We start from the raw sequence: 60,948 nt of genomic DNA, 5'->3' as shown, positions 1-60,948 counted from the left end.
ATGCCTCCCTTGGGAAACCTGGCACCCTCTACCAATTCAATGGCGCAATCGTAAGACCTATGGGGTGGTAGACTCTCGGGGTCAGATGAGAAGAACACATCCATATATTCCTTTATGACTAGAGGCCATGTATCGGATTCTGCTGAGATCCCAGCTTGCACCACAGACAAGCACGAGTCGCATTTTAACCCCCATTTCACCAGTTCTCCCTTGGTCCAGTCTATAATGGGATTATGTAACTGGAGCCAAGGCATCCCCATTACCACCTCTACTGGTAAGTTTTCAAGAACTAACAGAGAGCATATTTCAGAGTGACACACCCCCACAGTCAAGGATATCTCAGAGGTGAAATACTTCACGGTACCACCTACCAGGGGGGTGGAATCAATAGCCATGATGTGGATGGGAGTGGGTAGTGTCAAAATCGGAATGCCCAACCCTAGTGCAAATTTATGATCAATAAAGTTGGCAGCAGAACCAGAGTCGATAAAAGCATTACCAGAACATTTGTTATTACCCATGGAGATAGTAATAGGTACTAATACCTTATTCTTGACCACGTTTGGAAATACCTGGTTTTTAGGCTCCCCTGTCTTGGTTGATTTAACGGAGGAAGGCTTCTTGGAGCACTGGTTAATCCAATAGTCTGAGTTTCCACAATAGAAACAAGCTCCACGTCGGTGACGCTGATCTCTACGAGTCAACCTGACCTGCATGGGTTCCTGAGAAGAGATATCAGCTCTGCTCATAGGACAGACCTCTGGCTGGACCACCTCCTGGGGAAAAAGCAAACGTTCCTGCCATCTCTCCATAACACGTCTGTCAAGTCGAACAGTGAGTGTCATAGTCTCCTCCAATGTCTCAGGCAGCTGATAGTTTACTAATAGGTCTTTAAGATTCTCGGACAAGCCTGACCTGAACTGGTTTTTAAGGGCTGGTTCATTTCAGCCAGAGGGGACACACCATCTTCTGAACTGGGTGCAATACTCTTCTGCAGGTTGATCTCCCTGAACCAAAGCTTTAAGAGCGGTTTCAGGAACCATGGCCCTGTCAGGTTCATCATACAAAATCCCCAGAGCCTGAAAGAACCCATCGACGGAACTGAGACAACTAGCATCGGAAGGCAAGGAAAAAGCCCAATCCTGGGGGTCCCCCTGTAGTCGGGAGATAACTATGCCTACTCGTTGACTCTCAGAGCAGGATGACAAGAGGCGTAACCTGAAATAAAGCTTACAGTTCTCCAATGGTTCAGGAAGCTTAATCTGGGGCTCCATATGAGGGCTACGTGGATGCGGATTGGAGGCACTCTGTTCTGACTCATGTAAACTGAGTTTCTCCCCCAATTCCTGAGTCAAATTAGAAACATGCTCCGTCAGGGTAACCAAAGGATTCATGGTAACAGTGGAAAATTGGGCCTGTTATTCTGTCACACACACAGGGAGTGGGGAAGTGACCACTGAGCTCACCATTACCAATTATTGTCTATGGCAATTTAGAGTTTGAGGTGGCATTGAGGTGGCTATTCTGACCTCTGGTGGAGTTGGAGTTGCTGTGGAGTTGTTGGATCTCTGGTTCCCTCCTTTTGTTGTCACCCTTTGGGAATTGTTTGTGGTGTTTATGTTGTTTGTCCTTTCCCTGTTGTTACCTTAGGTGTCAGTGGTGAGGACTAGTGCTCTTACCGCTCTATTCACTACCTAGGGCTTATTTCAAGTTAAGACAGGGACGAGGCACGTGATCGGTGTACGGGTTAGCAGCCCCTCGAGGGACGTTAGGGCAGCCAGGTGCCAGTGCTAGGTGAGTTAGGAGTCACCACTCCTCCCTAGTGAAAGGGTACTCTCCTTCCATCAAATCTGCTCCGCACGACTGTTACCTGCCATATCAGACGTGATACCCCAATTCCACTCCTTTACCCACAATAGAGCCAACAACTTACAAAAAAAAAGAAGAATACTCAGCACAGGAAAGAATGGGAACACTTTTTCTGCAGTGGACGAAGCAGGACCTGACACTCCCAGCATGGTAATGGTATGTCATAATACTGGAAGTGTCAGGTCTTGTTTCCTCCACTGCAAGTGTTCCCAGTCTTTCCCGTGGTGAGTATGTGTGTATATATATATATATATATATATATATATAAAATCAGAGCAGCACCATCAGTAGTAAGGCAGTAAACGGAGTGCCAGCAGTCAGATGCATACCAACATTAACAATAAATAGGAAAAGACGAACCACAGCACATCCAATCAGTGAAAATGTGCATCCTTTGTTTACCCACCTACTTGGGTGAATAAAGGATACACATTTTCACCAATTGGATGTGCTGCGGTTTGTCTTTTCCTATATACTCCCAGAATTATATATATATATATATATATATATATAAAGCGAAGAAGTAGGACTGCACTCCAAAATGTAGTAAAATAGCAGTGTTTTATTCACCCATGATATGGCAAGTCTTGCGACGTTTCGGCTCACAAGAGCCTTCCTCAAGGCTTGAGGAAGGCTCTTGTGAGCCGAAACGTCGCAAGACTTGCCATATCATGGGTGAATAAAACACTGCTATTTTACTACATTTTGGAGTGCAGTCCTACTTCTTCGCTTTATACAATTTTGGGGTTTGCCACTGCCCTGTGTTGGACTCTGCACCCGTACTCTGGTGGTGCTCCCACTGGACTTTTTTCATATATATATATATATATATATATACAGGACAAATGACGAGGCAGCACTTCCAGCTTTCAGTGATAGGGTGAAGACCCCAAAACAACTTTAATCCAGCAACGTTTCGGCCTACTCAATGAGGCCTTTATCAAGCTACATAACAGTGCATATTAACAGGTATATATACCCACAGTTCATTACAAACCAATTACAATCAGTGATTACACATGTCATCAATCGGATCACATGATCACCCACTACATTGTCACGTGACATTTGTGCGTGGTAAACATTAATAAGTGATTCATACAAAAGTATAACAACTACAAATAGTGGTCATCCAAAAATACAATGAATATATGCATTAACAATTATAATATGTACGTCCATCTAACTACACAGAGTTTATGTCCCTTACGTCCATAACATCAGAACGTACATAAAGTGCAAATGTGCTCAGTGGGGAAGAGGCGATCCCTGCTGGTCTAGATGGCCGAATCAGATTGCTAGCTTCCCCCCCCCGTTCGCCCTCCACACAGTGAGGTGGTTGATGTATTGTGAGATACATTGATATGCATTAGCATTCACTTTGGCACCTCCGCAATCGCCCATATTGAGATTTGTATCTCACATCTCCTTGGACACTGAACACGCCCCTTGTAGCTGCGTGACATGTACCGTGTCACATGACCTGGCCCTCCTCCCCTCTGCACTGCTGCGCCTGCGATGCGCTCCATTGGATGACGCTGCGGTCCATAGAGCTGGCACGCAGGTGCGCGGTGACGTCGGGGGGCGGGACCAGTGACGTCTGACCCGGAGCATGCGCAATGCAGATTGGGGGACGCCAATGCTGGCTGGTACTATGGGCACAAGGACGGTGAGCTCCATCAGGTTGTTTTTAAGTATAGATACGATGCAGCTGCATCATGGATAAAAGTTTTTAACCCTTTATGCACTGAGCACATTTGCACTTTATGTACGTTCTGATGTTATGGACGTAAGGGACATAAACTCTGTGTAGTTAGATGGACGTACATATTATAATTGTTAATGCATATATTCATTGTATTTTTGGATGACCACTATTTGTAGTTGTTATACTTTTGTATGAATCACTTATTAATGTTTACCACGCACAAATGTCACGTGACAATGTAGTGGGTGATCATGTGATCCGATTGATGACATGTGTAATCACTGATTGTAATTGGTTTGTAATGAACTGTGGGTATATATACCTATTAATATGCACTGTTATGAAGCTTGATAAAGGCCTCATTGAGTAGGCCGAAACGTTGCTGGATTAAAGTTGTTTTGGGGTCTTCACCCTATCACTGAAAGCTGGAAGTGCTGCCTCGTCATTTGTCCTGTATATATCTTGGAGGAGGGGCCGGCCTCTGTGAGGAATTGCACCCAGTGCACAACGTCTGACTGTGCTGCTGCAATATTTGTGATTTTATATATAGATATATATATATATGTATTGTGGTAAGGTGAACAGAAAGGTGTATGGTAAATTCCTGGAAGGGGTGTATATCCCACCCAGCTTCCTCAACTGGGTGAGGTAAATAAAATCCAGAAGATTAAAATGGTCTTAGCAATGTGTAGGTTGCTGAGACGGTTATGTTAAGTTTTACAGCAAGACACGGAGGCTTCGTATTGCTATCTCCTTCTTTACTTAACCACCAATAGCAGCAAAGAGCACAAAAATTTACATACAAGGAACCATAGCAACCAAGGTCCCTCCCCACTGGCCCCTATAATAGGCCGCTCTGTAACTTCCTCTTTCTTTGCTGCTGCCACCAAGTTAAGTACATCTTCTTTTATGCTTGTGTCATTGATATTTGGTGTCTTTGCGCTGTTTACCCCAGGGTGACTAACCCTGCGTGCTCGCAGCGCTCCCCTTTGCCTCATGCGTTCGGCTTATTGCTGGGGTGGATTGTTTTATTTGCATTGTTTTATTTGCATTGCGCTTATCACCGCGCTGGGTTGTTTCGGTTGCCGTTTCCTGCGTCCCCCCCCACCCCCCTTAGTTTCCCTTCACCCTTAGCTCCGGGGGGGTTCTCTGCCCTAGCCAGTGGTTTTTTGGCACTTTGAGAGTCCTACCCTTTGATCGCTTAGGTCCCCGGCATCTGGTGGGCGGATCCTCCGTCCCTGTTGATGGCAGCTTCGTTCCTGGTGCTTGCTGTGCGGTGGGACAGCGAGATCTCGCGAGATCTCGGCGGCCATCTTGCGATTGGCTGCCGCGATTCGCTGGCTTTTGGGGGCGGAGCTACAGCGTCTCCTGCTCCTTCCGGCAGTCGCTTTCTACTTACAGCACGGTCGGCGGCTCCTGCTGCTCCCTCTGCCTTTCTAGCATCCAGCGTTCTCCTCAGGCATCTCCGCTCTTGACAGTGAGTTACTTTCACCGGGTAGCACTTTAGCCAGGCCAGTTGCAGTTATGTCTGTACCTACTTCCCCTCAGTCTGCCGGCAGGCCCCCCTCCCCCCCTGAGAGATCCGGCCCCTCTCATGTGGATGCTCAGGCGCTGGCTCTACAGCGATCAGTGTCGGATGCGATCATGGCAGCCATGGGCTCCATGTCATCCATCCTTTCTCAGACCATTACCCAGGCCCTATCCGTCCCACCTTCCAATGTACCTTTGCAGGACCCCATTGCCACTCCGCAGCCTACCTCAAATGACTCTCCTATTGCAGAGGAGGTTTTGACTGGTGCGCATATTGCCACCCCAGAGACCGTGCTTAGACCACGGAAGAGGGCCCTTTCCCGCCGGGCAGAACGGGCGCGGACATGGAAAAGCGCAAGAGCGCAATCTCCGGAATTGTCTGGCTCTGACAGAGCTTCAGACGAGGAGGCATTTGCGGATATGGATTATGAGGCGGAGGAGGATGTCACCCCCCCAGTTCAGGGCCCCTCGGCTGCCGTTGCAGCTACCTCCTCTGCCAGGGATGTGGTGTCCCCTTGTACCGCTTCCCAATCTGTGGCGGTTCTGGATGATTCGGGAGAACCTATGTTTGACCCCGAATCTTTGCACCACCCGCGTTCGGCGGAATGGCTCCCCTCCCCTCATGTAGGGGCTTATTTGGAGCACTGGGTGCGTCACTCGCTTTCCCGCGAATCACGCAACAAACTCAGGGCTGAGTGTCCCAGGCCATTGGTTCCTAATAAGGTGTGCGAGACCCCAATAGTGGATCCCAAGATGGCTCAGTTTCTGGCCAAAACTGGCTGGAACTCAAAAAAGGGTCTGGATTCAGCTCTTCGCAGCTGCCAGGACAAGGTTCTAGATGTCCTCGGCCCACTGACCAAGATCTTGGAGATGGCCGAATCAGCCAGGAGTGAGGGATCCCCAATAGACCACGAGGAGTTACGGGGCTGGGCCCAGAGGGCCATTTGCCTTACCGGCAACGCCAATACTTCAGTGGCGATTGAGAGGCGCAAGTCTATCCTATTCAAGATAGACCCTAAGTTAGCTAACTTGGCGCTCACTGAGGCGGGAAAGGTAGCCCAGGGCCTCCTTTTCGGTGAGTCCTTCATTAAGGACATGGGCCGTTTTGTGGGCACCTTTACTGCGCTTGACAAGGCCCAGAGTTCGATGCGCAGGGTGTTTCACGGACGGGTCTCTCATCAGGCCGGCAGTGGTAGGGGCCGCCTGTCCGGCCGTGCTAGTTTCCAGGCCCGCGGAGCAAATAGAGGTGCCGGTGGACAAAGACCACCTTTCCAGGACCAACGTAATCCGTCTCCCTTCTTCGCATCCAGAGGACATCAGTGGCGTTCTCGCTCCTTCCGGGGCAACCCAAGCCATCGCAGACCCCTGGGTAAGTCTTCCCCGCATCGGGGATTCTACGGTACCTTGTGTAGGGGGCCGACTCCGGCTCTTTTTTCATGTTTGGGGCCTCATCACCTCAGATCCGTGGGTGCTGACCACGGTCAGGGGATTTCGCATAGAACTCACGGGCTCTCCCTACCTTGTTCCCTCCCCCCCCCCGCTAATCCCCCTGTCGCGCACGGATTGCGCCCTGGTGGACGCGGAGCTACGCTCCCTCAGACAAAAGTGGGCTATCGAAAGAGCGTCCCCGGCGCAGGGGGCTGTGATCAGCAATATATTCCTCGTTCAAAAGAAAGGCGGGCAGATGAGGCCAGTCATCAATCTTCGCGCGCTGAATGCGGTGGTTCGCTACCGTCATTTCAAGATGGAGGGGATCCATCTCCTACGGGACTTACTAGTGCCTGGGGACTGGATGGTAAAACTCGACCTGAAGGATGCTTACCTGACGGTCCCAGTGGCCAATTGTTCCAGGGACTTGCTCCAGTTCAAGTGGAATGGAGAGGTCTGGAGGTTCACTTGTCTGCCATTCGGTCTGTCGTCAGCTCCTTGGTGCTTCACCAAGTTGCTGCGTCCGGTCGTGTCCTGGTTGAGGACTCGGGGCGTCCGCCTCATCATTTACCTGGACGACATCCTTCTGATGCACGAATCCAGGGTGGGGTTACTGGAACATCTCCAGTGGACGTCAGATTTGCTGTTGGATCTCGGATTCCTCCTCAATGTAGAAAAGTCCTGCCTCATCCCGGCTCAGAGGATAGAGTTCCTGGGATTCACGGTGGACTCGCTCTCGGAGTCCCTCAGTCTGCCGACGGCGAAGTTGCGGACGATCCGCAGGGAATTGAGGCATGCGCTCCGCTTGCCCCATCTCTCATTACGCCACCTGGCCCGCATCATTGGGCTTTTGGCCTCGTCCATTCAGGCGGTGTTTCCGGCTCCGTTACATTACCGGGCGCTCCAACGACTGAAGATCGCCCATCTTCGGACCGGAGCTTCTTTTGCGGACGCGGTGCTTCTGGACGCGGAGGCCCGGGAGGAGTTGCGTTGGTGGATTGCCAATCTGGAGGCGTGGAACGGCAGAGCGATCTTCGGTTTCTTGCCGGAGCTGACAATAGAATCAGATGCGAGCCTCCAGGGTTGGGGTGCCCATTGCAATGGCGTTTCCACGGGGGGCCCCTGGTCGGCGGAGGAGTCCCTCTTACACATCAATGCGTTGGAGCTCCTTGCGGGATCCTTTGCGGTCAGGAGTTTCTCCAACGGGATCGCCAACGCGTGCATCAAGCTACGGATGGACAATATATCGGCAGTCCAGTATGTCAACCGGTTGGGAGGTACCCGCTCGGCTACTTTAGCTCGTTTGGCCAAGGATTTTTGGTCCTTTTGCTTGGCCAGGGACATCATGGTGCAGGCGGAGTATTTGCCGGGGCTGAACAACGTCCAGGCGGATTGGAATTCGCGCTACCTGTCGGATGGCAGCGATTGGCAGTTGGACCCTCGGGTCTTCTCAGCAATTTCGGAATTGTGGGGTCCGATGTCCATCGATCTATTCGCATCACGTCTGAACAGACAGCTCACCCGGTTTTTCAGCTGGCGTCCGGATCCGGAGGCTTTAGCAGTGGATGCGTTTCTTCAGGATTGGTTGGTGTCCCGCCTGTACGCGTTTCCTCCTTTCTCGATGATCCCGAGGACACTCTTGCAGGTGATTCGTCATCAGGCGGACCTGGTTCTGGTGGTCCCATTCTGGGGGTCTCAGGTCTGGTTCCCCTCGCTGCTGAGGATTCTGGTGGAGATCCCTGTTCTTCTCCCGACCCGGTCGGATCTCCTCCGCAACCCTCTGGGTCTACAACACCCCCTTCTACTGGACGGATCCCTGCGGCTGCTGGCATGCCGGATCTCAGGACACCTGGATCGTTCGAGGGAGTTTCGGCAGCAACTCGACAGCTATTGGACAGTGCATGGGCTCCCGGCACCAGGAAGTCGTATCGGGCGGCCTGGAGAACTTGGGCTAACTGGTGCGTGGAACGGGACTTGGATCCCGTTTCGGCTCCTGTAGGCCACTTGCTAGATTTTCTCACCTCTCTTTTTGAGGCGGGTAAGGCATATCGGACCATTAACCTTTTCAGGTCCGCTATTTCCTCTACCTACGCGGGCTTTGAGGGCGTCGCGACTGGCCAACACCCTTCGGTGTCCCGCCTCTTGCGGGGGGCTCGCTTGTCTCGTCCCCCGCGGCCTCGTTTTTCTACTACGTGGGACGTTTCCCTGGTTCTTACCTTCTTGGCCTCTTGGCCCGGGAATTCTGATCTCACACTTAGGCAATTGTCAGCGAAACTGTTGGCGTTGTTTTGCCTCATTTCATGCAAGAGGGTCTCGGATGTGAGGGCGCTTGATCATGATGCACGTTCCTTTACCCCGGAGGGGGTTACCTTTAACATCTCGCGTCGCAACAAGACAAGCATCCGTTTTGTATCCTATCCCAGTTTCCCTTCCTCTCCGGTCTTATGCCCAGTGTTGTGCCTTAAGGAATATGAGTCCAGGACTCTGGCACATCGGTCTCCGACCAGTTCTCAGTTGTTCATTTCTGTACGTCATCCGTTTGGACCGGTTTCTAGCCCTACGCTAGCACGTTGGCTTAAATGGGTTATGTCGTTGGCGGGTGTTGACGTTTCTGTCTTCACGGCCCATTCTGCGCGTGGGGCCTCTGCCACCGCCTTGGCAGTTTCGGGGGCCAGATTGGAGGATGTTATGCGTCTGGCTGATTGGTCCAATGTTACCACGTTCAGGGAGTTCTATTTTCGTCCTCCACCTAATTTGTTTTCTTCAATCATAGACAGGCTTTGAACTTGCAATACGAAGCCTCCGTGTCTTGCTGTAAAACTAAATGATTTTCCTATTTCATGACGTAAAGTCATAGTTTTATTAAAGACACGGAGACGAGTATTGCACACCCTATTCCCTCCCTTGGGGTTTTGATTACGGGAGTCATGTATCATTGCCTCTAGGTTTTATTGTCCTTTACATTGTTTTACTTAGGTTTTTTTATTGTCCTAATGTTTCTGTCATTGCCATTGTATAGCATGTTATTTATTACAATTCTTATTGTTCTCTGTACTTGGTCGCCTGTTGACTCAGTGGCGTAAATGGCGTCCGGACGTTCTGTCCTGATATGTTGTTTCACCTAGGCCTATGGTCTGTTTTATTTTCCAGGATGAAGTCGTTACGTGTCAAGATGCCGTGTTACCGGTGGATGTGTTCTACAGTTTAGCCAGGTTGGCTTGTTGATTGCGCTTCATGGGCGTTGGACTTTCCGTTCCAGTTAAAGTTTGGAGTTATCGTTGGGATGTTCGGGATGTCAGCACCAGAGTGTCAAAGAAAGAGGAAGTTACAGAGGAAGAGCGGCCTATTATAGGGGCCAGTGGGGAGGGACCTTGGTTGCTATGGTTCCTTGTATGTAAATTTTTGTGCTCTTTGCTGCTATTGGTGGTTAAGTAAAGAAGGAGATAGCAATACTCGCCTCCGTGTCTTTAATAAAACTATGACTTTACGTCATGAAATAGGAAAATCATTTAGTTATGGGCTGGATTTTATTGGACTGGGAGAAGGTAGGATCAGTCCACCCCATTCCGGGACAGGTTTTCCCCTAGCCTGAGGGATCCCCAGCTGAAGCCAGCTGGGATCGTCAAGGGGAAATAAAGCACAGTCCAGGCTGTCATTCTGGGGAGAGTGATGCCTGGAGAAAGTCTGGGAAGCTGGCTGCCCCAATGGCTAGAGAAGCCGAATTCTCTGTGTGACATGTGTTTAATAGGTAAGTTAGGATCTTCACTGTATTAGCCAGAGCCCAGACGGGCAGGTGTTTTATTTTGGTTTGGTTTATGTTTTGTGGTGCTGGACCTTCACCTTACCCAGTGAATTATAACTGGGGTGCCTGTATTGCCAGAGTGTTATAAATAAAGCAACGTTTGGACTTTAACCCTGTGGTCTGCAAGAGAATCTGTCACCGCTGCCCTGCCTGAGAGTGTAACCCCTTACAGCATATACAGTACAGACCAAAAGTTTGGACACACCTTCTCATTCAAAGAGTTTTCTTTATTTTCATGACTATGAAAACTGTAGATTCAAGGGCATCAAAACTATGAATTAACACATGTGGAATTATATACATAACAAAAAAGTGTGAAACAACTGAAAATATGTCATATTCTAGGTTCTTCAAAGTAGCCACCTTTTGCTTTGATTACTGCTTTGCACACTCTTGGCATTCTCTTGATGAGCTTCAAGAGGTAGTCACCTGACATGGTCTTCCAACAGTCATGAAGGAGTTCCCAGAGATGCTTAGCACTTGTTGGCCCTTTTGCCTTCACTCTGCGGTCCAGCTCACCCCAAACCATCATGATTGGGTTCAGGTCCAGTGACTGTGGAGGCCAGGTCATCTGGCGCAGCACCCCATCACTCTCCTTCATGTACAAATAGCCCTTACACAGCCTGGAGGTGTGTTTGGGGTTATTGTCCTGTTGAAAAATAAATGATGGTCCAACTAAACGCAAACCGGATGGAATAGCATGCCGCTGCAAGATGCTGTGGTAGCCATGCTGGTTCAGTATGCCTTCAATTTTGAATAAATCTCCAACAGTGTCACCAGCAAAGCACCCCCACACCATCACACCATCACACCTCCTTCTCCATGCTTCACGGTGGGAACCAGGCAGGTAGAGTCCATCCGTTCACCTTTTCTGCGTCGCACAAAGACACGGTGGTTGGAACCAAAGATCTCAAATTTGGACTCATCAGACCAAAGCACAGATTTCCACTGGTCTAATGTCCATTCCTTGTGTTCTTTAGCCCAAACAAGTCTCTTCTGCTTGTTGCCTGTCCTTAGCAGTGGTTTCCTAGCAGATATTCTACCATGAAGGCCTGATTCACACAGTCTCCTCTTAACAGTTGTTCTAGAGATGTGTCTGCTGCTAGAACTCTGTGTGGCAATGACCTGGTCTCTAATCTGAGCTGCTGTTAATCTGCGATTTCTGAGGCTGGTGACTCGGATGAACTTATCCTCCGCAGCAGAGGTGACTCTTGGTCTTCCTTTCCTGGGGCGGTCCGCATGTAAGCCAGTTTCTTTGTAGCGCTTGATAGTTTTTGTGACTGCACTTGGGGACACTTTCAAAGTTTTCCCAATTTTTTGGACTGACTGACCTTCATTTCTTAAAGTAATGATGGCCACTTGTTTTTCTTTGCTGCTTTTTTCTTGCCATAATACAAATTTAACAGTCTATTCAGTAGGACTATCAGCTGTGTATCCACCTGACTTCTCCACAACGCAACTGATGGTCCCAACCCCATTTATAAGGCAAGAAATCCCACTTATTAAACCTGACAGGGCACACCTGTGAAGTGAAAACCATTTCAGGTGACTACCTCTTGAAGCTCATCAAGAGAATGCCAAGAGTGTGCAAAGCAGTAATCAAAGCAAAAGGTGGCTACTTTGAAGAACCTAGAATATGACATATTTTCAGTTGTTTCACACTTTTTTGTTATGTATATAATTCCACATGTGTTAATTCATAGTATTGATGCCTTCAGTGTGAATCTACAATTTTCATAGTCATGAAAATAAAGAAAACTCTTTGAATGAGAAGGTGTGTCCAAACTTTTGGTCTGTACTGTAAGTATATATATATATATATATATATATATAATTATCTTACATAGCGTAACCGTTTTTAACGGCCGTTAGACGAGTGCACTTCTGTCTCAACGTCCATTAAAAATGGGCCTATTGATTCCAATGGGATCCGTCTGTCCGTCACAATGGACAAAAAAAGGACATGTCCTATTTTTGAATAGATGGTATTCACAGGCCGGTAAATAAACCTCCTCCTGTGATTGATCATCCAAGTGAAGCATTCCTGATGTCATCAGGCAACACAGAAATGGTGACACCAATGAAACAATGGTCCATCACCTCCTATTCTATGTGCCAGGAGGTGCCCGGACTGTGGTACAGTTGAGAATACAATCAATACAGTTTTATACAATACAGGATAATTAAATTGAAAAGCACTGTAACATTTCTTAACAGTGAATTATAACGCAGCTGAACAATATAAGGGGGGTATATAATATAAGGTATCTTTTTTAATACTAAACTACAAGAAAGCCAGGGGATACTTAGGATCGATCTCAGGTGAATCAATAAGAGTGAATCATATTTGGAACAAATGAGATTATATCACTCCCTACTTTGTTGGGTGGAGTAAAAAAACACTGAAACAAAGAGAACTCTGTGTGAAGTCATACATTTCTGTAATGATTGCTAAACACAAGGAAGAAAACTGTTTCACTAATCAAGATTTTTCTGGTCACATACGTATCTTACATGTGGATTCTTGTTTATTCTTTAAAAGAGAACATAACTAATAAATATGCCTCTCAAAAAAGTCAAAGTATCACTCAATAGAGTAATCCCCCGACTTGCGATTCATACAGGATGCAATGTGAAAAGACACAAGTTGAATGCAGTCCCAAAAAGTGATCGTCCAAGAAGTGGTGGCAGTCTCTTGCAGGCAGCATAGGCGCTATTGACTGACAGAAAACAGCCAATCAGCACTTGCCTCAGGTGGTCTTCTTCAGCCAATCAGCATAAAGCTGGGTTCACATCACGTTTTATGCTTCCATTTGACGTATACGTTAAATAAAAAAAAGGATACAAACGCAGCACACCACGTTCTTGTATCCTGCACAGTCTGGTAGAAAAAAAAAATATTATATTTTTTTACAATGGAACTCTATGGTGAATGGATTCCACTGTTTGGCATCAGTCTGAGGCATCCGTTTAACGTAACGTTTTTTGTATACGTTAAGCGGATGGGAAAAACATGATGTGAACCCAGACTAAGGGTACTTTCACACTAGCGTTTTTCTTTTCCTGCACTGAGTTCCGTCAAAAGGGGTCAATGCCGGAAAAGAACTGATCAGGTATATCCCCATGCATTCTGAATAGAGAGCAATCCGTTTAGGATGCATCAGGATGTCTTCCGTTCAGTCATTTTGACTGATCAGGCAAAAGATAAAACAGCAGCATGCTACGGTTTTATCTCTGGCCCCAAAAAACTGGACTTGTCTGAATGCCAGATCCAGCCATTTTTTTCCATAGGAATGTATTAGTGCCAGCTCCGGCATCTAAAATACCGGAATGCCGGATCCATGCACAGATCGAAAAAAAGGTGAAAAAAATAAATGCCGGATCCGTTTTGCCAGATGACACCGGAAAGACAGATTTGGCATTTCAATGCATTTTTTTTTGACTGATCAGGCATTTGTCATGATGAGTTGTCAGCCACAATATACCCAACTGTGCCAGCTAATGCCCTCAATTACAGTGTGAGCCACAATGCCCCTAAACAGTGCTAGCCAATGGCCTCAACTACAGTGTGAGTCATAATGCCCCCCTCCAACAGTGTCAGACAATGCCTTGCATTATAGTGTGAGCTATAATTTACTCCTAACAATGCCATTCAATGCCCTCCATTACAATGTGAGCCACAATGCCCCTACCAGTGCCAGTGAATGCCCTCCATTACCGTGTGAGCTATAAAGTGCTCTAACAGTACAAGCCAATGCTTTACATTGCCATGGGCTAAGAAAAGCTTTGTGAAGATATTCCCTTTTTAGAAAGTGAATAACTAGTTCCTAGTTGCTCATTCTGACTGCTAAGAGAACTTGCTTTACCCCTATTATTTTTGTGCTTAATTTGCTTCTTTTATTTGCTGGCGCCATCACTGTGAGACTACATGGCTCCCACAGTGACGAGGCCAGCGGCACTGCGCATGAGCAGCATGTGCAGTTAAGGCTGATGCCCTTACCATGTACTGTGGTGCACAGGTCCAGACAGAGAGCAGAAATGGGACCTCACAGGCAGAGAGGGGGGCATTGGTGACATTGTAGGAGCACAGGGGGATTTACTGGGCTCTCTGAAAAGGCGTGTTTTAGCTTATTCAACATGCAGCTATGGCTCTTTGGAAGTTTTGGAAACACCATGCTGAGCACTTTTGGGGTCATTTATCAAACTGGTGTAAAGTAGAACTGGCTTGGGCTACTTTCACACCTGCGTTTAGGTGCGGATCCGTCTGGTATCTGCACAGACAGATCCGCACCTATAATGCAAACGCTTAGATCCGTTTGCATTACCATGAACAAAAAAATAATAATATTGAAAGTCAATGGGGGACGGATCCGTTTGAAAATTGAGCCATATTGTGTCAACTTCAAACGGATCCATCCCCATTGACTTACAGTGTAAGTCTGAGTTCACATCAGCGTTCAGCTTTTCCGTTCTCCTTCTCAGTTATAGGAGCAGGAGAACGGAAAGGACGGATTGGGCACATAACTGAGGCGAACGCAGCCTACGGACCCCATAGACTATAATGGGGTCCATTAGGTTTACGCTCAGAAGATGATTTTGGAGCGGAGACAAAAGTTGTGCATGCAGTACTTTCGTCTCCACTCCAAAATCATCTTCTGAGCCTAAACCTAACGGACCCCATTATAGTCTATGGGGTCCGTAGGCTGGGTTCGCCTCAGTTATGTGCCCAATCCATCCTTTCTGTTCTCCTGCTCCTATAACGGAGCAGGAGAACGGAAAGGCTGAACGCTGGTGTGAACGAAGCCTAAGTCTGGACGGATCCGTTTGCCTCCGCACGGCCAGGCGGACACTGGTGCCAGACTGATGCATTCTGAGCGGATCCGCATCCACTCGGAATGCATTAGGGCTGTACGGATCTGTTCGGGGCCGCTTGTGAGAGCCTTAAAATAGAACTCACAAGCGGAGCCCCGAACGCTAGTGTGAAAGTAGCCTTAGTTGCTCATGGCTATCAATCAGATTCCATTTTTCATTTTTGACAGCTTCTTTGGAAAATGAAAGGTGGAATCTGATTGGCTGCTATGGGCAACTAATACAAACTACAAATTGGCGTGGTATTAAAAAGCAGGAAGTGCTCAACCCCATATGCAGTGGTGCATCTATACTGGGAGGGCAGATCCTGCACTTGTGGCCCGTTGCTAATGGCAATCCCCAGCAAAAATACATACAATGGAGGATGCCTGCAGCGGACCACAAGTACCACAATGGACATCTTACACAGGACAGCAATTGTGTGGATGTGATAAGCAGTCAAAATAACATAACAAAAACAAAGACAGGTGCACTCTGCGGTCTTACTAACCCTTGTACTACTGTAAAATTGAGAATTAGCCAACATATCCTGCTTGGAGGACATGTCTGAGCCTGAGCACCGCGCCAAGGTTTTCTCAAGAGCTCTCTGCCTCCTCCCATTGTATGCATGGTCACATGCTGGAGGTTACTGGGAGATTGCTTTGAGTCGGACCTTGCGCACCTGTAATTCGCCCACTGGCTCCTGGTATTGCCCATACGGCCCAGGTAGGTTTAACATTAGTTCCCGAGCTACTTGAGAAACCTTGGCGCAGTGCTCGGGCTCAGACATGTCCCCCAAGCAGGATATGTTGGCTAATTCTCAATTTTACAGCAGTACGAGGTTTAGTAAGACCGCATAGTGCACCTGTCTTTGTTTTTGTTATGTTATTATGGGCAACTAAGCCAGTTCTACTTTACACCAGTTTAATAAATGACCCCATTTGTGCCTTATTTGCATATAGAACAAACTTTCTTTTCTGGTGATGGCAAATGCACAAAAGAATACCAAAGGTATGTTTTAAACCATGTCTAAGTGCACAACAGCACCACAGCATTACTTATATAGGCCAATTACTATTGACAGATTACCTTTAAAAATGCTTCAGCCAGCTGTTAGTTTATAGTCTATAGTATAAAACTGTAAAGCCTACATACACTGGGTTTTGTTTTTGCTATTTTTCTAGCAGTTTTGGGATCAATGGCAAGTTTGTTAGTTTTTTTTCAGAAAAAATGGCACAAAAAATGGCACAAAATAAAAAATTGCAAAGACCCTTGCAGGTTTCCTTAATGTTTTTCCTGAGCTCATGGCATTTTTCCCGGGTGGTTTCCAGTATTCTTCTACAGCATAAGAAAAAACACATTAAAATGTACAAAAAAAACCTTCAAAATTTCATAGAATTCTTTACCAGCCCAAACAACTGCCACAAAAATTGTGTGAAAGAATTCATACATTTATTTTTTCAGGCATTATTTTGTCTGAAAGAGAAGTCTATGGGGATAAAAAGGTGTGCTGTATTGTAACAAAAATGAACATGACTTTGCATGAAAGGGAGCAGACCGCCACAAAATTCTAGCGTAAAAATCTGTCTTAAAGTAAGGGCTCGTTCACACGACCGTATGTCTTTTTCAGTGTTTTGCGGGCCGTTTTTCCCGGATCAGTTTTTCATTTTTTTTTTTCAGTAGCGTTTCCGGTTCCGTTCCGTTTCTCCATTCGGTTTTTCTATATGGTATATACAGTATACAGTAATAACATAGAAAAAATACTGAAAAATCCATACGGTCGTGTGCAAGAGGCCTAACTCAAACATAGGCTTCTATGGAAAAAACAGATACCAAAAGTGCATCCGTTTTATCAATTTTGCATTCCTGTCTGCATTTTTACCAGATGTGAAAGTGCAGATGTCTGCACTTTTCTATCCAGTAAAAAAACTGATGTGGTACTTTCAATTTTAATACTGCAAACAAAATCATTTGAAAGTAATAGGATCTGTTAAATTAATTGCATATAACAGCATCAGTTTTATCAATCCGTTTTTTGTTTTTTTTTAAACTATGAAGAAACGTCCTTCCAATGATATACCCCTTGTCCAAAAATTCAGCTAATCACAGGTCACTTGTCATGTTTCCAGGTCAAAATGGTAACTCTAGATCAGTTTTTGTAAGGCCCCTTTCACACGGGCGAGTATTCCGCGCGGATGCGATGCGTGAGTTTAACGCCTTGCACCCGCACTGAATCCCGACCCATTCATTTCTATGGGGCTGTTCACATGAGCGGTGATTTTCACGCATCACTTATGCGTTGCGTGAAAATCGCAGCATACTCTATTTTGTGCGTTTTTCACGTAACGCAGGCCCCATAGAAATGAATGGGGTTGTGTGAAAATCGCAAGCAAGTGCGGATGTGGTGCGATTTTCACGCACGGTTGCTTGGAGATGATCGGGATGGAGACCCGATCATTATTATTTTCCCTTATAACCATGTTATAAGGGAAAATAATACAATCTACAGAACACCGATCCCAAGCCCGAACTTCAGTGAAGAAGTTCGGGTTTGGGTAACAAACATGCGCGATTTTTCTCACGCGAGTGCAAAACGCATTACAATATTTTGCACTCGTGCGGAAAAATGATCCGTGTTCCCGCAACGCACCCCACATTTTCCCGCAAGCCCGTGTGAAAGAGGCAAACCTTGCATCAGTTTTTGGAACGGATCGAATTTCTGTAATAGGGCTGTTCACATCTCATTTTTGCTGTACGTCAAACATACACATTTGTAAACTGTAAAAATGTATTGTAACTAGAGATGAGCGAATTTTAGAAAGAGACAAAGAGAATAGGTCAGCCAACACGTAATGTGTCTGCCATACCAGAATTTGCTCAGTACATGAACAATAATCCTTTTAATTTACATTTTACTTATCATTGCAATCAGAATTTGGTTCATTTTTTTTATCTACAGTTGTTGGGTGTTCCTGGTCATTATTTGAGACTTCTACATACTGCAAAGAAACAGCAGGCAATACAATTCTGCATGCCCAAAGTCACCACTCTGTTCACACTATCAAAGCTGTGCCAATGGGTAAGAGGATTAAGGCACCCAGAAACTGCAGGTTAGGATTCTTTCACAACTGTGTAACAGGTCTCCACCGAAACAGGCTGTCAGAGCTGCCGAGATTCAGACGGACAAAAAACGCTGCACGCAATAGGCATTGCGCTAACTCTATGATGATCCAGAGAGCTCCAGCAGGCTGTCCTCTGCTGGAACAGCCTCCAGAGGTAACACTTGTGTGAAACTAGCATTAGATAGTGATTTTATTTAAGGCAGCTGAGGAGATACAAGTTTGCTTAATACGGGGAGGCTATCTGGAATGGATGCTCAATACAGCTTTAGGCTGAGTTCACACGGGCGAGATTTCCGCGCGGGTGCAATGCAGTAGGTGAACGCATTGCACCTGCACTGAATCCTGACCCATTCATTTCAATGGGGCTGTGCACATGAGCATTTTTTTTCATGCATCACTTCTGCAATGCTTTAAAATCGCAGCATGTTCTATATTCTGCGTTTTTAACGCAGCCCTGGCTCCATAGAAGTGAATGGGGCTGCGTTAATAACGCATTGCATCTGCAAGCAAGTGCGGATGCAATGCGTTTTTCACTGATGGTTGCTAGGAGATGTTGTTTGTAAACATTCAGTTTTTTATCACGCGCGTGAAAAATGCATCAAAACGCATTGCATCCGCGCGGAAAAAACTGAACAACTAAACGCAATTGCAGCCAAAACTGACTGAACTTGCTTGCAAAATGGTGCGAGTTTAACTGAACGCACCCTGAACGCATCCGGACCAAATCTGTCACGCTCGTGTGAACTCAGCCTTAGGCCTCTTTCACACGACCGTATGGCTTTTTCAGTGTTTTGCGTTCCGTTTTTCATGGATACGTTTTTTTTGTTTCTGTTGTGTTTACGTTTCTTTTCCATTCCGTTTTTTTCCATATGGCATATACAGTATACAGTAATTACATAGAAAAAATTGGGCTGGGCATAAAATTTTCCATAGATGATTCCACAAAAACGGAACGGATACGCAAGAAATACAGATGCATTTCCGTATGTGTTCCGTTTTTTTTTTTTTTTGCGGACCCATTGACTTGAATGGAGCCACAGAATGTGATTTGTGGGCAATAATAGGACATGTTCTATCTTTCAACGGAACGGAAAAACTGAAATACTGAAACATTTTTTTGGCGGAACCATTGAAATTAATGGTTCCATATTCGGACCGTAAAAAAAAAGTCGTGTGAAAGAGGCCTTAAAAATAGCTCAAACAAATCCAGACAGTATTTTCTATTTAGAACTATTAGGGAGAAAAAACACGACAAAAAAAACTAAATGATAGGCAAATACCTAATTTAGTTCCTCCTTACAACAGGCAATTCACTGCATATAAACAAACTGTTTATAAATATTACTTATATTGGAGGATGAGAAGGTGGAAGCCGAACCAATGGATGCTGCGTGGTGTCCAGGACACTAGGTACATTAGGAAATATTTTGTCCCCAAGATTTTTTGTATCCTCCAACAGCAATAAGACCTGGTTACACCACACTGGCATTTTCAGATGCGGCTCTAATCCTTGCAAGTCATGTTCTTATGTTTTACTATGTAAATGTTTGAAGGCTCTGATTAGAGATTAGCAAATCGAAGTTGCCTAAGTGGAATTCGATCCGAATTTCAGGAAAAATTCGATTGGCGCCGAAGCTGAAGTTCCTCACGCTTCGTGGTAACGAATGACATTTTTTCCTAAAATGGCTGCTGCACATGTTAGGACATGGAGCAAAGAACTCTGGGAATGAGGGCTCACCCACAATTCCCTGCATGCAGCCAATCAGCAGCCAACCAGCCCATGTGATGTCATAGCCCTATAAATTGTCTCAGCCATCTTGGATTTTGACATTTTCCAGTGTACTTAGTGCAGGGAGAGATGTAACGGGCACTAGGGACAGTGCTAGGAAAGACTTTATTGTGCTGAAAAAACAATTTAGAAGATCAGGGAAAGATCTTTCAAGGTATAGGGAAAGCATAGGGGGGGGGGGGCATAATCTTCTACACTATAAAAGGAGAACAGGGTCCAATAGGGGAGTGTACAGCCTGGGTAATAGGAGCGATTACACCTATTACACCTTGCTGCACTAACTGGGGATCCAAATTGAACTAAATGATAGCTCAGTAATTCCAGCAAACCTTGCTTGTTATTGTGGTGCAATAATGGCTGTGTGATACAGCCATTTAAGGGGTGTATTAATAGGAAATATACGGATGTCCTATTAGCTGTTCTGCATTGAATCGTGATTGTTATACTTTTTTTGGGGGTGTATTAATAGGAAAAATAATACGTCTAAATTGCCGTTCTGCAGTGAAATTACATTGTACTACATCCATTTACGGGTGTATTAATAGGAAATATACGTACATCCTATTAGCCGTTCTGCAGCGAATCGTGATTATACTTTTTTTGGGGGGTGTATTAATAGGATAAAGAATACGTCCTAATTGTTGTTCTGCGGTGAAGTAACATTTTACTATAGCCTTTTTTGGGGTGCATTATTTTAATTTAAATCTTTTATTATACAGTATGTCAGGCAGACAAGTGACAGGCCCTTTAAAGGGAACGGCAGTGGCTAAAATGTTTCTGTTGCAGGCAGAAGTACCAGCAGAAGGAGGGCGGGTGGCAGCAGGAGTCGCAGCGACAGTCCTGAGCTCCCAGTGTCATCTAGTGGTCACGTCTTGACCAACAACCCAGCGGTGCTTGAATGGTTGACTTTGTCTTCGACTTCATTGCGACATCAGACACCCCCAGCCAAGAGTCGGTGGGTTCCTCTGACACGACGCTTAATTGGCATGGCCTGGGAGCATTTTCTGTTCCCTCAGCTCGAAAAGTATTATATGCCATAGGCTCGGCTCCACTTTTCAGCGAGGACAAGCTACTAGAGGACAGTCAGGAGCTACTGCTGAGCCAAGATCTGCAGAAGATTCACCGCTTCCTCCGGTAGGCGGGCAAGTAGTAATGATGAGTCACGTAGGAGCAGGTGTTTTGCGAGCAGTCAGGCTCCTGGCACTGAGACAATTGAGGGGGGACATCAATGATGTGCAGACAGTAGCGGATGATGTAGCCGATCGCACTTGTGAGCCAGGTGAAGAAGGGGCTTCATCATCATCAAGAGAAGAGGGTGGCAGCGGATGAGCCAGCAAGGTGGCAGCGTGGCCGTGAGTCAGCAGGGTGGCAGCAATGGGAGGTCGGAAGCCAAACGTGCCCGGGGTAGACCACCTGCTTTGCAGGAGCCAACCTGCCCGGAAAGTAGCGGTGCAGGGGTTCACGGAGGCAGCGGTAGCAGGCAGTCAGCGCAGAGTGTTGGGGGAAAAATGCCATACTCAGTAGTCTGGCAGTTTTTTGTTAAGCCACCGGAGGAGGTGAACATGGCCATTTGCTGAATTTGTGGGCAGAAGATGAAGCGTGGCCAGGGTGCCAATGTTGGCACCACAGCCCTGTGTCAACACATGCAGCATCACCATAAAGTGGCCTGGGAGACCCGTGGCTCTGATGGGGTTGTCCAGCCTATCGCATTAACTGCTGCATCACCCAGTGGCACTCACCCGATTTCATGCAGTCAAGGCTCCACCACCTCAGCCGAAGGGAGTTGTCTATCCTTCCCAAAGAAAAACAAAACAATGCAACAGCACTCTACAAACCAAATAAAGTACAATAATGCCATAGTAATAGAAAATATTCTGGTGCTAATGCTACACTTTTTTAGTAAAATTGAGATTCTTGGCAAATACATTTTTGTACAAAATTATTTGGGTCCTTCTGCCACACTTCAAGGTGATCTCTGTAAGATGGGAACCTAACACTAAATGCTACCTGTTATGTGCCATAACGACCACCATAAAATTCAGGGAGTGCAGGTTCCACATTCATGCTGGGTCCACTCTGCTTTTTAGCATTTTTGGTGCCAAAATGGCCTCTCCTGGTGTCAAAAGGCTTCCAGTGAGTGCAGGGAGAGCAGGCTACAGCTTAATACTTACACTAATTAAAATCAGCCTATGGGGCAGACAGGCTGGTCAGGGGTGCAATACTAAATGGAGTCAGCCACAATTCCAGTACAAACTGAAAAGAAAAAGAGGGTCAGTCAGAACATCCCAATTAGGTTCCCGTCTTACACAGATCACCTTGACGTGTGGCAGACGGGCCCAAATAATTTTGTACAAAATGTATTTGCCAAGAATCTCAATTTTACAAAATAAGCGTAGTATTAGCACCAGAGTCTGTGAAGGTTCTCATTTATCCAGGTCATGGTATTTCTGTAAAGAATAAATCAATGCAACTGAACGTACTGTAGATTTCTTGAAAACGTTTCACTCGTTCTTACAACGAGCTTTCTCAATTCTGAGTGACTGTAGAATTCTCTGGGAATAAGTATGTAACTGAATCAACATCTGGTAATTATACCCAGCATGGGGTCAGAGGTCATTATACCCAGCATGGGGTCAACGGTGTTGATCCCATTATCCTAATTGAAGTTAGTAGGTGATAAAGACTTCCCTGAAAAAGGTGTCAAGACAGCATTGTATGTGGCAGACAATAGATGTCTACCCCCCCCCCCCCCCGCCCCGCCTCTATTTAAGCTTGGCTTCTCCATTTTAAGTAGATGGCCTCCTTCACACCAATTCAGTTACATATTTATTCCCAGAGAATTCTTGTACAGTCACTCAGAATTGAGAAAGCTCGTTGGAAGAACGAGTGAAACGTTTTCAAGAAATCTACAGTACGTCCAGTTGCCTTGATTTATTCTTTACAGATATTAGCACCAGAATATTTTCTATTACTATGGCATTATTGTACTTTATTTGGTTTACAGAGTGCTGTTGCATTGTGTTTTTTTTTTCTTTGTGTTTCTAGCCATGGCAGCGTGCACCTGCGCATTGGGATGTGCTGACTGTCCCCCTTTTTCTTTGCAGTTTGCACTGGAGTTGTGGCTGACTCCATTTAGTCTTGCACCCCTGACCAGCCTGTCTGCCCCATAGGCTGATTTTAATTAGTGTAAGACTGAGTTCACACTAGCGTGTCCGGATGCGTTGCGGCAAACCCGCGCGAGTAGGTACCCAATTGCAGTCAGTTTTGACTGCGATTGCATTCCGTTGTTCAGTTTTTATTGCTCGGGTGCAATGCGTTTTGCACGCGCGTGATCAAAAAATCTGACTGTGGTACCCAGACCCGAACTTCTTCACAGAAGTTCGGGTTTCGGTTCGGTGTTGTGTAGATGTTATTATTTTCCCTTATAACATGGTTATAAGGGAAAATAATAGCATTCTTTAATACAGAATGCTTAGTAGGTGGTCAATTGAGGGTTAAAAAATAGAAAATGAACTCACCTTCTCCTCTTGATCGCGTAGCTGCCGGTCTCTTCTTACTTCTTTAATCATGAGCTGCCGGCTAAAGGACCTGTGGTGACGTCAGATCACATGGTCCAATCACCATTTAGCCTTTTAAACAGGTTTCCAAGCTTAAAGGATAACTGTCACACTTAGACCCTAATTTCAATTTTCATATATGTAGTTACTAATAACATGATATTCCAGAATCAGTTACTATTAGACTGACTTACCCCGTATTTAATAAGATTCAGCCCTTAGCAACCAGTCTGCATAAAACTGCAATTTCACTATTCAGTTAAGATGGCCGCCACTGCCCTCACCCTGAAGCTAATCCCGCCTGCCCTCACTAGCCAGTAACAATAGCCCCCCAAAAGTGTCAGTAACCAGAGCCCTCCCCCCTAAAGGGTTAATGTCCTGCAGCACAAAGGGGTCCTCTTACCGCATGTTGCTTTCATTTATACACTGAGCAGATGGCAGATCTCCCTTCCCTGGTCTGTGCTGCTCCAACTCTACTTCTCCAGCTCTGCTGAGTGAGGGAGCGTCTGCCAAGCGCAGGGACAGGGAGAAGTGCACACAGCCCAGGCACTGTTATCAGCTGCTGGGGAGGACCTGGCTTTAATCATTTACACACAGTCCCTGCCTGTCAGTAATGTGAGCCTTCACGCTGCGTGCTTCTGCGTCCTCCGTCCTTCAACACATAGACAGACCATGCCTAGCAACCCTATTTTAAGCAAAGGTAAAAGTAGGCAGCACAGGGAACAAAACTGTGGAATTAAGGGGTAATTGAGTACACAGTAAAAAGTTGAAATAGGGCCACCAAGGAGATATTAATTACCACAATCCAATACTCCAAAAAAAATATGACAGTTATACTTTACTTTCAAAAATAGCATCTAATTTGCAAATTAGATGCTATTTTTCTTTCCAGGTCAATTCCCTTCATCAGAGCACAGCAGAATGAATTAGCTTAGCTAGCTGAGAGGCCTTTGTAGGGGTCTGAGGTGTACTCTTTCTCCTTATGGAGAGCACTTAGTATGCAAATATATGCACATTAGCATATTTTACAGAGGCTTAGTGTAATGCAAGGCACCAACAAACAGACCAGTGATGAAAGCAAAAAGGTGTTTATTCACCAGAAACATAAACGTCCAGGACACTTGCTGGTAACAAGGAATAATAACAAAAAACCAGGCAAGGAGATTCCAGGAATAGTCCCAACCAGTGCTGAATGATGCTGTGCACTTGGCAGTCGAGTCACTCCAGATCTTGGGTCCGCTGTAAGGACAAAGTTACTGGCAGTCTTCAGTCACTAGGAGTTGTGACCTATACCTGGTTGAGGGAAAATAACAGTGGGCACTGATCACCCTGAGAGACCTCCTTTTAAATGCCTGCTGACCAATCCCAGGGTGCCAAGTGTCCACTACCATAGGTGAACAAATTGCCCTGCACCTGAGTACAAGGCCTAAGGCAATCACAAGTTGATTAACCCATGGCTGGCTCCCTAATCCACTTTGCTCTTGTGAGTCAGTATAATATGCGCCACTGGTCGACGAAGTGCATAAGAAGCGCGTACTCGCGACCGTGTATCCCTTTGCGAACCTGCCCTCGTGCGTACGCACGGACGCATGATTGACTCAGCGCGAGTATGCGAGCACGTGGACCCAGATGCGGAAACGGAAGTCGTAGGAGACACCGGAGACAACCCTGGCCGCGGCATCTTGTCACTCGCCTGGCCACTCTGTCCCCGGGACTCCGACGGTCCTCCCCTCCGATGTCCACGCGAACGCATCTCCGCACTGGCTCGCAAAGGGGTCAGCGCTGGTGCATCAGAGACACGCATAACCTGTCCCGCAACTCCACGAGGACCCCTCTTGGTTCCCCTGGAGTGCAAAGCAGGTGAGGATCTTACATTACCCCCCCTCGAGGAGGCGGCTCTGAAGACTCCAAGCAAGCTTTCCCCGGATTATCCCGGTGAAAGGCTGCCACCAACTCATCCGCATGCACCTGGCGAGCAGGTATCCAACATCTCTCCTCTGGACCAAAACCCTTCCAGTCCACCAAATATTGAAGAGACCTTTGGACAAAACGAGAGTCCAAAATTCTGTTCACTTCGAACTCCGGTACCCCTTGGACCTCCAGCGGGGATGGGGTCTGAATGAAGGGAGCGGAGTCGGCTGCCGATTTGAGAAGTGAAACATGAAAGGTGTTCACTCCTCGGATCGATGGTGGAAGAGCAACCTTGTACGTAACTCGGTTGATCTTTTGTGTCACTGGGTATGGGCCAATGAATCGAGGACCCAACTTGGAAGATGGCTGACGCAGCGGAATGTTCCAGGTGGAGACCCACACCTGATCTCCCACCTTAAACTTTTGCTCTACGGTGCGATGACGATCAGCAAATTTCTTCTGTTGCGCCACCGCACTGCGGAGATTCCGCTGGGCCGACGACCAAATGGGACGCCTATCCTTGAACCACTGATCCACCACCGGTGAGTCAGTGGAGGGTCCGGCCAAAGAAGAGAGTCTTGGATCCCTGCCCCCCACGCACCTGAACGGAGACATCTTAGTGGAAGCATGCTCAGAGTTATTATAAGCCACCTCCGCAAAGGGTAGATACGCTGCCCATTCCTCCTGGCAGTCTGACACGAAGCACCGGAGATATTGCTCCAGGGTCTGGTTAGTCCTTTCCGTCTGACCGTTGGTCTCTGGGTGAAAACCAGAAGAAAAAGACAAATTAATACCCAATCGGGAGCAGAAAGAACGCCAGAAGCGGGAGATGAATTGCACTCCTCTGAAACAATGTCATCCGGCGCTCCGTGTAATCGAAAGACATGATTCAAGAACAGATCTGCCAATTCTCTGGCCGAGGGCAATCCAGGGAGTGGGATAAAATGGGCCATTTTACTAAAACGGTCCACCACTACCCAGATTACCGTACTTCCAGAAGACCTTGGCAAATCTGTGATGAAATCCATGGAAATGTGAGTCCATGGAGCCTGGGGAATAGGCAGTGGGAGTAAAGTCCCAGAAGGGGCAGACCGGGACGGTTTACATCTGGCGCAAACAGTACATGCCTGGATATAGGCCTTAACATCCACGGACATGTTGGGCCACCACACGTGACGTTTAACAAGGGTAAGTGTTTTTTTAACACCCAAATGCCCGGCAGACTTTGAGTCATGAAGCTGTCGGATGACCTCCAATCGAAGGTTAATGGGTACGAACCATCGACCCTCGGGTTTGTCAGGTGGACTCTCTGCCTGTGAGGGCTCAAGAAGAGAGGACAAGTCCTCCATTACTTCTACGGCCCCCAGGGCAGCAAGAAAACATTTAGTTGGGAGAATGGTTTCTGGCTCAGAGTCCAGGACGGAAGCAGCCTCAGGGAAGCAGCGGGACAGGGCATTTGCCTTCACGTTTTTGGAACCTGGTTTATAAGTGAGGCGGAAATTGAAGCGGGTGAAAAACAATGCCCACCTGGCTTGTCGGGAGTTGAGTCTTTTGGCACTCTCTAGATACTCCAAATTTTTGTGGTCAGTGTAAACCGTGATGGGATGTTCTGCACCCTCTAGCCAATGTTTCCACTCTTGAAAAGCCAATCTTACTCCCAGAAGCTCTCTATTGCCGATATCATAATTACACTCGGCTGGAGAGAGCTTCCGAGAGAAGAAGGCACAGGGATGTAACCTCTCGGGGTCCCCAGAATACTGTGAGAGAACTGCCCCTACACTGACCTCTGAGGCATCGACCTCGAGAACAAAAGGTCTGGAGGTGTCTGGATGAGTAAGAATTGGTGCCATGCAAAAGGCCTGTTTCAGCGTCTCAAAGGCTCTGACTGCCTCTCTCGTCCACTTAGAAGGATTAGCTCCCTTCTTAGTGAGGTTGGTGAGAGGTACTACTATCGCAGAAAAATTCTTAATAAACTTGCGGTAGAAGTTGGCAAAGCCTAAGAAACGCTGCAACCCCTTAAGATCCTTAGGTTGAGGCCAATCCAAGACAGCAGAAAGTTTGGATGGGTCCATAGCCAATCCCTTTTCTGAGATAATGTACCCCAGGAAAGGCAACTCCTTCACCTCAAACAGACACTTCTCAAGTTTGGCATAGAGGCGGTTCTCCCTCAGCTTCTGGAAAACCTGACACACGTGTCTCCGATGAGAGACCAGATCCGAGGAGTAGATTAGTATGTCATCTAGATAGACAACAACACATCTATCCAAGAAATCTCTGAGAACATCGTTGATGAACTCCTGGAAGACCGCGGGAGCATTACAGAGACCGAAAGGCATCACGAGATACTCGTAATGCCCGTCTCTGGTATTAAATGCGGTCTTCCATTCGTCACCCTCTCTAATGCGAACTAAATTATAAGCACCCCTTAAATCGAGTTTGGTGAAGACTCGGGCCCCTGCCACCTGAGAAAACAGATCAATCAGAGGCAGTGGATACCGATTCTTCACCGTAATCCGATTAAGGGCACGATAATCGATGCAAGGTCTCAAGCCTCCATCCTTCTTCTCCACAAAGAAGAATCCAGCTCCAGCAGGGGAAGTGGATGGACGAATGAAATTCTTCTCAAGGTTCTCTTTAATATACTCCCGCTGAGCCTGAACCTCAGGCCCAGTGAGATTATAAAAATGCCCTCGTGGTGGCATGGTGCCTGGCAACAGGTCTATAGGACAATCATATGACCTGTGGGGAGGTAATACATCAGCCCCCTGAGGACTGAACACATCTCGGAAATTATGATACTGCTGTGGTAAAGTACTTAATACTTCCATGGAGGCTAGTGACAGGTCGGGACGAATGCACTTAGTAAGGCATTCCGTACTCCACTGACAGATAAGACCCGAGCGCCAGTCCACTACTGGATTATGGAGCCTTAACCAAGGGAGACCCAAAATCACGGGAGTGGATGGCATGTCAAGGACAAAAAGGCTTAAGGTCTCCCGATGATCAGCCCCCACCGTTACCTGTATTCCCGGAGTCATCCACACTGCACGACCATCTTGAAGAGGGGAACCATCAATCGCGGTCACTGACATGGTGGTTTTCGGCTGGATCAACGGGATGCCAAGTCGACGAACCAAGGTTGAGTCCACAAAATTCCCAGCGGCCCCAGAATCGATTAGTGCTGACAACTCATGGACCTTGTCTTGCCACCGTAAAGGATATGGATACCATCACCCGGCTTGGAGGAGGGATAATAGCACCTAGGGGGTTCTCCTCTATGCCCCCTAGGTTCATTCGTTTCCCACCGGCAGGAGGGGACAGGTTTTAACGAGGTGTCCAGACTTCCCGCAAAATAGGCACAGGCCTTTCTGTTGGCGACGAGCTCGTCCTGCCTGTGTGAGATGGGAGGATCCAACCTCCATTGGCTCTTCGGCCGATTTTAGAGGCCCTGGATGTGGTCGAGAGGATAAAAACTGAGACGACCGTTCCACTCGCCTCTCACGGATTCGCCTGTCGGCATCGATTGCCTGAGAGATAGCCATTTCCAACGAGAAGGGGGTAGGCAAGGCCAAAAGAAGATCCCGGACCGCATCCGAAAGTCCCAAACGGAAGCGATGGCGTAGGGCTGCGTCGCCCCAGGTGGTGAAAGCTGCCCATCGCCTGAATTCTGCAGCGTATTCTTCAGCTGGGCGGCGGCCTTGTTGAATATGCTCAAGATTGGTCTCTGCGGTGCGAGTACGATCCGGGTCATCGTAAATCACAGCCATAGCCTCGAAGAAGGCATCCACTGACGAAAAAGCTGTATGGTCTTGAGGCAAGTTAAATGCCCAACGTTGGGGGTCTCCACGTAGCAGTGACATTACAATCCCAATTCTCTGCCTGAGAGTGCCAGAAGCCATCGGTCGTAACTGGAAATAAAGGAGACAGGAGTCCCTGAAGTTTAAGAACTCCTGTCGCTCTCCTGTGAAGGGGTCAGGCAGAGGGATCTTAGGTTCTGTTTGATGCCTTGCGATAGTGACGGGTAGTGCTGAGGCTCCCTGGATAAGCTGCTGAACCTCCTCCATCACAGTTGTCAGTTGCTCTTGGATTTGCGCTGCAGCGGCTGCTGGTATATCTGGGCGTCGTTGGAACAGCAGGTTAACGGCTCCCGTTAATTCATTCAGCTGCTGCTGGATCTTGTCCATGGCGACTGTTAGTTGGGCCCACTGTTCTGTAATGCAAGGCACCAACAAACAGACCAGTGATGAAAGCAAAAAGGTGTTTATTCACCAGAAACATAAACGTCCAGGACACTTGCTGGTAACAAGGAATAATAACAAAAAACCAGGCAAGGAGATTCCAGGAATAGTCCCAACCAGTGCTGAATGATGCTGTGCACTTGGCAGTCGAGTCACTCCAGATCTTGGGTCCGCTGTAAGGACAAAGTTACTGGCAGTCTTCAGTCACTAGGAGTTGTGACCTATACCTGGTTGAGGGAAAATAACAGTGGGCACTGATCACCCTGAGAGACCTCCTTTTAAATGCCTGCTGACCAATCCCAGGGTGCCAAGTGTCCACTACCATAGGTGAACAAATTGCCCTGCACCTGAGTACAAGGCCTAAGGCAATCACAAGTTGATTAACCCATGGCTGGCTCCCTAATCCACTTTGCTCTTGTGAGTCAGTATAATATGCGCCACTGGTCGACGAAGTGCATAAGAAGCGCGTACTCGCGACCGTGTATCCCTTTGCGAACCTGCCCTCGTGCGTACGCACGGACGCATGATTGACTCAGCGCGAGTATGCGAGCGCGTGGACCCAGATGCGGAAACGGAAGTCGTAGGAGACACCGGAGACAACCCTGGCCGCGGCGTCTTGTCACTCGCCTGGCCACTCTGTCCCCGGGACTCCGACGGTCCTCCCCTCCGATGTCCACGCGAACGCATCTCCGCACTGGCTCGCAAAGGGGTCAGCGCTGGAGCATCAGAGACACGCATAACCTGTCCCGCAACTCCACGAGGACCCCTCTTGGTTCCCCTGGAGTGCAAAGCAGGTGAGGATCTTACACTTAGCTTTTTTTTCCTTTTAGAAGGAAAGGTAATTTGAATATCTTTCCCTTACAAAGGCCTCTCAGCTAGCTAAGCTAATTCTTACTGCTGTGCTCCAATAAAGGGTAATCACTTGAGATGAGCGAATTTCTAAAAAATGTGGTCGTTTCGCCGAATTTTCCAAAAAGATTCGATTCAATCCAAATTTCTTTGTGGCGAATCTAGTTAAACAGCTATTTCCTAGCTGCAGAAAGCCTGTATAGTGATGTAGAACACTGTGCCTTGCAGAAACACGCATAGGGGGTCTGCTGTGGTAGTGAAACAATACTGTGAGTCAGTATGACACGCAGTTGACAGGCGTCGCTCTTAGAATCACTTCACACTTCACTTATTTGGGCAGTTATGGGGCCAAAACTGACCAAATAACTCAAGTGTGAACTCAGCCTTACAGGTCAATGTTAGTGCCAGGTTTAAAGAACCGTGCAGTGGCCCAAGATTCTACTGTAAAGTGAGAGAGCACTCCTTTTTACACTGTCATCAGCTGATTCCACATAGATTTCTACAGAACCTGTTCTATTAAACGTTGATATACACAGAGCCCTCTGACAGAGTGGAAAGGGTGTCAGCAGTAAATTTGTGTTGACGTCAGATTATTTTGCCCTTCATCTGATCCGTCAGAACAATAACCCCCAAAAAACGGATCCTGTCTGTTGAGCTTCCATCTTCACATGGTCAGTATTTGGTCAGTAATCTATCAATATTGCTAAGGCCAAAAAAAACAGGAGTGGATCCAAAACAACGATGACACGTGAATAGAATATTTGCATGTCTTCTGTGTTTTGTACCCACTCCTGCTTTTGGATACCAAATCATAATCCAATTCTGCTGCAAAATAGGGACATACAGGCATACAGGCCTTACAGCTGCTACTTAGACAGGATCAGTTGTGTGTCTCATTTTTCCTTTCTTTTGACAGATCAGAAGAAGGGTCAAATAATGGTGATGTCATTGAGGCCAAAAAGGAAAAATAATGGCCCAGTCATGGAGTGGGGAGGGTGGGAACAGCATGAAAAGTCCAGAGTGGCTAAGTGACAGAGTGTTGAGGTGGCAGCAGCATGAGGAGATCAGAGTGGCTCAGTGACATAGTGTTGAGGTGGCAGCAGCATGAAGAGACCACAGAGTAGTGAGGTGACTGAGTGGTGAGTTAGCAGCAACATGAGGAGACCACAGAGTGGCCCAGTGACAGAGTGGTGAGGTAGCAGCAGCATGAGGAGACCACAGAGTGTTGAGGTGGCAGCAGCATGAAGAGACCACAGAGTGGTGAGGTGACTGAGTGGTGAGTTAGCAGCAACATGAGGAGACCACAGAGTGGCCCAGTGACAGAGTGTTGAGATAGCAGCAGAATGAGTAGACCACAGAGTGGGCTAGTGACAGAGTGTTGAGGTGGCAGCAGCATGAGGCAACCCAGAGTGGCCCAGTGATATAGTGGTGACGTGGCAACAGCATGAGAAGACCACAGAGTGGCCCAGTGACAGAGTGTTGAGTTGGCAGCAACATGAGGAGAACACAGAGTGGGTCAGTGTTGAGGTACCTGAAAACACAAAACCAAGACTAATGGAATTACTATAAAAAATATATATATCTTTATTAAATACAATGACATCTTATATCACATGATCGGAATAGGAGAGAAAGGATGGAAAAATGACACACCTAATGCAAAAGAAACTCCTGACTAAGGCCTCATGCACACGACCGCTGTGTGCACCCGTGGCCGTTGTCCTGTTTAACGTTTTTTCTGCGGTCCCATTGACTTTCAATGGGTCCGTGGAAAAATCGGAAACTGCACCGTTTGACAGCCGCATCCGTGATCCGTGTTTCCTGGCCGTAAAAAAAAATACGACCTGTCCTATTTTTTTCACGGCCAACAGTTCACGGACCCATTCAAGTCAATGGGTCCGTGAAAAATCACGGATGCACACAAGATTGTCATCCGCGTCCGTCATCCGTGTCCGTTTTTTCCTATTATTTCAATTGCAAACTTGACTTAGATATTTTTTTTTCATTTTTCATGTCCGTGGATCCTCCAAAAATCACAGAAGACCCACGGAAGAAAAAACGGGCACGGATCACGGTACAACGGAACCACGTTTTGCGGGACGTTAAAAAATACTGTAGTGTGCAGGAGGCCTAAGCCTGGATGGTGAAACACGTTTCGAGGTGCTCATCTAGCAGGGTAGTTGGTACCTGGTGACCATGGGTATGTTTTAGATGTATGTTATTACGGTCAATTATTGAGTTGTACAAGCGTGGTGCCACATTGTGGGTCATGTAGATAAGACTGAGTATTTGTACATTTATATGTATTTGGGGTAATTCTAGGAGACTGTTATATGTCCTCACTTGATCGATTTGGCACAATGGTTCTTACATCTTTCATGCCCCTATTTTTGAGAATCATTACTGTTCTTATATCATGTGATATTGGTAATTATAATTAGATCTTATTGGTAGGTTTGATTCTTTACATTTTTGGTTAGTCAAGGTCCGCATATCCCTGCTTTATTTTCTTTTGTATTAGGTATGTAATTTACCATACTTTCTCTCCTATTCCGATCATGTGATATAAGATCTCATTGTATTTAATAAAGATATATATATTTTTTATAGTAATTCCATTAGTCTTTGTTTTGTGTTTTCAGGCGGTTTAAGTGTTTTGACCATGGATATTTATTGAATATGGTTATTTATGAGGTACTTGTAGGTTTACAACAGTGAGGTGGCAGCAGCATGAGGAGACCACAGAGTGGTGAGGTGGCAGCAGCATGAGGAGACCACAGAGTGGAAAGGTGGAAGCAGCATGAGGAGACTACAGAGTGGCCCAGTGACAGAGTGTTGAGGTGGCAGCAGCATGAGGAGACCACAGAGTGGCCCAGTGACAGAGTGGGGAGGTGGAGGGCAATACCAGTACCAGCTGAAGATGGTGGTGGCAGTAGCAGCACCTGGCAGCAGGTGTGTGGCATCAGGCGGAATAGTAGCTGAAGAAGGTAGCCAGAAGAAACAGGTCTCTTTTGACAAAGTTTAGGTGTGGCACCATGGATGATCTAGTCTGATGCATCAGACACCGGTGTGTGGAAATCCTGGCTGATCGACGCCTGATTCATCTTCCAAAGGTAAGTTTCTCCACATTTTGGGCGGACAGGCGAGTTCTCCTTGGGGTAACTATGGCCCCCGCCGCACTACGTTTCTTCTTCATAGACGGGTGAAGAAAACTGCTTCTCAGCTACTCTAGACTTAAGTTGCTGCTGATGGAGCTGGTACTACCCCTCCCACCCCCCCAGCAGCCATGGCAGTGGAACATGATTGCAGATGGCCCCCCTGGTCAGATCTGCGTGAGGATGGGCGATGGCGTACAAATGCAGTGGCCAACTGACTACATAGGATGTCTCGATAGTAGTTCATTTTTTCCTCCCTCTCACTGGGTGGAAAAAAGGCCCCCATTTTGGACCGGTAGCAAGGGTCTAACATGGTGGAGAGCCAGTAGTCATCCCTCTGCCGAATGGTGACAATTCGGCTGTCACTACGCAAGCAACTAAGCATGCATCGGGCCATTTGCGCAAGTGACTCGGAGGGACTCCCTGCTTCCATCTCCACTGCATACTGCCACGGTGTGTCTGGTTCATCTGCCTCATCTTTCTCATCCCCCTGCAGCTGCTCCTGCTCCTCCTCTCCTGTCACCTGTGTAGAAAAACCACCCCTTTCTCTACGCATTTCTTGTGCTCGAATGTCCTCCTCCTCCTCCTCTAGTTCAGCCCCCACAGAGCTCATGTGGCCATGAGATGTAGTCACCACGTCTCCTGTCCCCTGGCCAGCCAGATTTAGCAGCATCTGTTCTAGGATATGAAGCAGTGCAATTACGTTGTTCATCCAGTAGTCCTGGCGACTGACAAATAAAGTGGCCTTCTTAAAGAGCCCGAGCAAACGGTAGGTGTCACGCATGAGCTTTCATGGGTAACCTCGAAGTTACACAGGGGAGTACCTCTGTCCGCCTGTATCATCAAGAAATCGTTTATGGCCTTTCTCTGTCCATATAATCGGTCCAACATATGGAGGGTGGAGTTCCAACGGGTGGAAACGTCACATATCAGCCGATGTTGGGGAACGCCATTCTGCCTTTGCAGCTCCAGGAGGGTGTGCTTTGCTGTGCAAGAGTGGCTGAAGTGCATGCACAGTTTTCTGGCCATTTTCAGGATGTATTGCAGATGGGTTGAAGACTTCAAGAACCTCTTTACAATTAGACTGAACATGTGGGCCATGCAGGGCGCATGGCTCAGACTTTCTTGACGCAGCGCCGACACCATGTTCTTCCCATTGTCCGTGACCATGGTTCTGATTTTGAGTTGTCGAGGAGAAAGCCAGGATTCAATTTCTTGATAAAGGACGCGGAGCAGTTCCTCCCCTGTGTGACTCCATTCGCCCAGTCAAACTAGGTGCAGAACAGCCTGAAACCCGCGTGCCCTGCACATGTGGTATGCTGGAGGTGCACTGTGAATTGTCCCTGCAGTGGAGGCTGAAGACACTGTGGAGGATGAGGAGGCAGAGGCGGACATTGTCGCAGGACCAATGTCTAAGAACGTGAAGGCGGAAGCGGTGTCAGCTGACCAAGTTGCTGGTGTGGCTGGGCAGGAACCACATTTACCCAGTAGGACGGAAAGGACATATATTGTCGTTGACCGTAGTTACAGCCCCACACGTCGGCGCTGCCATGCACTTTGGCAGACACACACAGGCTCAAGGATTGGCCCACCTTCTGTTCTACATATGTGTGCAGGGCTGGTACTGCCTTTTTCGCAAAGAAATGACGGCTTGGGACCCTCCACCCCAGCTTGGCACAAGCAATCAGTTCTCTGAAAGGTGCAGAGTCCACCACTTGGAAAGAGAGGGACTGCAGCACCAGCAACCTGGAGCACGTTAAGCACACATACTGTTGTCTCTTGGGAATCGCTTTAGTGATTGATTGCTGAAGAATTGACTTACAAGGAATAGGAGGACAAGGAGCAGGAGCATCAGGACCAATAGATGATGGGAAGGAAAAACAGCTCCCTTCGGCTGAGGTGGTGGAGCCTAGACTGCAGGAAAAGGTGTGCAGTTCACTAGGTGATGCAGCGGTTGCTGCAGCAGGCTGGACCACTACATTAGCACCACGATCCTCCCAGGCTACCTTATGGTGATGCTGCATGTATTGACGCAGGGCAGTGGTGCCAACATTGGCACCCTGGCCATGCTTCACCTTCTGGCCATGTTTACCTCCTCCGACGGCTTGACAAAAAACTGCCAGACTATGGTATTTTACCGCCAACACTCTGCACTGACTGCCTGCTGCCACTGCCTCTGTGAACCCCTGCACTACTACTTTCCGGGCAGGTAGGCTCCTGCGAGGCGGGCAGTCTACCCCGGGCACATTTTGCTCCCAACCTCCCACTGCTGCCACCCTGCTGACTCACGGCCACACTACCACCTTGCTGGCTCAGCCGCTGCCTCACACGCAAGCTGCCACCCTCTTCTCCTGATGATGATGATTCCCCTTCTTCACCCGGCTTCCAAGTGCGATTGGCTACATCATCATCATCCGCTACTGTCTGCACATCAGTCCCAGGGCCAGGAGCCTGACCGCTCGCAACACCAGCTCCCACGTGACTCTCATCATCATTACTTGCCCGTCTACTGGAGGAAGCTGCAGATGTCTCCTCCAGATCTTGGATGGGCAGTAGCTGCTGACTGTCCTCTAGTAGCTCGTACTCGCTAAAAAGTTGAGCTGAGTCTACGGCATATTATATTTCTACTAACAGAAAATGAGAGGCAGGTTGAGGACAGGTGGGAGCACAGGGCCTGCTCCCGGGCTATGCCAACTAAGTGTAGTGTCAGAAGAACCCACTGACTCTTGGCTGGGGGTGTCTGATGTCACTTGCAACAAAGTAAAAGACCAAGTCAACCACTCAAGCATCGCTGGGTTGCTGTCAAGACACAACCGCTAGATTACAGTGGGAGCTCAGGCCTCTCGCTGCGACTCCTGCTGCCACCCCCAATTCTTCTGCTTCTACTTGTGCCTGCGGCAGAAACATTTTGGCCACTGCCTGTTACCTTTGAAGGGCTTGTCACTTGTCTGTCTGACATACTGCAAAATAAAAGAATTAAATTGGGTTAAAATAAATTTATACACCCCAAAAATGGCAGTAGAACAATGTAAGTTCACCACAAAACGGCTAAGACATAGGTTTTTTCCCTATTAATACACAACAAAAATGTCTCTAAAACAATGTACGTTCACCGCTTAACGACTAATAAGATGTACTTTTTTTTCCTTTTTAATACATCGCAAAAATGTCTATAAAGAAATGCACGTTCACCGCAAAACGTCTAATAAGATATAGGTTTTTTTCTTATTACTACACCACAAAAATGTTTATAAAACAATGTACCTTCACTGCTGAACGGCTAATAAGACGTACTTTTTTTGAACACTTAATATGGTGCCAATGGCCTCCTAAAGGTTAAACAAGTGGAAAAGTAGTAATTGAAGAAGCAACTGCGAAACGAACGTTGGGCTGTTCCCTCCAGGTTGGTCAATATTATGTCTGTATTATCGCTCTCAGTCCTCAATTTAGGGATGTGGTTGTTCCATTAGATGGCTACTAGGGATGAGCGAACTCGAACTGTATAGTTCGGGTTCGTACCGAATTTTGGGGTGTCCGTGACACGGACCCGAACCCGGACATTTTCGTAAAAGTCCGGGTTCGGGTTCGGTGTTCGTCGCTTTCTTGGCGCTTTTGTGACGCTTTCTTGGCGCTTTTTGAAAGGCTGCAAAGCAGCCAATCAACAAGCGTCATACTACTTGCCCCAAGAGGCCGTCACAGCCATGCCTACTATTGGCATGGCTGTGATTGGCCAGAGCACCATGTGACCCAGCCTCTATTTAAGCTGGAGTCACATAGCGCCGCCCGTCACTCTGCTCTGATTAGCGTAGGGAGAGGTTGCGGATGCGACAGTAGGGCGAGATTAGGCAGATTAACTCCTCCAAAGGACTTCACTTGATTAATCGATCGATCTGCAGCTGTGCATCATTGAGCTGCTGAAATTCAAATGCTCACTCACTGTTTTTAGGCTGCCCAGACCGTTTGTCAGTCACTTTTTTCTGGGGTGATCGGCGGCCATTTTGTGTCTTGTGCGGTGCTGCGACCAAGTGCATCCAAGCTGCGACCAAGTGCATTTAACCCTCAATGGTGTGGTTGTTTTTTGGCTAAAGCCTACATCAGGGTGAAGCTGTCACACCAAGTGCATTTAACCAGCAATAGTCTGTTCATTTTTTTGGCCATATACTAAATCAGGGGCAAGCTGCGCCTGTCACCAAGTGCATTTAACCCTCAATGGTGTGGTTGTTTTTTGGCTAAAGCCTACATCAGGGTGAAGCTGTCACACCAAGTGCATTTAACCAGCAATAGTCTGTTCATTTTTTGGCCATATACTACATCAGGGGCAAGCTGCGCCCGTCACCAAGTGCATTTAACCCTCAGTAGTGTGGTGCGTCAAGCTGTGACACCAAGTGCATTTAACCAGCAATAGTCTGTTCATTTTTTGGCCATATACTAAATCAGGGGCAAGCTGCGCCCGTCACCAAGTGCATTTAACCAGCAATAGTCTGTTCATTTTTTTGGCCATATACTAAATCAGGGGCAAGCTGCGCCTGTCACCAAGTGCATTTAACCCTCAATGGTGTGGTTGTTTTTTGGCTAAAGCCTACATCAGGGTGAAGCTGTCACACCAAGTGCATTTAACCAGCAATAGTCTGTTCATTTTTTGGCCATATACTACATCAGGGGCAAGCTGCGCCCGTCACCAAGTGCATTTAACCCTCAGTAGTGTGGTGCGTCAAGCTGTGACACCAAGTGCATTTAACCAGCAATAGTCTGTTCATTTTTTGGCCATATACTAAATCAGGGGCAAGCTGCGCCCGTCACCAAGTGCATTTAACCAGCAATAGTGTGGTTATTTTTTGGCCATATCCCAGTCTAATTCTGTTACTAAATCCATACCGGTCACCCAGCGCCTAAATACTAGGCCTCAAATTTATATCCCGCTAAATCTCTCGTTACCGCTGTCCTGTTGTGGCTGGGAAAGTTATTTAGTGTCCGTCAAAGCACATTTTTTGTTCTGGGTTGAAGTACAATTCCCAATTTAGCAATTTCATAATTTAGTGGTTCCTGCTATATCAGAGCTATTTGAAATCTATCCCTAAAAGGGTATATAATATTCAAGGTGCACATTGGGTCATTCAGAATAACTTCACACACACCCGCTACTGTGTATTTCCAAGTCTAATTCTGTCACTAAACCCATACCTGTCACCCAGCGCCTAAATACTAGGCCTCAAATTTATATCCTGCTAAATCTCTCGTTACCGCTGTCCTGTTGTGGCTGGGAAAGTTATTTAGTGTCCGTCAAAGCACATTTTTTGTTCTGGGTTGAAATACAATTCCCAATTTAGCAATTTCATAATTTAGTGGTTCCTGCTATATCAGAGCTATTTGAAATCTATCCCTAAAAGGGTATATAATATTCAAGGTGCACATTGGGTCATTCAGAATAACTTCACACACACCCGCTACTGTGTATTTCTAAGTCTAATTCTGTCACTAAACCCATACCTGTCACCCAGCGCCTAAATACTAGGCCTCAAATTTATATCCTGCTAAATCTCTCGTTAACGCTGTCCTGTTGTGGCTGGGAAAGTTATTTAGTGTCCGTCAAAGCACATTTTTTGTTCTGGGTTTAAATACAATTCCCAATTTAACAATTTCATAATTTAGTGGTTTCTGCTATATCAGAGCTATTTGAAATCTATCCCTAAAAGGGTATATAATATTCAAGGTGCACATTGGGTCATTCAGAATAACTTCACACACACCCGCTACTGTGTATTTCCAAGTCTAATTCTGTCACTAAACCCATACCTGTCACCCAGCGCCTAAATACTAGGCCTCAAATTTATATCCTGCTAAATCTCTCGTTAACGCTGTCCTGTTGTGGCTGGGAAAGTTATTTAGTGTCCGTCAAAGCACATTTTTTGTTCTGGGTTGAAATACAATTCCCAATTTAGCAATTTCATAATTTAGTGGTTTCTGCTATATCAGAGCTATTTGAAATCTATCCCTAAAAGGGTATATAATATTCAAGGTGCACATTGGGTCATTCAGAATAACTTCACACACACACGCTTCTGTGCATTTCCAAGTCTAATTCTGTCACTAAATCCATACCGGTCACCCAGCGCCTAAATACTAGGCCTCAAATTTATATCCCGCTGAATTTGAATACAATACATTGGGCCAAATAATATATTTGTTGTTGTGGTGAACCATAACAATGAGAAAAACATCTAGTAAGGGACACGGACGTGGACATGGTCGTGGTGGTGTTAGTGGACCCTCTGGTGCTGGGAGAGGACGTGGCCGTTCTGCCACATCCACACGTCCTAGTGTACCAACTACCTCAGGTCCCAGTAGCCGCCAGAATTTACAGCGATATATGGTGGGGCCCAATGCCGTTCTAAGGATGGTAAGGCCTGAGCAGGTACAGGCATTAGTCAATTGGGTGGCCGACAGTGGATCCAGCACGTTCACATTATCTCCCACCCAGTCTTCTGCAGAAAGCGCACAGATGGCGCCTGAAAACCAACCCCATCAGTCTGTCACATCACCCCCATGCATACCAGGGAAACTGTCTCAGCCTCAAGTTATGCAGCAGTCTCTTATGCTGTTTGAAGACTCCGCTGGCAGGGTTTCCCAAGGGCATCCACCTAGCCCTTCCCCAGCGGTGAAAGACATAGAATGCACTGACGCACAACCACTTATGTTTCCTGATGATGAGGACATGGGAATACCACCTCAGCATGTCTCTGATGATGACGAAACACAGGTGCCAACTGCTGCGTCTTTCTGCAGTGTGCAGACTGAACAGGAGGTCAGGGATCAAGACTGGGTGGAAGACGATGCAGGGGACGATGAGGTCCTAGACCCCACATGGAATGAAGGTCGTGCCACTGACTTTCACAGTTCGGAGGAAGAGGCAGTGGTGAGACCGAGCCAACAGCGTAGCAAAAGAGGGAGCAGTGGGCAAAAGCAGAACACCCGCCGCCAAGAGACTCCGCCTGCTACTGACCGCCGCCATCTGGGACCGAGCACCCCAAAGGCAGCTTCAAGGAGTTCCCTGGCATGGCACTTCTTCAAACAATGTGCTGACGACAAGACCCGAGTGGTTTGCACGCTGTGCCATCAGAGCCTGAAGCGAGGCATTAACGTTCTGAACCTGAGCACAACCTGCATGACCAGGCACCTGCATGCAAAGCATGAACTGCAGTGGAGTAAACACCTTAAAACCAAGGAAGTCACTCAGGCTCCCCCTGCTACCTCTTCTGCTGCTGCCGCCTCGGCCTATTCTGCTGCTGCCGCCTCGGCCTCTTCCTCCGCCTCTGGAGGAACGTTGGCACCTGCCGCCCAGCAAACAGGGGATGTACCACCAACACCACCACCACCACCTCCGTCACCAAGCGTCTCAACCATGTCACACGCCAGCGTTCAGCTCTCCATCTCACAAACATTTGATAGAAAGCGTAAATTCCCACCTAGCCACCCTCGATCCCTGGCCCTGAATGCCAGCATTTCTAAACTACTGGCCTATGAAATGCTGTCATTTAGGCTGGTGGACACAGACAGCTTCAAACAGCTCATGTCGCTTGCTGTCCCACAGTATGTTGTTCCCAGCCGGCACTACTTCTCCAAGAGAGCCGTGCCTTCCCTGCACAACCAAGTATCCGATAAAATCAAGTGTGCACTGCGCAACGCCATCTGTAGCAAGGTCCACCTAACCACAGATACGTGGACCAGTAAGCACGGCCAGGGACGCTATATCTCCCTAACTGCACACTGGGTAAATGTAGTGGCAGCTGGGCCCCAGGCGGAGAGCTGTTTGGCGCACGTCCTTCCGCCGCCAAGGATCGCAGGGCAACATTCTTTGCCTCCTTCTCGGCTTCCTCCTCCTCTTCTTCCACCTGCTCATCCAGTCAGCCACACACCTTCACCACCAACTTCAGCACAGCCCGGGGTAAACGTCAGCAGGCCATTCTGAAACTCATATGTTTGGGGGACAGGCCCCACACCGCACAGGAGTTGTGGCGGGGTATTGAACAACAGACCGACGAGTGGTTGCTGCCGGTGAGCCTCAAGCCCGGCCTGGTGGTGTGTGATAATGGGCGAAATCTCGTTGCAGCTCTGGGACTAGCCAATTTGACGCACATCCCTTGCTTGGCGCATGTGCTGAATTTGGTGGTGCAGAAGTTCATTCACAACTACCCCGACATGTCAGAGCTGCTGCATAAAGTGCGGGCCGTCTGTTCGCGCTTCCGGCGTTCACATCCTGCTGCTGCTCGCCTGTCTGCGCTACAGCGTAACTTCGGCCTTCCCGCTCACCGCCTCATATGCGACGTGCCCACCAGGTGGAACTCCACCTTGCACATGCTGGACAGACTGTGCGAGCAGCAGCAGGCCATAGTGGAGTTTCAGCTGCAGCACGCACGGGTCAGTCGCACTACAGAACAGCACCACTTCACCACCAATGACTGGGCCTCCATGCGAGACCTGTGTGCCCTGTTGCGCTGTTTCGAGTACTCCACCAACATGGCCAGTGGCGATGACACCGTTATCAGCGTTACAATACCACTTCTATGTCTCCTTGAGAAAACACTTAGGGCGATGATGGAAGAGGAGGTGGCCCAGGAGGAGGAGGAGGAGGAGGAGGAAGAGGGGTCATTTTTAGCACTTTCAGGCCAGTCTCTTCGAAGTGACTCAGAGGGAGGTTTTTGGCAACAGCAGAGGCCAGGTACAAATGTGGCCAGCCAGGGCCCACTACTGGAGGACGAGGAGGACGAGGATGAGGAGGAGGTGGAGGAGGATGAGGATGAAGCATGGTCACAGCGGGGTGGCACCCAACGCAGCTCGGGTCCATCACTGGTGCGTGGCTGGGGGGAAAGGCAGGACGATGACGATACGCCTCCCACAGAGGACAGCTTGTCCTTACCCCTGGGCAGCCTGGCACACATGAGCGACTACATGCTGCAGTGCCTGCGCAACGACAGCAGAGTTGCCCACATTTTAACCTGTGCGGACTACTGGGTTGCCACCCTGCTGGATCCACGCTACAAAGACAATGTGCCCACCTTACTTCCTGCACTGGAGCGTGATAGGAAGATGCGCGAGTACAAGCGCACGTTGGTAGACGCGCTACTGAGAGCATTCCCAAATGTCACAGGGGAACAAGTGGAAGCCCAAGGCCAAGGCAGAGGAGGAGCAAGAGGTCGCCAAGGCAGCTGTGTCACGGCCAGCTCCTCTGAGGGCAGGGTTAGCATGGCAGAGATGTGGAAAACTTTTGTCAACACGCCACAGCTAACTGCACCACCACCTGATACGCAACGTGTTAGCAGGAGGCAACATTTCACTAACATGGTGGAACAGTACGTGTGCACACCCCTCCACGTACTGACTGATGGTTCGGCCCCATTCAACTTCTGGGTCTCTAAATTGTCCACGTGGCCAGAGCTAGCCTTTTATGCCTTGGAGGTGCTGGCCTGCCCGGCAGCCAGCGTTTTGTCTGAACGTGTATTCAGCACGGCAGGGGGCGTCATTACAGACAAACGCAGCCGCCTGTCTACAGCCAATGTGGACAAGCTGACGTTCATAAAAATGAACCAGGCATGGATCCCACAGGACCTGTCCGTCCCTTGTCCAGATTAGACATTAACTACCTCCCCATAACCATATATTATTGGACTCCAGGGCACTTCCTCATTCAATCCTATTTTTATTTTCATTTTACCATTATATTGCGAGGCTACCCAAAGTTGAATGAACCTCTCCTCTGCCTGTGTGCTAGGCCTAAATATATGCCAATGGACTGTTGCAGTGGTGGCTGACATGAAGCCTGATTCTCTGCTATGACATGCAGACTAATTCTCTGCTGACATGAAGCCAGATTGTCTGTTACGGGACCTCTCTCCTCTGCCTGGGTGCTGGGCCTAAATTTATGACAATGGACTGTTGCAGTGGTGGCTGACGTGAAGCCTGATTCTCTGCTATGACATGCAGACTGATTCTCTGCTGACATGAAGCCAGATTGTCTGTTACGGGACCTCTCTGCTCTGCCTGTGTGCTAGGCCTAAATATATGCCAATGGACTGTTGCAGTGGTGGGTGACGTGAAGCCTCATTCTCTGCTATGACATGCAGACTGATTCTCTGCTGACATGAAGCCAGATTGTCTGTTACGGGACCTCTCTGCTCTGCCTGTGTGCTAGGCCTAAATATATGCCAATGGACTGTTGCAGTGGTGGGTGACGTGAAGCCTCATTCTCTGCTATGACATGCAGACTGATTCTCTGCTGACATGAAGCCAGATTCTCTGTTACGGGACCTCTCTGCTCTGCCTGTGTGCTAGGCCTAAATATATGCCAATGGACTGTTGCAGTGGTGGGTGACGTGAAGCCTCATTCTCTGCTATGACATGCAGACTGATTCTCTGCTGACATGAAGCCAGATTGTCTGTTACGGGACCTCTCTGCTCTGCCTGTGTGCTAGGCCTAAATATATGCCAATGGACTGTTGCAGTGGTGGGTGACGTGAAGCCTCATTCTCTGCTATGACATGCAGACTGATTCTCTGCTGTCATGAAGCCAGATTGTCTGTTACGGGACCTCTCTGCTCTGCCTGTGTGCTAGGCCTAAATATATGCCAATGGACTGTTGCAGTGGTGGGTGACGTGAAGCCTCATTCTCTGCTATGACATGCAGACTGATTCTCTGCTGACATGAAGCCAGATTGTCTGTTACGGGACCTCTCTGCTCTGCCTGTGTGCTAGGCCTAAATATATGCCAATGGACTGTTGCAGTGGTGGGTGAAGTGAAGCCTCATTCTCTGCTATGACATGCAGACTGATTCTCTGCTGTCATGAAGCCAGATTGTCTGTTACGGGACCTCTCTGCTCTGCCTGTGTGCTAGGCCTAAATATATGCCAATGGACTGTTGCAGTGGTGGGTGACGTGAAGCCTCATTCTCTGCTATGACATGCAGACTGATTCTCTGCTGACATGAAGCCAGATCGTCTGTTACGGGACCTCTCTGCTCTGCCTGTGTGCTAGGCCTAAATATATGCCAATGGACTGTTGCAGTGGTGGGTGACGTGAAGCCTCATTCTCTGCTATGACATGCAGACTGATTCTCTGCTGACATGAAGCCAGATTGTCTGTTACGGGACCTCTCTGCTCTGCCTGTGTGCTAGGCCTAAATATATGCCAATGGACTGTTGCAGTGGTGGGTGACGTGAAGCCTCATTCTCTGCTATGACATGCAGACTGATTCTCTGCTGACATGAAGCCAGATCCTCTGTTACGGGACCTCTCTCCTCTGCCTGGGTGCTGGGCCTAAATTTATGACAATGGACTGTTGCAGTGGTGGCTGACGTGAAGCCTGATTCTCTGCTATGACATGCAGACTGATTCTCTGCTGACATGAAGCCAGATTGTCTGTTACGGGACCTCTCTGCTCTGCCTGTGTGCTAGGCCTAAATATATGCCAATGGACTGTTGCAGTGGTGGGTGACGTGAAGCCTCATTCTCTGCTATGACATGCAGACTGATTCTCTGCTGACATGAAGCCAGATCCTCTGTTACGGGACCTCTCTCCTCTGCCTGGGTGCTGGGCCTAAATTTATGACAATGGACTGTTGCAGTGGTGGCTGACGTGAAGCCTGATTCTCTGCTATGACATGCAGACTGATTCTCTGCTGACATGAAGCCAGATCCTCTGTTACGGGACCTCTCTCCTCTGCCTGGGTGCTGGGCCTAAATTTATGAAAATGGACTCTTACAGTGGTGGGTGACGTGAAGCCTGATTCTCTGCTATGACATGAAGACTGATTCTCTGCTGACATGAAGCCAGATTGTCTGTTACGGGACCTCTCTCCTCTGCCTGGGTGCCGGGGCCTAAATATCTGAGAATGGACTGTTCCAGTGGTGGGTGACGGGAAGCCAGATTCTCTGCTATGGAACCTCTCTCCAATTGATTTTGGTTAATTTTTATTTATTTAATTTTTATTTTAATTAATTTCCCTATCCACATTTGTTTGCAGGGGATTTACCTACATGTTGCTGCCTTTTGCAGCCCTCTAGCCCTTTCCTGGGCTGTTTTACAGCCGTTTTAGTGCCGAAAAGTTCGGGTCCCCATTGACTTCAATGGGGTTCGGGTTCGGGACGAAGTTCGGATCGGGTTCGGATCCCGAACCCGAACATTTCCGGGATGTTCGGCCGAACTTCTCGAACCCGAACATCCAGGTGTTCGCTCAACTCTAATGGCTACATTACTACTTTTCCACTTGTTTAACCTTCAGGAGGCTGTTGGCACCATATTATGTGTATTAATTGGATTGTGTTATATTGCACATTGACTGTAGAGCTATATCATTGCACCTTATCCCTTTCACTGTAGGGATTTTTTTTATCCACAATCCTGCTTCCCCATAACATATGTAATTTTAAATGTTTGTAAGATATGCATGTCATCATTTTGGATTAATAAAAATTTAATTTAGTATATTTTGTGTGGTGAAGAGTTTATATATAGGAGTTCATGTTATGTTTCCATACATACTGACGTGTTGATGTCTATATTGGTGTTGATCACACAGCACTTGCAGCCCAATAACAAGCACGGTTTACTGGAATTACTGAGCTATCATATAATGCAAACCTAAAAGCAGCAGTATAAGGGCTCATGCACAAGGCCATTGCCTGGCTGTGGCCGTATTGCGGCCAGCATACAGCAGGTCCACAATACACAGGCACCGGCCGTGTGCACCCTGCATCACGGATGCAAACCCATTCATTTGTGCATTCATTTGCAAAATATAAGTGTACATTCACCAAAGCTGAACATAACTTCATTGTATAGTTTTAATGTTTGCATAATATTGAAACCGGTTGTGAAAACCTGAGCAACCGGAATGAGATGTAATTTTAGTTCCCATAATAATCATTCGAAAGATTAACAATTCTTGGAATGCTTTTTTAATATGGAGAAATTTTGGCAAGTAAATTCATGCTTTGGTTTTCAACAAATATAAGGAATGTAGTTTAATGTGTAACACCCTTAGAAATTGCAACACTCTTTACACCTACACGTCATAGATTTTTTTAAGGAAAAGGATTGAGCGGCACTCCTTGTTAGAGAGTGGGCGGTGCTATGTGTCCCCCTAAGGCTACTTTCACACTAGCGTTCGTCGGTCCGCTCGTGAGCTCCGTTTGAAGGAGCTCACGAGCGGACCCGAACGCAGCCGTCCAGCCCTGATGCAGTCTGAATGGAGCGGATCCGCTCAGACTGCATCAGTCTGGTGGCGTTCAGCCTCCGCTCCGCTCGCCTCCGCACGGACAGGCGGACAGCTGAACGCTGCTTGCAGCGTTCGGGTGTCCGCCTGGCCGTGCGGAGGCGTGCGGATCCGTCCAGACTTACAATGTAAGTCAATGGGGACGGATCCGTTTGAAGATGCCACAATATGGCTCAATATTCAGGCGGATCCGTCCCCCATTGACTTTACATTGAAAGTCTGGACGGATCCGTACTAGGCTATTTTCACACTTAGCTGTTATATGCTAAAATAATGCAGACGGATCCGTTCTGAACGGAGCCTCCGTCTGCATTATTATGAGCGGATCCGTTCAGAACGGATCCGATCGAACGCTAGTGTGAAAGTAGCCTTAGAGATCTAGGTTTACCATGTCTATCATATCTATACTATCTTTACATTCAAGTGGTCTGCCTATATATTATGCCTCAGTTATATTTATACTGCTACTAACCTTGCTTTCTCAGGAACTGATTGATAAACATGAACTTTGTTACTCATACGATAGGATTACTCTTTTATCTAATGCTACATGCACACGACCGTATGTGTTTTGCGGTCCGCAAATTGCGGATCCGCAAAAAAAGGATGACTTTCCGTATGGCATCTGTTTTTTTTGCGGATCCGTTTTTTTTGCGGATCCATTGTAATAATGCCTATCCCTGTCCGCATGCACAATTTTTTTTGATGGACAGTACACGCTGTGCAGACCGCATTTTTTGCGGACCCATTTAAATGAATGGGTCCGCATCCTATCCGCAAAAAAAACGTAACGGACATGGAAACAAAATACGGTCGTGTGCATGAGGCCTAATACTGTATTGTTTGGATTCCACAGATATCCTACGTATATCCTGCCATCTCTACATGGGATGATTATCTCACCCTCCTAATCTATACTACTCTTACTCTCTATTGTCAGACTATGCTGTTAACATATTGCCAGATTATCCGAATGTATAATCATGTATAATTTTGGTTTGTTGCGTATTTCCTCTAAAAGATATATATATTCTTCTCAATCATGTTATACCGTATAGCACATTGTCTACTATATAATACATCACCTATGAAGTAACCTTTCCCATTTTGTATATACTGTTCTAATATTCACTTGTCTATATACCAGGCCGTGAACAAGATCTAAGACTAGACCGAAACGTTGGCCAGTGGCTAATTTTTGGATGGATAAGAAAATAATTAATGAAATGAAATAAAATAAGAAGCTCAAAGCAGCTATAGAGTGCCGTGGTAGATTTTTTTTTACTGACAGTCACAACTTTACTATAACTCATCATCGGAAGCACCTCCATGAAATTTGTGTCAAAGTAAAGCCCCTTTTACATTACATATGAGAGATACATTTTCCTATATGTCTTTTTTTAGGTTATTAGGAAGATAGGAGCTCAACTCAAGGGAGTGGAGAAACAATCTCATATTTCTTTAGGAGATGTTTCCCTTTTCCCTTGAGTTTTGCTCTGATCCTTTTCATCTAAAAAGACGTACTGGAAATGAATCCTCCGTACATGATGTAAAAAGGGTCTAAGACTAAATTCACTGCAAGTGGTACTTCTGACAGGAGTATTTAAATTGGTCCTGCTGTGTGTATGCCAAAATATATGCAACCGCACACCCATACAATTGCGCAAGCCTGCCCCTTGGTGCCATTTAAAAAAGTACATGTGCTTTTTTTGCATGCAGCTGATTTAAAAAAAAACACAGTCAACTGCACAATACAATTGGCACTACGGGACCCCCAATGACAAAAGGATACTTTTCACATGCTGCTAAGTATATAGCCTTAAACCACTTTCAAGTGTCAGTATTCTGGTCAGTGGTTTCCATCAATGATTGTGAGCCAAAATCAGGAGCAGAAACTACACAGAGATAAGGTATAATGGAAAGATTTTCACTTGTTCTGTGTTTTTGGCCTATACCTGGTCTTGGTTTACAATCACTGACTGAAATCACTGACGGAAATCACTGACCAAACACTGACTGTTTGAAAGCAACCTTAGATGACTTGTCTTCTATGCATGCATTGTGACCTGTACAGAGGTCACTGTGCTGGGAGGTGAAGGAGGTGAGCTGTGTCCATCATCTATTGTACATTGAGTCATCCTGTGGGTATTCAGGGCTCCTATGGTTGATCCTATCTTAAGGACAGGTCCTCAACATCCCATCAAATTGGAAGCTGAGCTGCATTAACCCAGAGTGTCCACTACACTTCTAATGGAGCCAGGGCCGTCTTTACCAAGGGGCAGCTGCCCTGGGCCCAGTTGCTCCGGGGGGGCCCAAGGCAGCTGCCTCTTGAGCCCTGCTAGCTACTGCCCCGGGTGTCAGGCTGTCGGCTACACAGGCATCATGATCGTACTGTGTTAATGATCTTAATTCTAGGACCTTAATGAGTTTTGCTCTAGGACCTCAATGACATCATTACCATGTGACCAGTAACCTAGCAATTACTGGTCACATGGCTATGAGGTCATCACAGGTCCTGTGGAGTGTTGCAGAAGTTAACTGTGGAGCTTTTTTGTGTGAAGATTACATCAGAAAAAGGTGACAGGGGCTGTTATGTTAATATACTGTAAACTACTGTATAGTGGGGTGCTGTATACTGTGTGGTGGGCTGTATACTGTGTGGTGGGCTGTATATTGTGTGGTGGGCTATATATTGTGTAATGGGCTGTATATTGTGTGGTGGGCTGTATATTGTGTGGTGGGCTATATATTGTGTAATGGGCTGTATATTGTGTGGTGGGCTGTATACTGTGTGGGGGCCTGTATACTGTGTGGTGGGCTGTATACTGTGGGGGTTCCTTCCAGCCCTGTGTTCGGTGCTTCCACCCTCCATCATGTCTGTGGGTATGTTCACGTCCCCAGTGGATATCTTTTGTGTGGGAGTTTGATTGTACAGCCTGGTATCCTTGATTTATTGTATATGGGCAGACTGCATCTAGATGTATCTGATGAATGTCATGTGACTTTGTGCTCCATTGTATCATCATTTTTTGCTGTATTTTTTCACACTATAACCTCTCCCTGGGTTGTGCAGTGAGTTGAATATCACAGACACTTGTAGTGGATGTTTACTGACACTCTCTACTGGTGAATCACCTCACTGCACATCACACTGACATGTTTTTCATCTGCTTGGTGGGTGTTTGAGGCACCGACGGGGGGGACTATTGTTTCCAGTCTGTTTTGCTGATTATTCTCCATAGCATATCTGTGTAAAAAATATTTTATGAATTTTGGTGATCCATTGATGATCTAATAAAGTATTTATATTTCTACTGGGCATTCTATGGTTGTTTTTATAGCAGCATTTATAGGTTTAAATGTATACTGTGGGGGGCCTGTATAGTGTGGGGGGGCCTGTACAGTGGGGGGGGAGTGCTATACTGCTGTACTGTATAGTGTGGGGGGCTGTATCGTGTATAGTTTGGGGTGCTGTATACAGTGAGGTGTTGTATACCGTGAGGCGCTGTATACTGTGGGCTGCTATACTGCTCTACTATATACTGTGGGGTACTGTATAGTGTGGGGTGCTAAACTGCATACTGTGTGGTGCTGTATACTATAGGGTGCTATACTGCATACTGTGGGGTGCTGGGGTGCACTGTAACACTAGGGTGAGCCGAGCCCTGGTCTCCTTTCTGCAGAGCGGTGCCCACTTCCAGCCCAGAGCACTGATCCTGAGCCGCTGGAGTCTTCAGAACTGGAAGTATTTACAGTCATTCACTGGACTCTACCAGATGTGTGGATTTTTTGTGTGTGTGTTGTGGTGGAGGGCGTGATTGCATGCTAAGGTGTGGGAAGGCGGGATCCAGGGGGCCCAAGTAAATTTTTGCCCAGGGTCCAATCAATATTAAAGACGGCCCTGAATGGAGCTGTGCTCTGTTCAAAGTGTGGCTGCAGGGAAAAGTTGGTTGGTGAGGGTGCTGAATGTCAGACCCTCACTGATCAGATATTGATGGCTGTTAGGGCCACTGCTGCTCCACTCTCCCTAACAGGCACATCCACCATCATATGCTCCTGTGTTCCAACAACTTGGACCAGCCGTAGCTTTCTGCCCTCTTCATTCAGGCTGCTGCCTGCCAGCGCTGCCCATAGGGTACACATGTGTGATAAAAAGGGGCCAGCTCACACACCGTAATCTTCCTTGGCCAATTGCTGGTCACCCAGGGGTACTTAGGGCTCCTTACCCTGTGGAAAGGTGCCTGAGAAATAGGTCCCAGTAAGCCAATTCCTGCAAAGGTGTGCTGATTATGTTCATCTGCCCCTAAACAGTTTTCTGCCTGTTTCCTGGATTTTGACTTGACCTGACCTCTTCCTGTTTTAATCCTAAGCTGCCCATTCAGACTGTTTTTTAGATCACACAAACTCTGCCTGTCCTGACCTCAGCCTACTCCTAACTACAGTTTTGTCTGATGCCTCGGTGTTCCGCACTAGTGTGACTCTTGAGACCTGTGATTCAGCTGTCACTTGAACATAGACTCCAACAAGTAGCAGCCTGGTGGTTACCCTGCAGAACAGTCCAGATCCTTTTATAGAGGTTAAAGATTGAAGACCAGGGGCCTATGTAGATAATGCCCTTACGAATATCTTCAAATCTGTTCAAATGAAACAGCGGATCCACATCAGCTTCATAACAATAACCTATCCCAAGTATAGGTCATCAATATTAGGAGCCCTGAAAACCTCTTTAAGCTCAAAGGCCTGTATATGGCATTTTCATCTACGATCTTCCTTGTTGTCAATGGCTACAACAGTAACAAATTTTTACTTACCAGGAACGTCTGACTCTAAGGGAACCTGTCATGTGGATATTTGATTATAACCGAATTATATGCAATCATTAACTACTAAAAAGTACCTTAGATGTACAGTCGTGGTCAAAAGTTTTGAGAATGAAACAAATATTAGTTTTCACAAAGTTTGCTGCTAAACTGCTTTTAGATCTTTGTTTCAGTTGTTTCTGTGATGTAGTGAAATATAATTACACGCACTTCATACGTTTCAAAGGCTTTTATCGACAATTACATGACATTTATGCAAAGAGTCAGTATTTGCAGTGTTGGTCCTTCTTTTTCAGGACCTTTGCAATTCGACAGGGCATGCTCTCAATCAGCTTCTGGGCCAATTGCTGATTGATAGCAACCCATTCTTTCATAATCACTTCTTGGAGTTTGTCAGAATTAGTGGGTTTTTGTTTGTCCACCCGCCTCTTGAGGATTGACCACAAGTTCTCAATGGGATTAAGATCTGGGGAGTTTCCAGGCCATGGACCCAAAATGTCAATGTTTTGGTCCCCGAGCCACTTAGTTATCACTTTTGCCTTATGGCATGGTGCTCCATTGTGCTGGAAAATGCATTGTTCTTCACCAAACTGTTGTTGGATTATTGGAAGAAGTTGCTGTTGGAGGGTGTTTTGGTACCATTCTTTATTCATGGCTGTGTTTTTGGGCAAAATTGTGAGTGAGCCCACTCCCTTGGATGAGAAGCAACCCCACACATGAATGGTCTCAGGATGCTTTACTGTTGGCATGACATAGGACTGATGGTAGCGCTCACCTTTTCTTCTCCGGACAAGCCTTTTTCCTGATGCCCCAAACAATCAAAAAGAGGCTTCATCGGAGAATATGACTTTGCCCCAGTCCTTAGCACTCCATTCACCATATTTTCTGCAGAAGATCAATCTGTCCCTGATGGTTTTTCTGGAGAGAAGTGGCTTCTTTGCTGCCCTTCTTGACACCAGGCCATCTTCCAAAAGTCTTCGCCTCACTGTGCGTGCAGATGCGCTCACACATGCCTGCTGCCATTCCTGAGCAAGCTCTGCACTGGTGGCACTCCGACCCCGCAGCTAAATCCTCTTTAGGAGACCATCCTGGCGCTTGCTGGACTTTCTTGGACGCCCTGAAGCCTACTTAATAAGAATTGAACCTCTTTCCTTGAGGTTCTTGATGATCCTATAAATTGTTGATTGAGGTGCAATCTTAGTAGCCACAATATCCTTGCCTGTGAAGCCATTTTTATGCAACGCAATGATGGCTGCACGCGTTTCTTTGCAGGTCACCATGGTTAACCCTTTCATGACCAAGGGTCATTGATGCCCCAATGTCCAGGTCAAAATTTACAAATCTGACATGCGTCACTTTATGTGGTAATAGCTTTGGAACACTTTTACTTATCCACGCCATTCTGAGATTGTTTTCTCGTGACACATTGTACTTCATGACAGTCATAAATTTGAGTCAATATATATCACCTTTATTTATGAAAAAATCCCATATTTACCAAAAAATTGTAAAAATTTGCAATTTTCTAAACTTCAATTTCTCTGCTTCGAAAACAGAAAGTGATACCTCATAAAATATTTATTACATAACATTCCCCATATGTCTACTTTATGTTGGCATCATTTTGGAAATGTTATTTTATTTTTTTAGGACATTACAAGGCTTAGAAGTTTAGAAGCAATTCTTAAAATTTTTAAGAAAATTTCCAAAACCCACTTTTTAAGGACTAGTTCAGGTCTGAAGTCACTTTGTGGGGCTTACATAGTGTATACCCCCATAAATGACCCAATTATGGAAACTACACCCCTCAAGTTACTTAAAACCAATTTTACAAACGTTATTAACCCTTTAGGTGTTCCACAAGAATTAAAGGAAAATGGAGATGAAATTTCTAGATTTCACTTTTTTAGCAGATTTTCTATTTTATAAAAAAAAATTCTTTAACACATTAAGGGTTAACAGCCAAACAAAACTCAATATTTATTACTCTGATTCTGCGGTTTACAGAAACACCCCACATGTGGTCGTAAACTGCTGTACGGGCACACGGCAGGGCGCAGAAGGAAAGGAATGCCATACGGTTTTTGGAAGGCAGATTTTGCTGGATTGGTTTTCTGAACGCCATATGTTTTTTATTTTTCTACCGATCGTCTTGTGCAGGGGCTCATTTTTTGCAGAAAGAGTTGAGGTTTTTATTGGTACCATTTTTGGGTACATAGGATTTTTTTGATCATTCATTATTACACTTTATGGGACAAGGTGGCCAAAAATTGGCTGTTTTGGAACAGTTTTTTTTTTTTTTTTAACAGTGTTCATCTGAGGGGTTAAGTCATGTGACAGTTTTATAGAGCAGATCGTTACGGACGTGGCAATACCCAATATGTATACCGTTTCTTATTTATTTAAGTTTTACACAATAATAGCATTTCTGAAACCAAACAAATGATGTTTTAGTGTCTCCATAGTCTGAGAGCCATAGCTTTTTATTTTTTGGGCGATTGTCTTAAATATGGGCTAATTTTTTGCGGGATTAGGTAACGGTTTGATTGGTACTATTTTGGGGTATATACGCCTTTTTTGATCGCTTGGTGTTGCACTTTTTGTGATGTAAGGTGACAAAAATGGCTTATTTTTTTACACCGTTTTTATTTTTTATGGTGTTTATTGGACGGTGTTGATGATGTGATATATTTATAGAGATGGTCGTTACGGACGCGGTGACACCTAATATGTGTGTTTTTTTTTGTTTTGTTTTTTTATAGGAAAAGGAAATTTATTTTTTACATTTTTATTTATTTATTTTTACTTTTATTATTTTCACTTTTTTTTTTCTTTTTATCAGTTCCCTCTTGGATCTTGAAGATCCAGTGGGGCTGATGGTTGTACTATACTTTGCAATGCTCTTGCATTGCAAAGTATAATACAATCAGATGCCTGTAGGTGGCAGCACTGGACGCCTATACCATGGCAACCGGACGCCTTTGCAAAGCGTCCGGTTGCCATGGCAACCATCAGGCGCTGCGATCGCAGCAGCCCTGATGGTTGAGAGAGAGGGAGCCCTCTCCCTCTATTAACCCTATGGATGCCGCTACTGCGGCATCTATGGGGTTACAGCAGTGTCAGCATAGAGCTGACACACGCTGCTGATGGCGGCGGCTCAGGAATGGAGCCGCCGCCATCACACACAGAAGGGGGACCGCATCGGGGGCAGGGGACGGGGCATCGCTGGAAACTGGGGAGAGGAGAGCGGGGCAGCATTTCATTACTTACAGGAAGTGGCTGCAGGAAGGGGCGGACCGCATCGGGAGGAAGTAGCAGGAGAAGATGATGGACAAGAAGGGGGCGCAGGTCGGGGCAGGAGGGGGCGGACCGCATCGGGGGGGGCAGGACAAGAACGGGGCACAGATCGGGGGATTCAAGGGGGCACGGGGGCTTCAGGACACATTACCGATTTCAGGCTCTGATCTGCAGACCGCAGATCAGAGCCTGAAACCGGCATTTTTTTCACACAGCGATCCGATTAGTTAGTCTGCACAGACTAACCAATCGGATCGATTGCCGGCAAGGGGCCACTCTGATTGGTCCCTTGCCGGCATTACTGCACTGTATGCTGTCCGTGACAGCATACAGGGCAGGGGCAGAAGCTTTAATCCAAGCGCTTTGCAGCGCTTGGATTAAAGAGCTGCCAGAACGTATATATACGTGGTAGCTGCACGGGGTATGTGCAGCTATCATGTATATATACAGATTGCAGTCGTGAAGGGGTTAACAATGGAAGAACAATGATTTCAAGCATCACCCTCCTTTTAACAGGTCAAGTCTGCCATTTTAACCCAATCAGCCTGACATAATGATCTCCAGCCTTGTGCTCGTCAAAATTCTCACCTGAGTTAGCAAGACTATTACTGAAATGATCTCAGCAGGTCCTTTAATGACAGCAATGAAATACAGTGGAAAGTTTTTTTTGGGATTAAGTTAATTTTCATGGCAAAGAAGGACTATGCAATTCATCTGATCACTCTTCATAACATTCTGGAGTATATGCAAATTGCTATTATAAAAACTTAAGCAGAAACTTTTCCAATTTCCAATATTTATGTAATTCTCAAAACTTTTGGCCACGACTGTATTCACTTACTGGTGTGACAGATGGTTACCTCATAATATACAAAGATGCCACATGCCGCATGCTAATGAGCTGATTTGAGTCCAGCGTTTTTATTTTTAATTTAGATCTATAGCCACTCCCCTGCCCACCTGCTGCTGATTCATATGAAAAAAAAACTGTCAATCAGCAGCAGGTAGGCGGGGAGAGTCAGGAGCTCATGAATATTCAGGACTCATCATTATGAGCTGGAGCTTTTCAATACAAGATGTTGGCAGATTGACTGGGTCAATTAAAGAAAGTGACCCAGCATTTTGCTAAGAGAATCAGTCACTTATTTATGTTGTCCTTAGTTAGGACACCATAAAACTGGTGACAGGTTCCCTTTAAAGGAGTTATCCTATGACTAATGTAAAAAATGAAAATCAGACATCCTATAGTACATAACAACCTCTTTCTAACAAAACTACAACCAGCCCTGTACCTCACATGGTTCCAGTGATCTCCCCATTCATTGCTCTGCTAGATTTATATCAAGTTGGCAGCTCAAGGGGAGTGTTTTTTCAGCTGCAGCTCAGGGAGCGTGCCCATGCTCTCCCTATCACAGCTCAGGAGGCAGTTGAAGGATGAAACTGAGCATGTGCGGCCTTCTCAGTGAGCAGGTCAAAGAAATAAGAAAAAACAAACACCAGGTGGCGCTATACAGATACATTTTATTGAATAACTCAGTGGCTAGGCTAAATGTTTAATTACATGCAATTACAAAAGTATTCAGATCCAGGTGCTGGTTTGAAAACTGTAGAATATTTTCCGTGGGACAACCCCTTTAACAGGAAGGGATTAGTTAAAGCAAACAGTTCCTGTTACACCATCAGCACATATGACTGAATGATTAATGCTATTGTGTCTGTTGGATTATTGTAAAGCAATAAGATTTATAAATAAAAGCTACAGGAAGAATGTGGTGTACATGTATTTTCAATTACTTGAAGATTAAAAAAGTTCACCTTCTCCCTGGCTGTGACATTCTCTGCTGTCATTGGACCGCACTACAGCCAAGGAGAAGGAGACGCTCATTGAGAAACAGGGCCGTCTCCTCCTCCTTGTACCGATGATATTCATTTCTATACCAGGAGGGAAAAGTAAAAGGGGAGCACAGCGGGGAAACGGAGCGCCAGATAGATAAGTTAGTAAGTGATCTTACATGCCTACACTACCCCCTACTTATTTCATAATGTTTGGACCCATGAAAGGTCCTCTTTAACCGCCTCCGGACCGCCTAACGCAGATGTGCGGTCCGGAGGCAGCAGCGCTGCGCAGAGTCACGCATGCGCAGTTTGGGCCGGCATTTCGTCAAGGGGGGTCGCGTCATCAGCTTGCCAGCCAATGATCGCGGCTGGCAAGCTGATGATTTTTAAAAAATCCAATGAGAAGCCAGATAACAGATCATATTAGTAAATATGATCTGTTATATGGCTGCCCTGCTCCTCTGCTGGTCCTTTTCGTCGGTTGGATCCAGCAGAGGAGCAGGCTTCACAGTGAGTAGCACCAACAGTACATACTTAGCCCCAGATCACCCCCTGCACCCCAATTAACCCTTTGATCACCCCTTTGATCGCCCCTGTCAATCACTAGTGAAAGGAAAAAAGTGATCAGTGCAAACTGTCACTTTTTTTTTTCACTGGTATTGACCGTTAGGTTTTAGGATAGTTTAGGCCCCTTGGTTAGGTAGTTTAGGGATCGGTTAGCGCCCAGCCCACCGCACCGCAGTCACTGATTCGCTGATTAGCGTATCGCTAATCAGCATTTGTACTTTTAGGCTGGGTTCACACCTGTGCGTTCGCGATGGAGCACTCTGTATGCGCGATTGTACCGGCGTTTGCAATCGCGCATACAGAGACAAGCGAACGCCCATTGTCGCGCGTTCCCAAAAGTCTATGTATGGGAACGCGAGACAAAACGCCCCAAAGAAGCTCAAGAACTTTTTTCAGCGTAGGGCGTTTTTCAGCACATTCAAACGCGCTGTAAAACGCTCAAGTGTGAACCAGGGCCATAGGGAAGCATTGGTTTTCATGTGTTGAGCGTTTTACAGCGCGTTTGAACACGCTGTAAAACGCTCAGGTGTGAACCCAGGGTTATAGTATCTGGAAGTGATCAAAACTGATCACGGTCAGATCTATAATTGTATTAGTGTCACTTTAGTTCTCCCTCCACCCAAAACGCAGTGTTTGCCCGATCAGGCCTGATCGGTCGCCCACACGTGCGTTCGCCCACACCCGCCCCACCGCAGTGACAAAATATATATATTTTTTATCACTGCACATTCACATTACACGCGCTGCGGCGATAAAAAAATCAGTTTTGATATTTTTTATCAACCGCAGCGGCCTCCGGTACTTCGCTAGCCTCCCCTTTGTAAGACAGGCTTGCTTTTTTTCTTGGGTAGTCTCAGGGAATACCCCTAAATTTAGTTGCCCAAATGTCAAACAGGGGGTATTCTTCTGAAGAGGCCTACAGGCTTCTGACTCAGTCGGATGAGGAATGGGAACCCTCATCTGATGAATCTAGCGGGTCAGAATACGAACCTGTAGAAAGCAGTGGCTCTCTGACCCAAAGTTCGGACGAGGAGGCTGAGGTCCCTGATAGCACCAGGCGTACCCGGCCCCGTGTCGCTAGACCACAGGTTGCGCAGGATCCGCTTCAAGAGCAGCAGAGTGGGGCTGGTGCTGTCGGATTACGTGGTGAGGCATACACCAGCAGCGCAGCCCTCCCTGGACCTAGTACCAGCACTGCCGTACAACCTGGTGAAGTGGCGAGCACCAGAAGGGCAGTTGAAGCTGGTACGGTGGCACGAGCAGTAGTGACCCCGTCGCAGCCACCGCAAAGACGTACCCGTAGAGCCCCTAGAATCCCTGAGGTGCTGGCAAACCCTGATTGGCAGTCCCCAACTTCAGCCGCACCTGTAGTTTTCCCTTTCACTGCCCAGTCTGGAGTTCGGGTTGAGACAGCTCAGATCGGTTCGGCCCTGGGATTTTTTTAGCTGTTCTTGACTGCGGAGCTCTTAGACATAGTTGTGGCCCAAACAAACAGGTATGCCACACAATTTAAAAACCGCCAACCCGGGAAGCTATTATGCCCAGCCTTTCCGGTGGAAACCAGTCCAAGTTTCCGAAATTAAAACTTTTCTGGGCCTTCTCCTCAACATGGGTCTAACTAAAAAGCATGAATTGCGGTCATATTGGTCCACGAACCCAATTCATCACATGCCCATGTTCTCTGCTGCTATGTCCAGGGCACGTTTTGAGGCCATCCTGCGTTTCCTGCAGTTTAGCGACAACACCGCCTCCCGTCCCAGAGGCCACCCTGCTTTTGACCGGCTCCACAAAATTCGGCCCCTCATAGACCATTTCAACCTGAAATTTGCAGATTTGTATACCCCAGAGCAAAACATCTGCGTAGACGAGTCCCTGATACATTTTACCGGGCGCCTTGGCTTCGAACAATACATCCCAAGCAAGCGCGACCGGTATGGGGTCAAATTGTATCAGCTCTGTGAAAGGGCCACAGGCTATACCCACAAATTTCGGATCTATGAGGGAAAAGATCAGACCCTGGAGCCAGTCGGTTGCCCTGACTACCTGGGGAGCAGTGGGAAGACAGTCTGGGACTTGGTGTCACCCTTATTCGGCAAGGGGTACCATCTTTATGTGGACAATTTCTACACAAGTGTGGCCCTCTTTAGGCATTTGTTTCTAGAATGGATTGGCGCCTGTGGCACCGCGCGAACTAGTCGCGCGGGATTCCCCCAACGGCTCGTTACTACCCGTCTTGCAAGGGGGCAGAGGGCCGCATTGTGTAACGAAGAACTGCTCGCGGTGAAATGGAGAGACAAGCGTGACGTTTACATGCTCTCCTCCATTCACGCAGACACGACAATACAAATTGAGCGAGCAACCCGTGTCATTGAAAAGCCCCTCTCAGTCCACGACTATAACCTTCACATGGGAGGGGTGGACTTCAATGACCAGATGTTGTCTCCGTATTTAGTTTCCCGCAGAACCAGACGCTGGTATAAGAAGGTGTCTGTATATTTAATTCAATTGGAGCTGTATAATAGTTTTGTTCTCTACAGTAAGGCTGGGAGAACTGGATCCTTCCTTAAATTTCAGGAAGAGATCATCGAGAACCTCCTGTACCCAGGAGGTTTCGTGGCCCCATCCACCAGTGTAGTTAGCCGTCTACACGAGCGACCTTTCCCCAATGTCGTTCCTGGTACCTCAACCCAACCGTCACCCTGAAAAAGATGTCGTGTCTGTAGCAGGAGTGGAATAAGGCGTGACACCCGCTATTTCTGTCCTGACTGTCCTGACCACCCTGCCCTATGCTTTGGAGAGTGTTTCCGGAAGTACCACACACAGGTACACCTAGCATAGGGATCATCTCACCAGGACAGGCACACGGGGCTATTAGGGCCCATTCACTCACAGCTGCTGCAAACCTCTCCTTTCACCTGGGACAAAGTACATAACGCACTTCGCCACATCTTTGGGCGATTTGCGCTTTGCACATTGACCCATGAGGAAGGAGAGGTTTGTTCTATAAAGGTAAAAAAACAAAACACCAGTAAGCAAAAAGGTTAATGTTTAGTTCAAAAAGTTAAAGTTTATATATTCTGTTCCAAAGTTAATAAAATTATTGCGTTGCGGCCTGGTTTTTTATTTTTATTTTTATTTTTTACCTTCCAGGTGGACCAACCGATCGACTAGCTGCAGCACTGATGTGCATTCTGACAGAAGCATTGCGCTGTTGTCAGATTACACACAAGTCGGTGTATGCGGCGCTGCAAGACGAGATTTGTCCTCTGCAGTAAAAGATACGTTTGCCGAGGCATATGAGCTGAGGAGGAGGCGGTGTTCCTATGCTTTGGCAAACACTTTGTATATAAAAAATA

The 60,948-nt window shown here is 46.9% G+C and overlaps 1 long non-coding RNA gene across 1 annotated transcript; it reads left to right on the top strand.

Annotated features, from left to right (window-relative positions):
• The first annotated feature begins 15,849 nt into the window (after positions 1–15,849).
• Positions 15,850–48,251, top strand: LOC122936317. Its single transcript, XR_006388910.1, has 3 exons — positions 15,850–15,911; positions 18,145–18,461; positions 48,220–48,251. It is a non-coding gene; the product is annotated as an uncharacterized LOC122936317 (long non-coding RNA).
• Positions 48,252–60,948: the final 12,697 nt, after the last annotated feature.

Source organism: Bufo gargarizans, chromosome 4 (assembly GCF_014858855.1).
Source record: "Bufo gargarizans isolate SCDJY-AF-19 chromosome 4, ASM1485885v1, whole genome shotgun sequence".
NCBI classification, from domain to species: domain Eukaryota; kingdom Metazoa; phylum Chordata; class Amphibia; order Anura; family Bufonidae; genus Bufo; species Bufo gargarizans.
This window is presented reverse-complemented; position numbering and strand designations above follow the sequence as displayed.